The sequence below is a fragment of the Calonectris borealis genome, chromosome 1 (assembly GCF_964195595.1).
Source record: "Calonectris borealis chromosome 1, bCalBor7.hap1.2, whole genome shotgun sequence".
NCBI classification, from domain to species: domain Eukaryota; kingdom Metazoa; phylum Chordata; class Aves; order Procellariiformes; family Procellariidae; genus Calonectris; species Calonectris borealis.
In genome coordinates, this window is record NC_134312.1 from 134,488,098 (window position 1) to 134,559,953 (window position 71,856).

General features: G+C 43.3%; 2 protein-coding genes across 7 annotated transcripts; both read right to left on the reverse strand.

Moving 5' to 3' along the window:
• Window positions 1–2,069: 2,069 nt before the first annotated feature.
• Window positions 2,070–38,987, reverse strand: BEND2 (BEN domain containing 2). Of its 6 annotated transcripts, none has more exons than XR_012677552.1 (13): window positions 38,837–38,987; window positions 31,785–31,931; window positions 26,246–26,406; window positions 24,932–25,003; window positions 24,663–24,752; window positions 19,710–19,814; window positions 17,049–17,562; window positions 15,654–15,854; window positions 13,984–14,105; window positions 13,149–13,362; window positions 11,751–11,954; window positions 11,418–11,630; window positions 2,070–6,739 (listed from the first exon to the last, which is right to left on the reverse strand). XR_012677552.1 is itself a non-coding variant. In XM_075175437.1 (13 exons), exons 1-12 carry the CDS (start codon window positions 38,847–38,849, stop codon window positions 11,602–11,604), a joined length of 1,872 nt encoding a protein of 623 aa, XP_075031538.1. In that variant the 5' UTR covers window positions 38,850–38,986; the 3' UTR covers window positions 6,664–6,739; window positions 11,596–11,601. The 6 variants fall into 6 exon arrangements, 5 of the variants coding, with proteins under 5 accessions (XP_075031500.1, XP_075031524.1, XP_075031508.1 ...); XM_075175437.1 differs by having other exon boundaries at window positions 6,664–6,739; window positions 11,596–11,630; window positions 38,837–38,986; XM_075175399.1 differs by lacking the exon at window positions 11,418–11,630 and having other exon boundaries at window positions 38,837–38,986.
• A 10,353-nt stretch (window positions 38,988–49,340) lies between these two features.
• Window positions 49,341–56,264, reverse strand: NHS (NHS actin remodeling regulator). The gene is made up of 4 exons (XM_075175450.1): window positions 55,944–56,264; window positions 51,744–54,698; window positions 51,104–51,230; window positions 49,341–50,354 (listed from the first exon to the last, which is right to left on the reverse strand). The coding sequence occupies exons 1-4, from the start codon at window positions 56,128–56,130 to the stop codon at window positions 49,730–49,732; spliced, it is 3,894 nt and encodes a 1,297-aa protein (XP_075031551.1). The 5' UTR covers window positions 56,131–56,264; the 3' UTR covers window positions 49,341–49,729.
• Between the last annotated feature and the right edge of the window lie 15,592 nt (window positions 56,265–71,856).

Below are 71,856 nucleotides of genomic sequence, written 5' to 3' on the forward strand. Positions count from 1 at the left end.
GATCTGAACAAACACGTGAAGAAAATAGAAAATAATGGTATTGATATTGTTCTAAGGGATGAGTTCTGGCTATTAAAGCTGAACACGTCCGTGAGATGGGTTGTTTACATACGTGCTGCGAAACCTGCAAAATTTTTGATGGGAGCCCCAAGAGGCCTCAGCTGCCCCGAGCAGCCTGCCCATGTCCCTCCTGGCCACCCCTGCACATGGGCCCGGGACCTCCCTGCAAGCACAGCCCTGACCTCGTCCCTGCAGGGCTATGCTGCAGGCTGGCTGTGCCCAGCCCTGTCCCCTGCAGCCCCCCCTTACCCTTACAGGCAGGGGCACCAGGGCAGCCTGATCGTAGTCATGTCCCCAGTCCCGCTTGGCCCTGTCTCCCGCATGAACCTCAAACCCACGTTGCAGCAGTGTCTCTGCTGCTGCCAGCTGGACTCCAGACCTGGCTTGTTACCCTGTCTCCTCTGGGACTGTTGGTGGTCCCTGCCAGGCACCACCCCAGCCCTGATCAGAGGACCCTGTCGGAAAGGGCATGGTGCTGCCCGTGCTGCGGGGGCCCTTGGCCCCGGCTTGCTCCCCCTCACTAGGGGAGCGCTGCTCAAGCTGCTCCCTGACATTAAGTGCAGTGAACAACTATATTCATTTGTTAGACAAGAGCACGCAGTGATCCATCTCACAAATGCATAAAAGTCATCCACACTACAACAGGCAGGTAAAGAAGAACGGAAGTATTTCATGGAGACTTCTCTCCCAGCTCCTACAGAAATCCCTTAAAGGGAGTGCCAGGCTCAGGGAGACCAATGAATGTTTGCTCTGTTCATTTCACTCGCTCACCTGTCAATCGATCTTCTCCAGCAATGTGGGAGCAAGCGCCACGAAATCTGCTGGAAAAGTTTCTGGCAGCATATCTGATTTGAAGCAACACTGCCCAACAGCAGAGGAGGGTCTGATACAGAGAGCTCATCAGTCACCCAATAGCTACTTCAAGGATCTAAACTTCAAAAAACAACAAAACAAACAAACCAACCCCAACTGAACCCCCACCCTCTTCATACTGTAGAAGGGGAAGGCACTCCCTTGCAATTTTTTCCAACTCTATGGAAGTGCTATGTTGGAAACAGAATCATTAAGCTGTTGTTCTTGCAGGAAGATTTAATTATAGGAACAAGGATCTGACCGCTAATACGGCAAGACCCAGTACTGCAGGTCTGACACACACAAAATCTCTGCTGAAATGCACAACAGTTCCAAGTGACAACTGGAGGTTGGGAGGGAATTTTCCCATGGTGTGTATTTCCATATCACTGCCAATGTCCAGGGTCAGTTCTAAGATGAAAATTAATACTAAAGTATTTTAATACTTGCGTAATACATAAAAAAAGATATTTTCTTTTTACATACCACACTTATACATGTAATTATTAATATAACGTATGAAAATACTGTATGCACTACCATTCACAAAGCTACAATAGATGCATCAAGAAAGCACAACATTTTACATGTCATCAGGAAACGTGCACCGGATCCTGGACATGAGCAGTACTGGAGTAGAGGACTGTCAAGTCTGATGCCAGAAGTACCAGATAAACTATGAAATATCATCTCAAATCCAGAGACACCAACCAGGCATGAATAAAGTGGCCCAGCTCTGCTGTACAAAGGAAGGACTTGTATTGCATGGAGGACAGGTGGTGAAGTCTCAGTGTTTCAAATGACCAGATGTACCTTCCAGCCCTGTTTTACTCCTTGAATAAGGACTAGTACAGAAACTGATTCCACTGCGTGAATAAGGCCTAGTCTACTAAAACCCAGGAGTTTCTTAAAAATTTTACTCAACTCCTACGCTTTTGTGGAAATCTCACAAAGCTGTAGCTGACAAAGTCCAAAAGAGTTTGCTTTGGTTTACTGAATGAGTTAAGGCAGTCTAAATTTGGAAATCATCTCACCTCAATCAGAAGATCTCCTCAAAGCCCTGGCTCTTGAAAGGAGATCAAAAGAATCTTTTCAGATGAAACTGTACCTGAACTGTAGATCCATGGTGCAAGAAATATTTAAGACACACGTATGTAGTCAAGGAGCTATACAGTAGTTTTATTTGTAAAATACTTTATTCCTAACAGCAAAATACTGTAATTTTATTTTATAAAAGTTAGCAAAAATTGATACATTTGAAACAGAAACAGGAAAACTATTTCTACTTTTATTTAATTATCTTTTCAATATGGAAGCTATAGGTATGCACCACACTAACAGATTTCAGTGCTAGACAGGTCATTCAATAAATATATCATTCTACCATTAAAATCTGTGAAGGACAGTGAAAAAGTTTCATAAAACTACTGAAAAAATATAAGCATTTTTGGCTTTTTCTGAGGTTTGGAACTAGTAATATCTACACACAATAAAGTTCTTGGCATTTACAGGAACAATTGTATAGAACAGTAACAGCAGAATTTAGTTTAGTAGTAAACGAGAACAACCAAATTTGCATACCACATTTCTAGTAAAAAAAAAAAAAAATCAGAAGTTCAGCCTATTTCTTAAATTCTACAGAAGACTTCTGCAAGGAGGTGCTAGGGGAAACGTAAATTACTAATTTCATATCTGGTAAGGCCATTGCATATCCTAACTTGCCCTAAAAAAGCTGATCCTATATTGTATAATAAACACTGCCTGTTTGTTATGAATAGAAGTTAAAGTGAGAACAAGTAACTTCACTATTTTATCCTATTGCTAGCAAGAAAACCAAACCATGAATCCTTCGCCTTGAAGAGGACAGATTTAGTTAAATCTTGTTCTGCTATATACACAGGCATAGTTTTGGAAGCCACAGCTGCATCAGCTTTCAGAGGTGAAATTGGTTCCCTGTGTCAGCCTTCTGAGAAGCTTCTTTCTGTGAAAAAGTTGGACATCTGAGACCACACTCAGACGTAACGCAAGTGGCAAGGCAAGTTCACGCACCAGTTAGCCAACAGGTAGAGGATGAGAGGACTGCGTGACTGATGCTGGAAAAACAAGTAACAGAAAGGCATATACCGAATACTTCCTCTTTTGAAAACAAACAAAACAAAAAACCCCAAAACCAAAAAACCCCAAACAAACAACAAAGAACGCACCCAACAAAAAAAGCCATTAACTTCTGTACGGTTACTGCTGTTGAAATTCAACTTACAAATGAAACTGAGGGGGATGTGAAATTGAATATATGTAGTCATTCATTTTTATTTATTTTTATGAGTTCAACATCCAAGTAATTTTCAAAATCTGTTTGGTTTTTTTAATATATAATTCAGTGCACTAATAAATCTTAGTGTTGTGTGGACAGAAAGGAAAGGCAAGGGCATGAATACTTACTATTGACAATAACTTCTTCCTCCAAGTAATAGAGGAACCAACGAGGAGAGGTGCTTTGCTGGACCTCATACTCACCTACAATGAGGGGCTTGTTGCGAATGTGACGGTCAAAAGCAGCCTTAGCTGCAGTGACCATGAGATGGTGGAGTTCAGGATCCTGACGGGAGGGAGGAGGGTAAAAAGCAGGCTCACAATCCTGGACTTCAGGAGAGCAGACTTTGGTCTCCTCAAAGATCTGCTAGGAAGAGTCCTAGTGGGATTAGGGCCCTGGAGAGAAGATGGGCCCAAGAAAGTTGGTTAAAATTCAAGGATTGCCTCCTCCAAGCTCCAGAGAGATCCATCTCAACAAACAAGAAGTAAGGCAAAAACACCAGGAGGCCTGTGTGGATGAACAAGGAGCTTCTAGACAAACTCAAACACAAAAAGGAAGCATAAGGAGAGTGGAAGAAAAAACAAGTAACCTGGGAGGGATGCAGTGACATTGTCTGAACATCCAGGGATGAAGTTAGGAAAGATAAAACCCAGCTGGAATTGAATGTGGCCAGGGATGTCAAAAACAACAAGAAGGGCTTCTGTAAGTACATCGGTGACAAAAGGAAGGCTAGGGAAAATGTGGGCCCACTGCTGATTGAGACGGGGGACCTGGTGACATAGGACACGGAAAAGGCTGAGGCACTTTTCAACTGCTTTGCCTCAGCCTTTACTAGCAAGACTGGCCTTCAGGAATCCCAGCTCCCAGAGACCAGGGGCAAAGGCTGGAGCAACAAATACACACTGGGTGGAAGAGGATCTGGACAGGGAATACGTAAGCAAACTAGACATACGTTAAGTCCAAGGTGCGCCCACGAATGCTGAGGGAGCTGGCTGATGTCATTGTGAGGCCACTCTTGATAACCTTTGATCGATCAAGGCGAATGGGAGGAGTGCCCCAAGACTGGATGAAAGCAGATGTCATTCCTTGAAGAAGGGCAAGGAGAAGGACCCAGGGAACTACAGGCCAGTCAGCCTCACCTCCATCCCTGGGAAGGTGATGGAGCAGCTAATCCAGGAAACCATTTCTAGGCAGATGAAGGACAAGAAAATCATCAGGAGCAGTCACAGCATGGCTTCACCAAGGGGAGGTCACGGTTGACCAAGCTGATAAAACTTCTACGATGAAATGACTGGCCTGGTAGATGAGAAGAGCAGTGGATATTGCCTACCTGGACTTGAGGAAGGCCTTCACACTGTCTTCCATGAGATCCTCACAGACAAGCTGTTGATGTATGGGCTGGATGAGCAGACAGTGAGGTGGATTGGAAACTGGCTGAATGGCCGGGCCCAGAGGGCAATGATCAACACAAAGTCTAGTTGGAGGCCAGTGACTGGTGGTGTACCCCAGGGGTCAATACTGGGTCTGATCCTGTTTACCATCTTCATTAATGATCTGGACGATGGGGTAAAGTGTATCCTGGGATGTCCTAGTGGACACGAAATTGAACACGAGCCAGCAATAAGCCCTTGCCACAAAGAAGGCTAATGGTACCCTGGGCCGCATTAGAAGGATGGGGCCAGTGGGTTGAGGGAGGTGATCCTTCTCTCCTCAGCACTGATGAGGCCACACCTGGAGTGCTGGGTCCAGCTCTGGGCTCCCCAGTACAACAGAGGCACAGACATACTGGAGAGAGTCCAACAAAGGGCCACGAAGGTGATGAAGGGGCTGGAGCATCTCTCCTGTGAGGAAAGGCTGAGAGAGCTGGGACTGTGCAGTCTGGAGAAGAGAAGGCTCAAGGGGGATCTCAACAATGCATAGAAATACCTGAAGGGAGAGTGCAAAGAGGACGGAGCCAGGCTCTTTGCAGAGGTGTCCACTGCAGAGGACCAGAGGTAATGGGCACAAACTGAAACACAGGAGGTTCCCTCTGAACATCAGGAAACAGTTTTTTATTGTGACAGTGACTGAGCCCTTGTACAGGTTGCCCAGGAAGGTTATGGAGTCTTCATCCTTGGAGATATTCAAAAGCTGCCTGGACGTGTTGGTGGACAACTGGCTCTAGGTGGCCCTGCTTGAGCAGGGGGAGTGGATCAGATGACCTCCAGAGGTTCTTTCCAACCTCAACTATTCTGTGACTCTGAATAATCACTGCACATCTTTCAAGATTTTAAGTTAACAAAGGCAGGATGACAAGTCTCTAGAACAGCAGCCTATACCCAGATAGCAAAGCAAACATGCCTAGCCTTGTAGACCTGAGTATTAAAAGCTATGATTACGAGCTTGAGAAGGTGCACCACTGATGCTGGTCATCTCTGCATACCAATAGTATAGCATGTGTCCTCAGTTTTAACTGAAGGACCAATGACTTGAAGCTGATGGAAATTATTATTTCTCAAATCTGAATCAGGATCCAAATCCTCTAGATGAAAGTTGCAGCAAATTTGCATCTTGTGGACATCCACACCAGTGGATGAGACATACGCCACTGAACAGCACACCAAGCCCCTGAAGAAGTATTTTGTTTAATTTTCATCAAGAAGAAACAGAACCAACCATTGGACTGTTTGTTCTGGATGCTTTTCTTGTGCTTTTGTAGAGCTAAATCAGAGCAAAGAAAATATTACCAACTGTACTTACATTATTCTCTGCCTCTTTCCTTATCCTACAACAGACTGCTATAGGAGCCAAAAAAAGCAAGAGATGTAACAAGTTAGCTAGATGCAATAATTTTTTTTTTCCTTTCTGCATTAGATATTTTTGCTTAGAATATCCAATTGCAAAACAAATTTCATTCCTCACACATAATGAGATAATTTAGCTGGCTAGGAGTCTTCCTCCAAGGAGGACCATTCTTCCCTCTCCACATTTCTATCTGCTTCTGCTGACTTGACACGCAGTGCATCTTTTCTAATCAGATTTATCTTTCAGAGTCAATGAATCATGAGAAGAAGGTGCTTTTAAGGGAGAGCACATTGCAAATGCTACAGGAACAGTGGAAGTAATCTCTGAGGAGCACAAATGCTACTTATACAAGGAGTTAGGGTTCCCAAGTCTTCTGCTAACTTTGGTCTCATGAAATAATATTATTTAGTGCTGCTGACAACTCAATGTAATAGGCTTCTATGTGGGATTCATAAAAACCTGCTAAATTAAGATTTGAGACAGATGTTAGAGAGCTTCAGTCCGTGAGATTGATAGTGTCACTTTCAAATGGCTTTACTGAAGTGGGACTCTGTGGAGGGCTCTTTGCACTCGATGGCACTGCCAAGACTTTCCGGCGGATTCCAACTGTAGCCTTTTTATGGTCATGTCTGAGACTGCGGATTGTGCTGTTTATGGCAGCCACGCATGCCTTCCAATCATATCCAGTTTCCTTTAGATCAAAGGATGGATAATTCTCTTGAAGAAAGTCTAAAAATAAACAAGTATATAATAGTGAGTTATCAATTATTTATGCAAGCTATATACTCTTTTTGGATGTAATTAAGCCAAAACAAGTGTACGCTACCAAAACAGGACAGCCAGATATATTACGAGGCTTGAAAAGCAAAGCCAGAGGGCAGATATTTTTTCCCCCTCTTTCTGTTTAATTTGAAAATGAGTAACAAAAGGTCTAAGCATAAAAACAAAATATGCAAAGAAAGCATGTAACCATGTACGTGGGCTTGATCCCTTGAAGTGCTGAATAACTTCAGCTTTTAATGTGGTCAACCAGAGCAAAGAAATCTCAGGCTCCATTTTAGAATGACCAGTATTTGGCAGGACCAAGCCCTCCTTCAGAGGATCGCTGACAACTATATTCACTAAAATGAAACATAGCAATTCAACATCACACAGCTGTGGAGGAACAACAGTGACAGAAAAAATTGCAAGAGCTTGTTCCTTACCATACTGCTACAAGATCAGTAAACAAATACTTGAGTTCGGTAGCAATGGGATAAATAAGGTAAGACTATGGCACCTTTCTCACCTTCAACAAGTAAAATGAGTACTTTTAAAAACAGATTTAATTTTTATTTTTTTTAATTACTGAGGAGTGATTGTCCTTCTGAGCTTAGCTGAATTACATGTTTCCTCTAAGCAAGCCCCTAAAAGATTCAAATAATTACCAAAAAGGAATTCTCAGCTGTCATTTCAAAGCAAAGACAATACTATTTCTACTTCTCTGATTAACATCTAGATTTACCTTAGTAGAATGAAAGGTATAGCTAGGTGGTATTATGTCAGTTTTGTTCTTCCATTGCTCTCACATATACTAGCAAGTAAAAATCTAATACAGTATCATTGTTTACAGTTGTAACTTGTAGTTCCAAACCTGGATAACTATTTTGCCAGAAAAGCATGGGTCTGAAGGAAGAAAATAATAGAGAGAAAAAGTTGTGCTCTTGCAGTTTACTCTGCTCCGGGGGCAGGGGGGCAGCGAGAGCTTTCATTCTCTTTCATTCCCAGGACACTCCTGTAATAAACTATGCTGACAAAGGATACACAAGCTGTTGGCTGAAGCAGCAACCAGTCTCTCTTCCCCTCCATCCCCGACAGCAAATACAAGAAAATACTTGGCCTCAGAGCTTCAGCACAGAACAGGAATTCCTACTACCAGGCCTACTGAGCTCATGAAACAGCTTTTCAATTATGCCTTTTCTTTCACAGAAATTGACCTATTGTTGGGACTACAGTAAGGCTATGCGGGGCCCCTGCTCTGCAAGGGTTACATTCAGGGAGCTGATGCTGCCATCCAATCAGGCTATGTTATAATGTTAAAGAAAACAGGGCCAGGGACTGCCCTCTGGCCCCAGAGCCAAGTGACACGGCCTGGCTGCAACCACAACACAGAGGACTTTGTCTCTCATCTGCTCTGGAGCCTGCGTGGTGCTCCTGCAGCCCTAAGACACACTTAATACATCCTTCGAATGCTTCTTAAGCTCAAAATGTCATGAAACGAAGTATGTGTACTATGGGAGTATGAGGAGACGCTTAGAGTGGCAAAGCTTCCCAGGCTAGTGGTGAAGGATATGTACAGTTTGAGAAAGCCCACTCTTACGTATAGCCTTGCCATATTGGGAATGGCTTCTGGCATGCTCTGTCCCTCAAGCCGTGCCCAGACATCACCCCCAGAGAGTGCAAGCTCCATTTTATTTAGCATTATTGCTGTATCCTCAGAGGCAATGTTGCCACACCTGCGGAGCTGCAAGGCTGCACTGTCCAGATCTTAATAACCCTTTCAATCTCCCTATACTCCAGACATGGAAGAGAAGTAGTTTCAAGATACGTTGCAAAAAGTGTGATGAATCATAGAGTATCTCAAGTCGGAAGGGACCCATAAGGATCATCGAATCCAACTCCCTGCTCCTTGCAGGACTACCTAAAACTAAATCATAAGACTAAGACTGTCGTCCAGATGAGGGTAATTAGTCAAATATGCAACCTTACTAATCCACTGAGCACTATCCCGCAGTGATATCGTAAGGACACAGGAGGAAGTAAAACCCTACATCAAGGCAGTGCTGTTGGGAAATATTGAAGGCAGTCTACTATTAAACTGTCTGCAGCCTGAATCCAGCCCAGTAAATAACATCCCACAAGCAAAACTTAACAATTCCTGGCAAAGTATTTTCTCTTCAGATTTCTCATAGAAAAAGCCAACTTTTACAATGAAAATACAACAAGAACACAGCAAATTAAAGAAAAGGTGGAAAGATTTCCATATCGCATGATCAAAATTTTTCAAATATGTTGAACTCTCTCTTTAAGATACTGCAATAGCCACGGAGCAAATGGCCACCAAAAACCTGGTCTCTTTCCCCCAACACCATTGTTTGTGCTGGCCCTGCTCAAATCTTACACCACTTCTGTGTGATAAAGCATACACCTTTTCTACCTACAACCTGCTTCACATTCCTCCTCACTTGCTACAAACTGTTATGCTAATTCTGCTGTCACAGTTCTGCTTGCTTTATCCAGCCTTGCAGGAGGGACTGAATAAGACTAACAGAAGAGTCCCTCTCAGGAAGCAGCACAGATCAGTGTTCCAGAAGTCTTAATGCTGAAGCGAGAACAATGCAGAAGGCAAAACATCTGCTACAACTCCAACCACAACATACCCTCCCTCTGCTTCTGGAATAGCATTTGCAAATACAATAATTAATACCTATTTTCTTAAGACATCCTGGATTCATGTAAGCTAAGGAAACTGCAAAACTGTCCATATTCATACAGCGGAATAGGCTGTTACATGTTATTTGAAAAGACACACTTCAGTAAAGATTCGTTACTCAAATAGCTCAAACTGGTCTAGTTTAAAATGCTGCCTGTTCACTTGGCAGCAGTCCTTATCCCACCTGTAGCTTCTAAACAGCTAAACCATTTGCTGAGACCTTTTCTCTCAGTGGAGCCCCTTAGGTGAATAGGGACAGCTGACCTCTGAGCCCTTAGAAGAGCAAGGCACTTGAATCTGTTCCTTTCCGATCACAGTCACTCAGGCCGTGAGGGACCTTGGGAGGTCTCTACTCCAACCTCCTGCCCAAAGCAGGGACAACTCTGAGGTCAGACCAGGTTGCTCAGGGCTTTGTCCACTGAGGTCTGAAAAAAGGACGGAAATGGCACAACCTCATAGGGCAATGTGCTCCACTGCTTGACTGTCCTCATGGGGAAAAGGAGTCGGCTCATATTGAGTCTGAACCTCTCATTTCCATTTATGCCTGTGGTCTCTCACCTTTCCACATTCAATGCTGCAATCAGCTTGACTCTAGGAGTTTACTGAGAAGGTAGATAGTGGCTGATACTAGGTCTTCTTGGAGCCTTCTCTTTTCCAGACTAAATAAGCCTAGTTTCCTCACTGGGCAAGTGCTCTAGTTCCCTGTCCCTTTTGGTGGCCATCCAGCTTTATCGATATCTCTTTCTTGTACTAGGGGACCCGAAATTGGACGCAGTAATCCAAATGCAAATTCATGAGTGCTAAACAGATGGAGATAATCCTTTCCCTTAATCTGCTGGCTGTGCACCTGTTAATATAGTCCCAATTTGCTGCCAAATGCAAACCTGATGAATGTTCTCCATTGTCTCCAAGTCATAGATAAAGATGTTAAACAGGTCAGATACCAGGACAGATCCCTGCAGTACCCCATGTGTCAGTCACCCAAGTAGAGCATGACCCACTATCCTCTGATCACAAACATCCATCTAGTCCTGTAACATTGTCCACCCATCCAAACTCTAACAACCCAACGCGAATACCAAAATATTGTCAGAGACAGTGTTGAAAGCCTTGCTAAAAAAATAATCAAGCTAAGTGACAGCCACTGCTCTCCCTCGTCCAAAAATCCAGTCATTTTATCACACACGGCAATCAGGTGGTTCAAACATGATTTACCCTAGGTAAAAAACATGCTGACTCTTCCCAACCACCACCACCACCCAGAGGCCTGAGAGACCTTCATGGTGAAGGCTGAGGTAAAGGAGGCACTGAGCACCTCAGCCTAATCTGACTCTGCTGTAACTAAGTTACCTGCCCCATTCAGCAACGGGCCCACACTCTCCTTTCTCAATCTTTTACGATTAACGTTGTGGTAGAAACTCTTCTTGCTGCCCTTGACGTTCCTTGCAAGTCCCAACTCTAGCTGAGCTTTGGCTTTCCTGACACCACTCCAACACTCGCAGGCAAAGTTGTTAAATTCCACTTCGTAAGCTGTCCTTGCTTCCAATCTCTATATAATGCTTTTTTGCACTAGAGGTCAGTTATGGATTCCCTGCTTAGCCAAACTTGTCTCCCCATAACTCTACCAGTTCTCCTAAGTGTCAGTATGGACTCTCTTGTGCTTGCAGAATGCTGTCCTCAAAGACCTGCCACCTTTCCTGAGCTTCCCTCCTCTTCAGAGCTGTCTCTCACAAGCTCCCACCTATGAGTTTCCCGAATAAGCCAAAGTCCGCTCTCCTAAGCTACAGGGTCTGTACTCTTAGACCTTTTTAACTCTACTCAGGATCTTGAGGTCCATTATTTCATAATCTCTACAGGCAATACTGCCATCAGTTATCAGACCCCAACCCTTTTGGTGAAGAGCGCCATAACCTGCCGTGCATTGCCTCTACCTACCTACTTAGCCCCTGTATCAAGAAATTATCCCTGACACTCTCCAGAATCCTCTGGGACTGCTTCCATCTCCCACCGTGTTGCCCTTTCAAGCAGATGCCACGGAGACTGAGTTTCCTCATATGAACCAGGTTTGTGATCTGGAGGCTTCTTTGAGTTGCATAAATATAACTTCATTTACTTTCTCTCAACTTGTTCCACTGCTTGCACTAATACCTGTCAGAAAAGTTTCACAGACTTATTTCTGAAGCTCCATGGTTTGTTCATAGGATACAAAGTTAATCACTCTTGTTAATTTCCCTACAGTATCAATTGAACAGAGATTTCCTTGCTTACCTCTGAGAGCATTAATTCTGTTGCAGTCCAGTGGGCTCATGCCACGTTCAAGATTACCATATACATTGCTTTTTACCAGCACATCTTCAGTGAACATATGACGAATTAGGTAGCGAGCTGACAACTCTGGCCGAGACTTCCCCTTAGCTACATAAATGACTGAGAAAGGCAACTGAACGTTGCGCCATGGGCTTCCAAGAAGTTCTGGGGAAAGGGAGGGGAGGAGGGGAAGAGAGAGAGAGAGAAAAAGAGAGAGAGATAGAGATAGATTTTACTTATCCAATATTGACCATGCTTCAAAGCGGCTGTATTACACTAAACCTAGGACACAAAAAGTTCTCCCCGCAACTACTGTACTTGCTTGGAAAGACCAGAGCAAAACCATAATGCTACAGCTAATAGTAAAATGCAACACTGCAGACAAATGTCCAAGTAGCCAAAAAGCCCTGCCTGTTTTACAACAATGTAACAGCACTTCTGATATGCTTTCAGCAATGCTAGCAAATTAATGATTGCTTCCTATACTGTTTTCATCTCATGTGAAAAGACGATACTATTCCAATTACATAAGTAAATAAAAGTTCTGCTATTTCAGTAATACTTAGATTCTGTAAGTGGAAGTTGAAAAACAGAGTGAATATTTTTTAACTACTTCAACCTGACTCCACTGTGAACATTAAGAAAAATGCAAAATGTGTAGTAAATCAGGAGGTCTGTGGGATCAGACTAACAAATCTTGGGTGCAGCAGCAGATTCTAATTCTATTTGATTCTAATCAAATAAATTATTTCCAAGGGCAACTAATCTCAGCTCATTTTCCTTGAAGCTCTCTAGAGGCATCACATGCTGTACATGGAATTTTTTCCAATGCATTTGTATATTGTGCATTTTTAGTAAAAAAAAAAAAAAAGAAAAAGGCATAAAGGCTGCTTTAAGATTTTTATTGTCCTAAATTGTCAGTTTTACAGAAAGGTGTGCTTTTCTTCTGAAATTGCAGTACCATTCAATAGATATTCTGAGCTAGCTTACTCCATTAAAGTTGAATATCTACGAAATAAAAAGAACAGGGCAACTGTGAAATAATTCTTGAAAAATAGTTATTCTGAGAAACTGAACAGAATATCTTACAGCTGAACTTTCCAATCTTACAGTGGATACGCATTATGGGACATTGGTAGATGCAAACACATGTTCTGTTAACCAGATAATGTTCTTGTTTGCTCCCACGAAGACTTACTATATATACACACCAAGTGACTGCCTTAAGAGGAAAAGAAGGGTCACGTAGTTCAGCGATCCCTTTACTACACAATTTCACCTACAGTAGCATCTTCTGCCTCTCACCGACCATTTAAAATGTAACACACAAATCCAGAAGGTGAAAATGTCTTAGTTTACCCATAGGTTCCAAAGACTGTGGTTTCTTGACCAAAGGTGTGTGGAAAGTTTCTGGAAACTTATCCAATCCTGAATTCTGCAATGTGTCAGTTGTGGAGCTGGTCGTTTTCTGGGAGTTTTGAGAATTGCCTTCACTATCTTCATTATAATTTAAATCTACACAATGAGATGTATCTGGAGCATCAGCCACTTTTTCTTTCCCTTCAGCTGTCTCCTGAAACATTAAATGAGGTTAGCACATGCACTGGGAGAAGCTAACCGGTTTTCTAATTAGTGTTCCAGTTCATTTCCCATTTAGTATAAATTAGATTCCAGATATTTACCATATAGTTACTCCTGAATTTCAATCATGAAAACCACAGGTGAAACAGATGCTAAATACTCAGAGATTTGCACAAAGCTTTTTAGAAGCAGAGGTAAATGGAGTTACAGGTGTTTTGGGAGTGATGTTTTAGTCAATTTAAAGTTGAAATGCATGGCTGGATATATCCAGGAAGGAAAACCTGTGAAAACAGTGCTAGCAGCTACATGTTTAAGCTCGCAATCAAATTTGATACTACTTCTGGGCAACATTTACAGTGCTTTCCTTTCAGTATCCTATGCTTATACATCTCTTAACTGAATACTGGGCACAGGAGCAGGAAGCGGCAGAGCAAGAGAAAGGGATATGCTTCCAGTATTCCCCATATGGAACTAGTGCTACAGTCAGCAGGCCTATGCTGAGCCATGCGAAGACAGAACCCAAGGAATTTCCAATTAGAGCACTTGTATGATGAGATTTGAGAAAGAAGCACAAACTTAGTACTTAATAAATTATCACCTTCAGATAACTTACTGGGTTTATTTTTGTTTCAGAGCGTAAACAGCGGATCATAGCATTGACATTTGTGATACAGGTTTTCCAGTCTTTTCCATGCTCACTCAAATCATAGTTTGGAAAGTTAGTTGCAAGAAATTCTGCATATAAAATGTAGAAAATTTTTTAAGTTTCATGACAAAAAGCGGTATTTAAAAGTATTCTAATTTAGAAAGAAAGAGAGAAAGCTAAAAAATGCTTCACATTTACTGTTCTCCATTTAGAAGCTTTAGATTTCCATTAAAGAGAGAAGGTAAATACACGTTCTGAAGCTAAGCAGCACTATGAATTTAAGATGTGCAGTGATACTTTTTTGAGGTGTTGTGAATAATGCTTTTATTATCAAGCATTCTCTGGTAAAATTAGGGGAAAGGTGTGATTTATCATACTAACTTTAAAAAACAAAACAAAAAAACAACCACAACAAAAAAAACCCACAAAAAACAGACACAGGGTAATCGTAGAATAGTTTGTGTTGGAAGGGACCTTTAAAGGTCATCTAGTCCAACCCCCCTGCCGTGGGCAGGGACATCTGCAACTAGGTCAGGTTGCTCAGAGCCCCGTCCAACCTGACCTTGAACGGTTCCAGGATGGGGCATCTACCACCTCTCTGGGCAACCTGTTCAGTGTTCCACCACCCTCACTGTGAAAAATTTCTTCCTTATATCTAGTCTAAATCTGCCCTCTTTTAGTCTAAAACCATTCCCCTTGTCCTGTCGCAACAGGCCCTGCTAAAAAGTTTGTCCCCACCTTTCTTATAAGCCCCCTTTAAGTACTGAAAGGCTGCAATAAGGTCTCCCCAAAGCCTTCTCTTCTCCAGGCCGAGTAATCCCAACTCTCTCAGCCCTTCTTCACAGGACAGGCGTTCCACCCCCCTGATCATTTTTGTGGCCCTCCTCTGGACCCGCTCCAACAGGTCCCTGTCTTTCTTGTGCTGAGGGCTCCAGAGCTGGACGCAGCACTGCAGGTGGGGTCTCACCAGAGCAGAGCAGAGGGGCAGAATCACCTCCCTCGACCTGCTGGCCACGCTTCTTTTGATGCTGATGCTGCAACTACTTCACATGGCTTAAATAATCTCCCACCCTTTAAACAGGAAGGAGATGTATAGGTTCACACGTACGTGCGATGGGATCTGTGTAAATGGCTTGACATTTTGAAAAAAAAAAAGTGCCCTCCCCATCGTCACCATTTCTCAAACAAACAAGAGAAGTGAACTTAAGAGAAAGAGAAGAGTATTTAAGAATCACCAGTTAACATGCGTCCCAAGTATACCGTGGCCATAAAAAACCCCAAACCAAACCAAACAACCAAAAAAACCCCACAAAACCCATGCCACACACAAACACAAAATAAACTGTAATGAAAAATTTAGAAACAGTCAGCATGACTGATGAACATGAAGTACACAAAAGTAGGAGAAATCAGAATTGTTTTATCCCCATTGAAGAAAAACAAACATTGAGAATTACAAAGGGGGAATTTCAAAACCAAAAGACACAGCAGAGTGGAGCATGTCCACTACCACATTTATCAGATCACCAGTTGCTAGACAATGATTAGCAGAAACATACAGAAAAAGACTCCTTGTAAGTTAAAAACTTTGTTAAGTATTAAAGAAGTAAATCTGTGCATTTTGAAAGGTAGCATACCTCTTATTGCAGCAATTTTGTTTGAATCCAATGTTCTGCGCCCTCGTGCACTCCCTCCCATAATGCTGCACAATAATGTTTCCTTGGGGAACAAGACACGAACTAAGTAGCGCGCTGCATACTTTGGTTTAGTCTTTTGTCGAGCTTTCATCAAATAGTTTCCGAGAACTTTTACATTTCTCACTGGGTCACCAACAAATTCTTATGTAAAAAAAAAAATATTTAAAGAAAAAAAAAATTTTAAAAACCCAAGCAAATTGTTAAAAAAAAACACAACACTTTTTCAAACTCTTTCTCTTGACCTCTAAGGTACTCTCAGTATATGTTCTCTACTACAGCTAATTCTACTATGTATTATTTACCTTTGCTCTTACAGAAGCAGCTTTAAATTGGAATGGTAACAGAAATATCTTTTTGATTCATGTTAACCACCAATGTAACTAACTGAAATAATAACATCCAAGACAAAACATTAGACACATAGTAGTTCAAAATGTTCAGACTGGCCTATTTTACACACATACAGATACCATATGTTTTCAAGACAATTACCCAAGAAGAATGGCATATCCATACATAGTACTCCTAAATCATACGCTGTTCACAAACTTGCAGATAGCTATCTGAATATTTCACCTACTATTCGTGCAGCTCTTTTGTATGAACTTATTTTTTAGACCAAAAGCAACGAAAAACTCATAGTTCAGTCTTCCACATAACTCAGGACATTTATACTTTAGAAATACATTAGTTTTTAAAACAGGGTGCTATTTTATATGTGCTTGTTTATTATAACACAATGACCTATGGAATTCTTCATTTTCTGCAGCGTTAGTATTTTGAAAGAAACCAAACACTGGAGGATTTGAGGATAGAAAGGATTTTTCACTGATAAAATCCTCCACAAAAAGAAAACAGGTATTTCCTTCACACAAATCAGGTAAATTGCTTTCTTAAATGCAACACGTATACAGATATACGCCTCGCTTAGCTTTACTGGCAATCTCTTTTGTCTTTTTAAACATATGCATAGCATGCATACATTACTTATGACATACACACAGGTTAAAAATAGTTTACATCAAGAGTATCAAGGGAGAAAAAGAGGGCCTAGTCTTAAAAGAACCCAAAGCACATACTGTAAATCAAAGGCTTGTGGTAGTCTGTACAACTGTATATACACTGCAGAGGTTTGTAAGTGATCCCTGGCATATTAAACATTCCTATGACCTGTGTTTCAAAAGTTCTAAACTGTATTCCATTATAGAAATGCTTGTAAGGCAGCCAGTTCTGCCCCTTTACTTTTGCTAAATAACGATAAAGATAGGCATTTTTTTTATACTAGCAGCAGTTTTTTAGCCTTTGTTTCTGAGTATTTATTACAAAGGAACTCACCAAAGCTAGGATTGATGGAGACTGAAGAAGATGGTAGTTCTTTACTAATGTTCACATTCCCAGATGCATTTCTGTAGTTCACCACCACAGCATTATTTCCCGAACTGGTCTCAGATGGTGCTGGCATCGATGACGATGCCACTGGTGAAGATGCAACGTTGACACTACTTTCCACAACGCTGGCTATAAGATTTGATCGTGGAGAAAGGTCAGGCATCCTGTTAGCTGCTGTGTACGATGAATGCAATGAATGTGTAGAAACTATAGTGGGGAGTGGTGGGCTCTGCCTACGAACAGGCTGCTGCGATTCAAGCTGAAGACTCTGTTGAACATGTTTTATTGTGGAATTGACCTGAACGTGGCCATTTTGTAAAGCAACTCTTTTGACTGGGCTATGCCTTCCCTGGCCTGGTGAAGGGAGATGAAGACTTGATTCCCTTTCCATGGATTTTTGTACTCTTATTTTTCCTTGAGGCAAATGACTGGAACTTCTGTATGTAAATCCAACCGGTTTCTGCAAATGTGATTCAGAAAACAAAAGGTTAAATTAGACATATCTGGTCATTTTTTTCTTTTGCAAACCACGAAGACGAGATTTTAGTAATTATGCTATTGGCAACAGACTGTCCATTGAAGTAGTCATTGTCATGAAGTCAGTGCTATTACTTTTTAGTCTTCCCTCTACTTTCTTTTATTCTCACTTCTAGTTCCAACACTAAGAGTTTATCTGGTCAGCTTCAACGTTTCTCAAGTTTTTTCCACCTGGGGTGCTGGCACAATTGCTTTCTAAAAAGCCAGAGAAACATTTAATAACAAAGGCAGCTTTGTAAATGTTCTTAAAAAAGCTCTATAAAAAAAGAATAGGCAAAATAAAATTTAAAATTTGTCAGCCATTGACCCAGTCTGCTGAATTTTCAAGGGATGTCTCCACTGCCATGTTAGCTTCCTTTTAAACAAGAAAAAAAACAATTTACTTTCTCTCCTGGCTGCCTCTTGATTCTTTACTTGCTAGCTGGAAACACTAAACATTCGGATTTCTTCTACAACGGAAGATTCCAACGAGAAATTAGACAGACAAACTAAGAGATGGGCTATGCTTTCCACCACTTGGAGTACTTTTATTAAGAAACATATGCTTTCCACCACTTGGAGTACTTTTATTAAGAAACATATGCACCTTAAAACATGCGTTCTAGTTCAAAATACGAGTCAGGAGCTGATATGTGGGTTTGTTTTTTTGTTTCTTCTGTTTTGGTTTTTGCGGATTTTCTTGGGTTTTTTTTGTTTACAGAAATCTGATTATATTCCACCCTGGTAACCTTTAAAAATCTATGACTGGAAGAAAGGCTTATGTGCCTGAAAGTTTGCCCATTTCTCCAGCTATTGGAGTTGATCTAATAAAAAAAAATAGTACCTTTACCACTAACCTTTCCTTGTTTATATTCTTAGCCCATCACTGATACTACAATGGTACAGCTATAAAAAATCTACAGCATTCCTGATGGTTTTAAAGATAAAGTGCTAGCAGAACCTAAGAAAATGGTTGGCAGGTTGCATTTGCTGGCTTCCCCCTTACACCTTATAGCGATAAATGCCTTCAAAAAAAAAAGAAGAGGAGTACAGGTCACTTTTAATCTGACATTAAAGCTGCTGCCATCCCACATGATCAGAGGGGAGGGTAAGAGCACAGAGGTCATAGGGTCCAAGCGTACCTGAAAAGAGCAGTTTGTTCCCTGAATCTCCTATTTTTGGATCCGTGGGCCGTACAAGCTTGGAGTTGTCAACAAAAACGCATTCCTAATTAAAACCTAGTATCCTACTGATAACTGACATGCATGAGAATGTCATCGCTTTTACCCACCCTTAAAGCAAATGGCCTTACTGATGTCTTGACATCTCCTGACAGCAGGATCACCTCTGCCACATTAAAAGCTTTGCAGTATTGTTGACAAAGAAAGGTCAGTATGGATTTTATGACCTCCTTCAAAAATCATCTGTTATGTTTTCCTTTTAAAGAGCATTGTTACAAGTACTAATATCCTGTCTCCTTAGTTAACAGTGGATTGAACATACAGGAACAAAATGGATAGTGTGTACTCAATATCAAACCTACTTAAAAATTTTGAAAAAAGGTGTTTTATTAAAAAAAAATACAATTCTATACCATAATGGATATAGACATACTTTTGAGATCTAAAAATCAGTTATGACGACACACTGATGAGATCTAAAAATCAGTTAGTTAATTGAACCAGCCTGTGTGAGTGATGCATAAACTCTCTTCTAACTGCAGAAACCAATGAGACAGTACACCACATCTCATAAAGCGGCAACACCAATATACCCAAGTTTAAGATGTAACCTACACAATTCATTTCTGTTCATTCCAATACAAATAGAATTTTACAGCATCTGTCACAGTATCCTGAATTTGATGGGGGCCACTGGCCATTCTGTGACCACTGGTCAATAACAACACAGCAGACTGAAGCTGGAGTATAGTAAGAAATCTAGAATAATTTAATTGAAATGGATTTTAAGTCTACTACTTTGCTACTAATTTTAATCTTGGTGAAAGGAGAGGATTTTTTTTTTTAAATAAGCATCAGCAAAGTGAGAGAATTAAAGGAAGAATAAATGTCTTATGTCTTTAATACTCACAGGTTTGAGCAACAGTGGCTTTACTCGAGTATGCTGCATTTCTGAGACCCTCCGATGAAGCAGATCAAATTTTTTATCCAATTTCTGAATGGCATCATACATGGCCTGACAACAAATGTAAGAGTGAAAACAGTATTGTATCACAAGAACCCAATTTAAATCTGAAGAAATCAAGAAAGTTCAATTAAGGGCAAAACTCCCTCCCTAAAACTGGGTAAGATCTGTAGATAATAGATACGTTCTGTAAGCATATTAAAGATCAACTTGGATACAAAATACAAATAACAATGGTAAATATCACAGTAAAAAGAATTCTCAGAGAAGCTTACTCTTGCAACTTTAATATGGCTGGCACTTAAAGGTTGTTCTTCCTGCTTCCAGCAGATGTTTTATTTTTACCTATGTGGTCCATTTTGTTTTACGTTGAAAAGCTACTGACAAGCTCTAAGGTAAGTTAGGTATTATGATACGCTACTTTAAGTCATAATAGTTTCCAAGTACACAGGTAAAAGGCTTATAGGCAGCCTTTGAAATATTGATTTCCATATCACCAATGGGAAATATATTTAGAAAAATACTATCTGTAAAGTAAAAGTCCCAACTGGAATTGAATGTGGCCAGGGATGTCAAAAACAACAAGAAGGGCTTCTGTAAGTACATCGGTGACAAAAGGAAGGCTAGGGAAAATGTGGGCCCACTGCTGATTGAGACGGGGGACCTGGTGACATAGGACACGGAAAAGGCTGAGGCACTTTTCAACTGCTTTGCCTCAGCCTTTACTAGCAAGACTGGCCTTCAGGAATCCCAGCTCCCAGAGACCAGGGGCAAAGGCTGGAGCAACAAATACACACAGGGTGGAAGAGGATCTGGACAGGGAATACGTAAGCAAACTAGACATACGTTAAGTCCAAGGTGCGCCCACAAGTGCTGAGGGAGCTGGCAGATGACATTGCAAGGCCACTCTTGATAACCTTTGATTGATCAAGGGGAATGGGAGAAGTGCCCAAAGATTGGATGAAAGCAGATGTCACTCCTATCTTGAAGAAGGGCAAGGAGAAGGACCCAGGGAACTACAGGCCAGTCAGCCTCACCTCCATCCCTGGGAAGGTGACAGAGCAGCTATCCTGGAAACCATTTCCAGGCACACGAATGACAAGAATACCACCAGGAGTAGTCACAGCATGGCTTCACCAAGGGGAAGTCACGGTTGACCAACTTGATAAACTTCTACGATGAAATGACTAGCCTGGTAGATGAGAGTAGAGCAGTGGATTTGAGGAAGGCCTTCAACATTGTCTCCCAGAAGATCCTCACAGACAAGTTGCTGATATAGAGGTTGGATGAGCAGACAGTGAGGTGGATTGGAAACTGAACGAATAGCTGGGCCCAGAGGATGATGATCAGCCACACAAAGTCTAGATTAAGGCCAGCAACTAGCAGAGTACCCCAAGGGTCAATACTGGGTCCAATCCTGTTTAACATCTTCATTAATGATCTGGATGATGGGCAGAGCGTACCCTCAGCAAGTTTGCAGATGACACCAGACTGGCAGGAGTGGCTGATACACCAGAGGGTCATGCTGCCATCCAGAGGGACGTCAACAGGTGGGAGAAACGGGTGGAGAGGAACCTCATGAAGTTCAACAAGAAGTGCAAAGTCCTGCACCTGTGGAACAACCCCAGCCACCAGTACAAGCTGTAAAGCAGCTTGGCAGAAAAGGACCTGGGATCTCTTAGTGGTTACTAAGTTGAATGTGAGCCAGCAATGTGCCCTTGCCGCAAAGGTGGCTAACGGTACCCTGGGCTGCATTAGGCAAAGCATTGCCAGCAGGCCGAGGGAGGTGATCCTTCCCCTCTTCCCAGCACTGGTGAGGCCACGCCTGGAGTGCTGGGTCCAGCTCTGGGCTCCCCAGTACAAAAGAGACAATGGACATACTAGAGAGAGCCCAACAAAGGGCCATGAAGGTGATGAAGGGACAGAAGCATCTCTCCTATGAGGAAAGGCTGAGGGAACTGGGACTGTTCAGTCTGGACAAGAGAAAGCTCAGAGCCGGATCTCATCAATGCATACAAATACCTGAAGGGAGGTGGCAAAGAGGATGGAGCCAGGCTCTTTGCAGAGGTGTCCACTGGCAGGACCAGAGGCAATGGGCACAAACTGAAACACAGGAGGTTCCCTCTGAACATCAGGAAACACTTTTTCACTGTGACTGAGCAAAGGGTGACTAAGCACTGGCACAGGTTGCCCAAGAAGGCTGTGGAGACTCTTGTCTTGGGTATATTCAAAAGCCATCAGGACATGGTCCTGGGCAACTAGTTCTAGGTGGCCCTGCTTGAGTATGGAGATTGGACAAGATGACCTCCAGAGGTCCCTTCCAACCTCAACCATGGAATCATAGAATCATAGAATCATTAAGGTTGGAAAAGACCTCTAAGATCATCGAGTCCAACCGTCAACCCAACACCACCATACCCACTACACCATGTCCCTAAGCACCACATCTACACGTCTTTTAAATACTTCCAGGGTTGGTGACTCAACCACTTCCCTGGGCAGCCTGTGCCAAGGCCTGACCACTCTTTCAGTAAAGAAATTTTTCCTAATGCCCAATCTAAACCTCCCCTGGCACAACTTGAGGCCAACCCCTCTCGTCCTATCGCTGGTTACTTGGCAGAAGAGACCAACACCCACCTCACTACAACCTCCTTTCAGGTAGTTGTAGAGCGCGATGAGGTCTCCCCTCAGCCTCCTCTTCTCCATACTAAACAGTCCCAGTTCCCTCAGCCGCTCCTCATAAGACTTGTGCTCCAGGCCCTTCACCAGCGTCGTTGCCCTTCTCTGGACACGCTCCAGCACCTCCATGTCCTTCTTGTGGTGAGGGGCCCAAAACTGAACACAGTATTCGAGGTGCGGCCTCACCAGTGCCGAGTACAGGGGCACGATCACTTCCCTACTCCTGCTGGCCACACGATTTCTGATACAGGCCAGGATGCCGTTGGCCTTCTTGGCCACCTGGGCACACTGCCGGCTCACGTTCAGCCGGCTGTCAACCAGCACCCCCAAGTCCTTTTCCTCTGGGCAGCTTTCCAGCCACTCTTCCCCAAGCCTGTAGTGTTGCATGGGGTTGTTGTGGCCGAAGTGCAGGACCCGGCACTTGGCCTTGTTGAACCTCATACAGTTGGCCTCAGCCCATCGATCCAGCCTGTCCAGGTCCCTCTGCAGAGCCTTCCTACCCTCGAGCAGATCAACACTCCCGCCCAACTTGATGTCGTCTGCAAACTTACTGAGGGAGCACTCGATCCTGTGATTCTGTGAAAATGAGATGTAAATGATGTATGGAGAAATCAGTTCAGCCATGCTTTTCAGAACAAACGTGACATTGAAATCAAGTGCATCCACATTTTTAGTAATCACAGTGTGAAAGATAAAGAATTTGAAAAAAACTACTTATTTTATTGAAAGTATCTGATCTTTAGTCAATCACCAAGGTCAAGTTTTCTTTCAGATTTTAAAAATTCATTCCTTACTAAAGCAATCAGGTACAAACACTTAAAAAGTATTATTGTAAAGGCCCAAATTTTCAGACATAAAAGCCAGATAAATCAAAGCCAAGTCCACCCGTTATTACTATAAGTTACTGTGCGATATAGAAAGTTCCTTCTTCAGTGATTCCAGGATTTAACAACTCAAACATGATGCTTATACAGCAATTTAGACATACACTTTGGGCCATAACAGTATAAAGGAATTAGATAACAGAATATTAATCTAGTACTGAAAGGACACTGCCAATTTGAAAACACGTATCAGGCACATGTCATCAGCTATTACTGCAAAAAACACACAAGGACATTATAACTATATGAGTCACAAAGAGGAAACGTGTCTTCAACTAACTAAAGCAATTTCTTTTGTTGATCTACAGCATAACTAGACAGAGAAATTTTTAAAAATACATATGGCTATGAAAAAAAAAGGCTAGATAGATTTGTAGTAGATAGAATTTAAAATTATTTTCAGTTTTATCAAAACCAACAGTTAGGTTTCAATATGATAGCTATCTTTTCAAAAAATTAAATACCCTTATACAAAAGAATCTATAAATCTTCCCAAAATTTAGAAATATCTCAAGGAAGCACTAAAAAACCTTAAATCAGTGTTGACAGTACAGGCATTATTAAAAGGCTTCATGTAGCCCTAGGGCAGATTTATTGGGAGGAGGGGATAACAGTGGGGTGAAGGAGATGGCTAGTAGGCAGCAAAAGAGGCCACAGCTTCTTAGCCCTACTTGCTACAGCACACATTCCCAGACTAGCAGCAAGAACGTTAGTCGCACAATCTTAGTCAATGTTCTTCCACAGCATTGCTGAATATACGCTTAAGGAGACTTACAAGACATTAATACTTGGCTACAAGCCACTCACAAATTATCCTCCCTGAAGCATGGCCTGAATGTCTTTCACTCTATAGAGTACTCCAGAATCACATAAGTGCTCACCTGAATAAATATGGGATGCTTTTAATTTTCAGTGCAGTGATTTTCAATCTTGCCAGCTACTTCTTCAGAAGTCAAAAGCAAAGAATTCACCAAAACAACACTACCAGGATTTTGGCACACTTTTGGCAAGCCTCATGTACTTTCAAAAGCTTGGTATGTATGACAGTCAGATCTTTCCCATTACTGTGAAGTCCCTCCCAATAAATCACTAGACTTTACATTTTGTATTAAAGCTTAATATCTGAAAAGTATTCTTGCCAGCTATGGTGTGAAAAGTTCAGAAAACATGAAGAAGTAGATTATTTTTTCATTGAAAATATTGAAGTTGTGGGCAACTAACAAATGAACAACCAGAAAGGATGAAGTCATATGTTATCAAATATACAATGCAAATCTTTCCAAAATTTAACTAAAATTGTTTAAATGCCATTTCAGAGATAAAGAAAAAAAAATACCTGGCAATAACTGAGGACCTCCATAAGAGTTTTCTGCTGATCTCCAGCGTAGGAAGCTTCAGTGTAGGAAGCTTCAGATACAACACTTCCCTTTTTCATTAAAATAATAAAAAAAGAGTGTAAGCTAGTAATATACACATAGTCTTAAGATATCACATTAAGTCAATAAATCCCAACTTCAAACCTCACGTGTTATTTTAGTCTACCCCAAAACATGCATCCCCAAAGCAGCTTTTCAAAGTCAGTCAAACAACAGAAAATTAACTTACACATTCATAGTCTGGTTCATACTCATAAATGACACCATCATTATCTTCATATTCTCCTTCCCTGGTTCTCATCTGGGAAATAACATGAAGAACTTTTAATGTTTTTAATAATGAAAGAATCCAAAATATAAAGTACAGAGAGAATCTGCTAGGAATCCAACTTGGACTCTTTCAGTTGTAGCTATATTCCCTCCCCTGGCTACAAAAGGGCCCAAGAAAGCTTAACACAGTCTAACTAAGGTGACTTAACACAGTCATCTCATTTATGTGCCCGTGGTTAGGTCATATGAATACTCACCTCACTTCTGTTTTAAGAGTATCTTATTCTGGTTTAACATAAACTTCTTGCAAATTTATATAATAATATATATTTTTATTTGATTATTCTAAGGCCAGAACTTTCTCATCTAATTATATATGTACTATATAGCCAGGCTTATGTAATGATGAGACTCCATGTAGATTTTTACACTAATTCAAATAAATAAATTTGGAAAAAAAAAAGTATACTTATTTCAATGGGTATAACTCTGCACGCAGAAGCTGTAAAAATGTCTAAAAGACATAATTTTCTTACTGCTTGAAAACTGCTTTTAGACAGGAATCAACAGTGCCACCACCTGGACAATTCTGACATTTTTCTTTTACTGGATGGGAGCAGCTCCTGTCCACCCAAATATCACGGATTTCCTAAGTCTTGTTGTTGTTGTTTAGTTGTTGGTTTGGTTTTTTTTGGTTGTTGTTTTTGTTTTGTTTTTTCTTTTTTTTAAGTTAAGTCATATTTAATCAGGTCTTATTTTAAAAAAGGAAGCTTGGGGGCGCGGGGGGTGTTGTTTTTGTTTGTTTTACAACAGGCATAATTAAACAGAGTGGAACTGCTTTTATAGCATTAAAGACACCCCAACTGTTGGAATTTAAGAATTAAATATGGTGACATGAATTAAGCTTCAGACTGCCTCAATTTAAAAATATATGTAGTCTGTCTTTGGAATCGTTCATGGAGGCAAATCCTTATTCAACATTAAGTTTCAACTCTTATTATCCTAAATTGCACAACGAGATTTTTACTGAAAAAAATAACGCATCTACATGGGAAATTAGTATAAGCACTAGCTGTTGTTATACACATGTACAGTATCCAGCACAACAAGGTTTTTCTCTTGGTAGAAGCTTCCATGCAGTACATGGATATCCTTCCCACACTTCTTCACTGGGATGTCATCAAATGAGCATACAAAAGTGAAGGAAAAATTATATTCCAAATAACCTTGAAACCGGCCTCAAAACAAAGGGCTACTGTTTGGCGAAACATACCACATTCTGTCCCACTAGAGTAGGGGCAAGTCGTTTTCTTTTATTATGCGAAAACACAAAATCCATTTTTTCAGGGCTGTGACCATTTCCTCTCTGCATACTTGCGGAATGGCTCATTTGTGATGCCACTCGTTCAGCTAGCACTGATAAGCCTTCACTTCCTGGAAGAGTGGAGGGAAAGCAAAGCACATCAGCAGGTTTCCCATTGCATTAAACCTTTTCACTACAAAACCCATGCACAGTCACCCATTTTTTCACTTTCAAACTACTTGGTTATTTGAAATTTGTTTATTAGCATATTATTAAACACTAATCCAATTTATTTAGATCTGAAATCATAAATTCAATTTAATATTCTTTCTTCCAAACTCTCTCCAGCCTCCATTTCATTTGTCTTGCTTTTTACTGTTGATTCTCTGTTCTCATTTCCATGTCTGATTGTACAAAGTCACAGAATTCAAAACCCCAACAAAACCAGTTAACTGAACTTCAGGCAATACACCCATAATGTAAAACACAGTTCCCATTTGTTTAGTTCTCAGCTGTCCCTTCCCCTACACTTACTCCCTGGGTCCCCCCCAGTTTTGTCACTGAAGCACTGTGCCACAGAAAAGATCTGTTCCAGGTATCTCCTCTGTTGAGCCAGTGTAGCTCAGGAACTACCAAACACGAACTATCCACAAGTGGTACACAAAATGCCTCCACCTCCTCACCCGTAGGCCTGGCACACAGTTAAAAAGCCATTACCACAGTTTACCATTGCTCCGTCCTAATTCTTTTGAAGCCCACACGATTGCCAGACCTACCTTTTGAAGAAAGTTAAAGAATTTTCCTAGTTAAGAGAAAAGGCATATCTCTACTGCCAAATACTGCCTATCCATCATTTACAGGTTTCTACCTCAAACTTTCAGAAAAGGGCTATGGCAGCTCTTTTAAAAAGAAATAGAACCACTCTTATGAGGGGAAGAAGGAAATAAAAAAAGTAACTATTTCCCCTTGCGTTCTGTATATTTTAGCTATAGGCAGGCCAAGCACTACATAGATAACACGATATAGATATAGATAACAGAAGATATTAAAAGACAAGTAAAGCTTTAGAAGCTAAACAAGACCTTGGAAGTCTTCCAAGAAATAAAGAGAAAAACTTAACTGGCATAAAAAGTCAACACCAAGTCTCCACTATACTATCTGCTGTGAAGGAGCCTTTTGGAGCTTAGGCCAAGCTGAAAAGGTGTGGTGGGGAAGTTTTGTGGGTACTTACAGTAAGTTCCTCCCAAGTAAAAGGGGCTGCATGAGATAAGTTACAAGGGGCTGCATGAGATAAGTTACAAAGTTACTACTTTTGCAAAATAATGGAACTAATTTCATGGCCTAAACGAATCCAATGGGACAGGGTCAAGCTAAGAGAAATACTGAAAAGCAAAGACAACCGCTTTTCTTTTATGCGCTAGAAAAGGAAGGGCCAGGGGCAGGACAGAAAATAGTAATATATTCAGTATTATAAGCTAGGAAAAAAAAAGATTTCTTTGCATTAAGAGCCCAGACAAATGTTGTAGCAGAGCTGACAGATGCTACCTAGGCAAGATCTGTGATAGATTTAGATTAGTGTGGTTAACATCATTCTGAAATCACAATTAATAACTGAGTAATAAAAATACATACGCAATTACTTAATATTTGTTCTCTTAGGTGATGATTAAAACCTACCTACCCTCCCACCCAGCTCCAGAGTTTGCTTCCTTTCCAAGATCACCTCATCCCTCTGTCCCCACCACACAGACCAAGCTGGCACTCATCTCCTAGCACTAAGCACCCCCAGAACTGGGAGCCTGGGAGATGGCAGCACTCTGTGGGACGAACACCAGTACAGGCAAGAGGACATGTTGAAAGTAGAAGGGGAGCAGGGCAGCAGGATTAACACACTCACACAATGTAGTCCCTCAAACTTCAGAGACTTTCTGCAGCCAAACCACAATGCTGCTTCACCTGGAGAAACATTAGGTCCCTGGTTTAATTACATTTTAAACATATTACGATTATGTTAAACTAATTGTCTTTCTGATTAGCTTCCTAAATTTAGATTTAGGCACAAATATGATGACCTGAAAAAAGTGCCAGCAAACGTGATACTGAGTTTGTGGGCATAAATGGATAAGTAAAAAGCATAATAGAAGTATTCTGCAGCAGGCAGGGAGAAATAAAGTCCTAGATCTGTATCTTAGTGATGTTGAGCTTGCTCTGCCAGTTAAGTATCCATAGGCAAGAAGATGAGACAAAAGTAAAAGAAACTAGTTTGGACAGACAGCACCAGATCTGAAGAAAAGGCGCTGCTCTACAAGATACTAGCATAAGATGGTGGTTGAATAAAAACAATCAGAGAGAATTTCAGTTCAAAGAGTTATATTCAGTTATATACAAGATAAACTTATGTCATCTTTTGGTCATACATCTCACTATACTCAATTTTAACTAGACAATACCTAATGCTAACAATCTACAGCAACAGAATCTGTAAGCCCAAAGATGACAAAACCATCTTTTACCTTTTAAAAAACGATCATACCCACTCATCATGATTCCTTTGTTGATAATGAAATAATTACTTATGTCCTGAAACCAAGGTCATCAACTGTCTATGACAGTTTCTTGGGCAGGAATTTTTTTTTTTTTAAAAATAACAGAGACAAAACCCAAAGTAAACCATCCAAACCATCCTCCTCCCCCAAATATAGGGGGACATAGTGTACAAAAAATTACAGTACACTGTACTGTCAACTAGAAGAACTAAAAGATTAAAGGTTCTCAGAAGCACCTAACAACACTAGGAAACAGAGACGTAACTTGACTCTGCTGAAGAGAAATACTGATGAGATTCTCTATAAAGTCAACTGGTCGAATTAAAAAAAAAAAAAACCAAAACAACTAGTAAGAGCCATCACTTAGTTACAGTCATTTTCCTTGCTAACTTGGTAATACTGCTACTGGAATTACTAAATGCTCATAACAGCTATGATTAATTTTTGTCTGGGCCAATGGAGAATTGAGTAAGATTTCTAAGAGACTTTGATCTTGCATGTTAAAATAAACACAATGAATTAAAGACAATCACCAAAGGCTCCTTACAGCTAATAATTTATCACCTTAAGCAACCATCTTACTGTCATTGCACATCAGTATCCCCAGTGCTCCACTAAATTACACTGGACAGTTTATCTAAAAACCTCATTTTTTGGGTTAGGTTCTTCCATAACATCTATTTTCCAAATTGCTTGCTAATTCATTCCTAGGTATACTTACTTTATAAGTAAGTAAATGTGGAGAAGAATTCTGGAATCGGGAGTTTTGACCAAGATAAGATAGGACTTCGGCCTCTGTGCTGAGAACTAGCAGATGCGCACATACGCCTGAGATAAGACCTGAACACCTGGCTTAGTTGTCTCCTCTGTAAGGCCAAAGAAGAACTGAATAAAGCAGAAGAGGTGGCCTAATGAGCACCAGCTGATTCAAGAGCCAAAACAGGTGAAGGGAATTGTGAGCAGACATGTGATCACTGCCGGAAGGAAGAGAGACTGTTTTTCTTAGTATATAAGGGAGACGAATGGGGTGAGAGAGATGGTGGGGCTCCCCTGTTATGATAAAGGCTGTGCATGTATCCACAATTGGTGCCTGAACAGGGACTGAAAGAAGAAAACTTGAAGAAAGAAGGTCTTGAAGAAAGGAAATAGAAATATCCGGTGGCGAGTCCCGCTGAACTGCAAAAGCTGTTGAAAAGAAACAGGAAAAAAGCCGGTGAAAGGAAACGGGACAAAAGCTGTTGAAAGGAAAGAGGATAGCAATGTCGTGTAATTGTCTCTGCAGGACAGAGGTGAGCAACCGCGGGGAAGTTATACGAACTTCATACATTAGTCATGGGGCAGTCGGCATCTCAGTCACAGAAGCTTCTGAGAACATTGTCCTTGGTTGCTTTCTGAGGAAACCATAGGGTGTTATGATTTAGCCCTATGGCAAAAGGTGGGAGAAGAACTGCAGACGAGGAAAACTTTACAATTAGAAGTTCCAGAAGGAATATTGTTTACCTAGCAAATTGTGTATACAGCTCTGCAGAAGCTGCGTCCTGCAGAGCAGGTGTTGTAAAATGTGACTGATTCAGCAATACTGGAGGGAAATCAAAAGATAAGAAAGATTCATTTGAACTTGCGCCAACGGTGGATGAAATTTTACAGTGACAGAGACTAAGACACTTTTTTGGTCTTCCATTGTGAAACCAGCACCATTTGTGTCATCCCCACCCCGCCCCCCCCCGAAGGCGTCTGTGGGGATGGATAAATCAGATCTGAGTTAAACTTCATGAAGAATAATCCAAAATAAAACAGGAAAATGCAAAAAAAAAAAAGTAATAAAAAAAAGGGGAATGTAATGCCTCTCCAGGCAACACCTGTAATTTATTGACCTGGCAGAGCACTGGAGTATGCTCATTTACCATATGAGGTGATTAAGGTGGTGTATAAATTGATAAAGGAGTATGGGTTACAGGCTTCATTTACTATAAACTTATTGCAAGCAATAGGGGCATCATATACGATGACTCCTTTAGATCGGAAGCCTATATTACGCCTTGTTCTGTCAGCGGTGCAGTATTCTGTGTGGTTTTCTGAGTATTGTGAACTTGTTCTTGTGAATGTAATGGACAATTTGGACAATCTGCAACTACCCCATGGGCAAGATGAAATGTTAGGTGAAGGGAATTGGGTGTCACCTGCTGCACGAGCTGCCTTGCCTTGTGAAGTGCTTACACAGGTGGCTGATTTGGTTATCGATTACAAACTGCCATACAATGTCAAATAGAGTCTTCTGAAGCTGCTGAATTGTTGCTTTTTTCAGCTTGCAATTGAGAATGCTACAAAATCATAAACAAAAAAGGGGGAGATGTGGAGAAGAATTCTGGAATTGGGAGTTTTGGCCAAGATAAGATTTCGGCTTGTGTGCTGAGAACTAGCAGATGTGCACATACACCTGAGATAAGACCTGAACACCTGGCTTAGTTGTCTCCTCTGTAAGGCCAAAGAAGAATTGAATAAAGCAGAAGAGGTGGCCTAATGAGCACCAGCTGATTCAAGAGCTGAAACAGATGAAGGGAATTGTGAGCAGATATGCAATCATTGCCAGAAGGAAGAGAGACTGTTTTTCTTAGTATATAAGGGAGATGAATCAGGTGAGAGAGGGGAGGCAATGGGGAGAGAGAGATGGTAGGGCTGCCCTGTTATGATAAAGGCTGTGCATATATCCACAAGTAAAAAACTGTCTTTTTAAAACATAATATTTCAGTGCGTTCACTATTAATAAAGACCTCTAAAGTAATAACTAAAAAGGTCCCCCTTTTTAAATGCATAGCCAAGCAATGTCTATGAAGTAGCTTTCTAATAAAATATGTTTTAAAGATATGGGTAATACAGAAAGCGTTCAAGACAGCAGCACTGAACATACAGCATTAAAACTAGCCATTAACTGTTAGATCACAATAAAAATGAACAGTAATTACCATAGGCAAGTTGAGCCACATGGTGAACACCACTGTTTACTTCAGAGTTTTGTTCCATTGACATGCAGCTTTGTGTGGACCGTCCATTTTCTCCATGGTCAATAATCACTGCTTCAACATCATCCTCAACATTCACAGATACATAATCTATTAGCATATGCAGAAAGAGAAACAGGTAAGACTAGACACCATCCTGCGTATCAGATAACACCTGTAGTGCTTGTATCACATCTAGCATTACCTGAATTGTATCACAGGCTAATTTAAAACCAGTTTCACTTTAGCATCTAAATGTGAAGTCACTTTTAAACACAGGCATTGAGGTTTTAACATGCACTAGAAGGAAAGCAGCTTATTATTGCTTAGTTGGCAGGATTCCTGAAACTATTCAGTACCCAACTCTTCTACAGTGTCCAGCTTCAACAGGAACAGCTATAAGCCAGTAACAAGCACTTCCAAGACATTCAAGCATAAGACATATTAATTTGGTTTTGAAATTTTACTTCTATAAATAAGAAATGCTTAATACACTTGAAACAAATCAGTCTACAAATCCTAACTGCATATTTGGTATTCAGATCAAAGCAAACATTGGCTCCCAATGAGATGCTGTGCAGAAACACTGAATGGCAAATCTCCAGTACCAAATTTATTCCAATTAAACATACCACAACAAGAAAAAACGCCCTGGTTTCGGAATAACTGTATTATAGCTAATCTGGTGTTTTTGGGGAGGTAAGGGAGGGTCTTGATGAAACAAATTAATGGAAGGCATCATACCATTAACCACTGAAGTTAGGAAATAAAACTTAAATTCAGCCAGCACATATGCATAATGACACACTGACTATATGAACACATTACTTTCCACAGGATCTCTACCCTGTTCAGTGCACAGGATGGACTGAGCTTCAGGAATTCCACAGGATCTCTACCCTGTTCAGTGCACAGGATGGACTGAGCTTCAGGAATGAATCAGGGCTGTATGAGTGTAACAGTGGTCTGGTTCTTTACTCTTATACAAACAATTAACAGCAAATCCTGCTCTCTTCCCTCTGTTCCAATTTCTTAAGAAACCAGAAGGTGGGAAAGAAGCTGAACCCCACTGGTCATAAAGTTTTCCCTCTGGCCAGTACTCCTACCTAATCCAGAAGAAACAATACAGCAGGGTTTGGATTTGGCTGTCATCAGATTAGGAAAGACTTCACCGAACTGAGGGTCTGTTCAGAAACACCGATCCATTGCCATGCAGTCATGTTTATAGCAGTAAATGAAGCCAAAAAGCTAGTTGGAGCATAGTTGCCCTGCAAAAAGGAGTTCAGCTGAGTGGACGTGAGCTGGGATATGCCGCTTGGGCTCAAAGTCAGAGAACAGTTCTTGGCCAGTTTTAATTCGGGGTATAGAAGTACACAACAGGACTACTCATGAACTTAATTTAGGCGCAGCTTTTAGCAAAACACTTCAGTGATGTTCACTGACTGAAGTTCATCGCAGGCTAACATGAGTTATTTGTATGTGTTGAATTATTTAACTGCCTCACAGGCACAAATTTTTTTGTTGACAATCATTTAGTATTCTACCTACTTTGGGAGAGAGTTAATTGAGAGTCAGGAAAAGTGCATCTGCAACGAAGCAGAAGAGATGGGAACAGAATCCTCCCGGACAATTTCCCCACCCCGTATGCCAGGTCACTGTGTGGCCTGACAAATGCCCTACTTACAGCTAGGCCTCTGCTGCCCTGCAATCATCTTTCTATCCCTAACTAGAGGAAGCGACACAACTTGTACATTACCTGTGCAACCCTACAACACAGAATTTGCCCGTATATTGATAATCTTTGCCACAAATCTCATGCCTCACTTTGGCCCACAGGAAATAAGGCAGGCAAATCAAGCCTACCTGACCAGCAACTATGTCACTCAAATCTACAGCAGACAGAGCAATGGGTATAGAAGAGAGAAAATTCTGTGAAACCAGCACATAGCAAAGACAAAGCAGCTCTATCTGGACTAGAGGAAGGCCAGTATGATCAGAAGTCAGAAGAGTTTCTACAACTGGTTGATACTGAAAGCAAAGCTCGGTCTTCCATACCCTCCATCACCCTCCTTTAAATAAGTTTCAAAATCAGAATTTCAACAGCGCAGTGGACTCCGGGCAGAAAGTGTTTCCAAAGTCTGTAGCTACAGCAACTCACAGCTGGAGGATAAACATAAAGCAAACAGGAAAATACAGAAAGGGAAAACACCTAACTTCCAAAAAATATCTAATTAATTACAATATATGTCTACAGTGATGTAGAAGCAATGCAGCAACAAGCCGTAGTCTCTCAAAACTTTTAATGTCTAAGATGGTGGTCAGGATCCTCCTCATCCCCAGGGCTTTTAGCTTCCATCATCCATCGCTGAACATGGCTGCTCTCATATAAGGAAAGGAAATTACTCCCTCTTCAGAACGGCACTCTTGCATGGACAGTCAGGAAATTTTGAGATTAGAATACACGACCCATTTCCATGAAGGTTTATCAACGTGACTGGTCACTACAACAATATGGAAAGCTGCAAACAAGAAACGTAGACCCACCAGCTTTATACCAAGCACTTCTTCCTTTTCCTAATGTATTCTAGTTGCCCTGCCTCTAAAGTCAGTGGACAAATTTAAGTATCTGTGCTGTAGCTTGACTACATTCATCACCAAGAGAATGCCTGTGCTCAAAAATATTTTGTTTAGAAGACCTGTCAACAAATATTAGCTAGTTTAAAAAAAAAAAGGGGGGGAGGGGAGAAGTCGTTCTCATCTGACAGTCCTATACACGTCTTATTCAGGCAAGGGAAAACAACTCTTAATGTCACTACTGTAGTTGTTCTTACATGTGAGGACAACTTTGTTCATTCAAGTACAATCTTCACACCTTCAAAAACTTGTGACAAAAGGATTCCAGCTATTTACTCATAACCTTAAAGAAACTGCAACCTAGTCCTGTAAGCAATTCTAAATACTTCTGATGCTTCTTAAAAGTGCTAGTAATACAGAGTAATACGATATATATAGGACCAAACAATATGAAATACATATCTGCCTCTCTCAAGTAGAAACCACAAACTGCCAGATTCTGTGATTAATTTGTGTTCCTGAAAAAAAAAAAAAAAAAGAAGCCATCAAGATATTTTTCACTTGTGACTTGAATGAAGATGCAACTGCATTTCTTATGCCAAGTTAATAATTTCATTGCATTAATTAACTCCACTGCCACAAAATGTCATGACATAGATATTTACACATTTTCAGCAAGTCTTGAAGGGAAATTATAACTTTTAAAAGTGTGATTAAGAAAATATTTTAGGTTTATATATTTCAAATAAGGCTTTTACTGTGAAGTGAATTACACATTACAGTAAGACTTACTAAATAGGCTGGTTTATCCAATCATTGGAACAAGTTATCAGTTTAAGAGAATTCTGAACTTCAGTTTGAAAACTGAAGTGACAATCATCTAAAGTTAGAAAAAATCACCAAACTTATTTCCTTCTCAGACTCAATGCATGCTCTGGGTTATATGGTATAGACTATGACTTATTATTTTCAGTAAGGCAGTAGGATATGCTATAATATAAGGTAGAGGTTCATAAAAAAACACATTGTACAGAAAAATAGTTGTAGACAGAGCAGTGCTGTGAAATGCTCTGCTAATTAGAAAGCCAAGATTGGAGGTGCTCTTTTTAACTTAAAAGCTGCTTATTTTACCGTTTAGAATTCTTTCACCAGGAGCTCTTCCTTGCTTCTGCACAAAATCATCAGGTACCAGGTATTTGTAGAAAGTTAAAGGCACTTAAACTTGAGCCCAGCTTTCATTATTTACATGCAAAAATGTCCAACTGTGTGTCTAACCCTGCATCAGAAGTTACATTACTATATTAAGTTACAGCTTTTTATACAGCAAAGTAAAATCAAGCACCATAAAGAATTTATTTCCAATAACCAATAGAGAAATATATTTAAAAGTAATTATGACTTGAAAATTTTCTCTCTTCTTTGGAAACTCTGTCATTTGATCAACATACTCCAGCAACCACATGACTGCTTTTTACTACTGCTTGGTCACCTATCCCCAAATAGTATAGTAGTATAGGCTTAGGTGAAAAGAGCTGAAAACAGAAGAAAAATGTGAAACATAAGAACAAAAGACAAATAGAACCAAACTGCAACATAAAGAAAACTTGGCGGGGGGGGAAGGGGGAGGAGGACACGGATGGACCACCAAAATAATTTAGAGATGGAAAGATGTTGATATTAAACATCAAGAAATACTACAAACAAGCAAACAAAAAAACCCCACTAAACCAAACATGAACTCTTTCAAAGCCAGAGTTAAAAAGAAAAGACAAACACAAAAGCCCAAAAAACTCTGTAGCAACTACGAATTACATACCAAAGCAAACCAAGCAAAGCAACCCTACCCAAACAAATAAAAGATATAATTAAGGAACTTACCTGGGTTTAAACTAAGTCACAAAAGGAGAGCCAGCTAGCATTAACCTGGAGTACAACTAGATCTTGCTCTATTTATGGCCTGACACTTATGCTAACATACACAAAAAAAGGAACTAACACAAGGGAGAGCACAGGGAAACCAGTGTCACAATGCCTTTCAGGGGTAATACCATCCCACCCCAGCTTCAAGTAATCATTTGCATGTTAACTCCACCTCATTGCAGATATAACTAGAGTTTTAATTTCTGTGATAAGCGAAACTAAAAGCACAGAAATACAACCAGATCTGATGCATCAGCTGAAGTCTGAAGACAAGCTGACAAACCACTTTTCTTTCCCCAAGTACGTTACTAATTAAATACACCACATCAGCCAGTGGGATAAGGAAGGACTTGTACTGAGTCAGACATTACCTGATGAATGCTCTTGCTTATTGTCGAAACAGAAATGTAGGTAATCATAAAGTATGGAATGGTAAAGGGAGGCAGATGAGAGAGCCGAAAGCACCGCGTAGTACTAAATCCTACCGCAACCTCTACTACACAGTTCCTGGGGGCTGCTAGCAAAATCACCAAAACTACATCAAACTTTTCACAGAAATCCAGTGTTTTTTCTTCATTTTCTAAGAGTTCAGTTAGACACATCTCTGTATTTCTGCAACCATGATCTCAATACTCCCAGGTACAACAGCCATGGAAGCTATGTGTAAGACGAATTAGATTTTATAAAGATGCTTAAATACTGCACTAAGAAAAATTGGGTACCATCCACCTCAAGTTGCATCCTTGAATTTAGCATACTTCTGATAATTTTGTCCTTAATCTAGATAGGTTGTCACAGATCAGAAACACCAGAATACTCTACCAGAGATAAAATGCTTATCAACAGTCTCTGAACACTGAAACAGTAGTTAATTTAGAATGCTGTAGACAGAATTTGCATGACTGAAATTTGTAACAGATTAAGACAATGGGATCGTATATTAAGCAAATACAAACCAATTACTATGGTGAGAAGCAGATTTCCTGTGGCTTTAGGTCTCATATTTGGATTACTGAGATGCTAATAAGATCAAAACTCAAGGTAAAACAAGTCTCACAAAGAGGCCTCTAATAAGATTCGAACTCATACTGCACCTTTTGACTGAGGAATATTATTAATGGCCCATCTTTTCTATTGCTGAGGAATTTAGAACAGTCTTAGTATTTGTTAAGATTACTGAGTTATAGACAAAGCCAATCAGGAGACCAAAAAATTGACGACAAAGGAGAAGGAACAGACACCCAACACGTTACCCTGTATGTTTGCTCAATCAGGAGTGTATCAGGACAGCTGTGCTCCCGCCCTCCTACATCTCACCCCTTTACTTCATGCTGACACTTGTATAACTGCACAGTGAACCTGCCGAAGCCTAACCACACCAAAAATAATTTTATTTTTTAGCCAGAAAAGCTCCCTGAACCACAAAGTCACACTAGGAAATCTGAGCAAGAGACAACTGGAACCTCTTAAGAGGGTAGAGGTCTGTGACAGCTAAATGAGCTTAAACTGATGCGAGACTGTATAAATGTTACTCCTTGGAAGGGCAAGGTGAAGAACATAGCTGACAGAAATATACCTGTTTTGATTCTAAGTAGATGAAGCCCACATACCTCTAAGATACAGAAGTTGCGCTATGCATTATGTCTTCAAATGGAAACATCATTAGGTCAGGCATCTCACTTTAGGAGCATTACTCATCTCTGCTGGTACTCGGGTTTTGTATACGAGTAACGGCAGCACTCAGGGACCTGCCAGGGCCAAGACACGGCTGTTCCACAGCAAAGTCTCCCCAACGTTTTGCCACTACGCTCACCCACCATTTGAAGACTACGGAAAGCGAAAGCTTCCCCCACCACAAACCACGCAACTGCCGCTGTCACCCTCTGGCCCTACACCATGAGGTAATCAGGCTGTGGCGGGGCCACATTACTTCCGAGCAGCAACTTCCCCGAGAGAGTCCGGCTTCCAGCTCTACCGCGGCACAGCCACGCACGGTCGCCCCCCTGCCCTTGGCTTAGCTGCGGAAGGAGGGACGCTGCAGGGGCGCGCCGGCAGTTCGCGTCCCCGGGGAAAACCCGAGCGCCGCGGACAACGCGGGAGCCCGCCGGGGCACGTACGCCCGGCCCCGAGCGGGAAGAGCGGCACCTTCCACCCGCCCGCGCGGACCCTCAGCCCCTCCCGTCCGCCCGCCGGTTCCGCGCCGCGCGCGGAAACCGCTAAGGCTGCCGGCCCCGCCACCCCCACCCCGCGCGGCACCTCCGACCGCGCGCCCTCCGCGCCTCGAGCCCCCACCGCCACTGATGCGGCGGCGACGGGCAGTAGCGAAAGCCAATGGTGGCGGCTCGCCGCGCCGGGACCGGCCAATAGCGGCGCGAGCGGTGGGCGTGGCTTGGCCGGCTCGGCAGAGAGCGTTGGAGCTGTTGCGAACGATGAGGGAGCGTTCTCTGCGCTCCGGCGGCTCTCCGCATCCCGTCTCCCCTCCCCCGGGGGAATGGCGGGGCGGAGGCGGCCGGGAGCCTTACCCTCGGCGGACATGACTTGCTGGGGCGGCAGAGCGCGGGGTCCTTCTCGGGCGGGTAGGGCGGCGGAGCGAGCCGGGGCTCCGGCACAGGCAGGTGTGGCCGGAATGCGGCGTTGGAAACGGAAGCGGCTTCTCCGACGTGAGCAACAAACTGTTTTGAACCAGTGCGGCTGCGCGCTGAGCACGGGGGCGCGCCTGGCAAACGGGAGCCGGGGGGGCGGGGGCGGTGCTGCCCTCTCCCTCAAGCGCCCGCCCGCGACGCGGGCCGGAGGTGCGATGCCGGGCGCCGGCTCTCGTGTTACGGAAAGTGCCCCGGCTTTCTCTGTGCTCGTCTTGGTTCCGTGGCGCTGGCACGCTCCCTGCCAGCCGAGGCCTGGCCGAGAGCAGTGCGTTCGCTTTCATGCAGGCTTTCTCTGTCCCCAGGAGGATGGAGGGCTGCCGAGCTGCTCTCCGAGGCTCTGCGGGAGGGCAAAGCAGTGGGCAACTTCAGGTCCAGCCTCTGTGGTTCTCAAACTGCAGAACCTCTTGTACATGCCATCCACGGCCCTAGTTTCAGCACACAATAATGTCTGGTTATCTTTCCATACCATCAAATTCAGTTTTGGTTCTTCGCAAACCGCTTGTTGTAATGGGAGAAATCCGGTTACAGAGGGGTATTAACGGCTGCAAACTGTACAAAGTCAGGTATTAGAGCTCCAGTTCATACAGGAACACTATGGGCCTTTGGGAGGGACAAAATGTAGAAATTTCACCTTCACCTATCTATATTAACAATTTTGTGCTTTTTGCCCTACTGCTGCCTCCTTCATCTCTATACACCAACCCCCTTTTTTTTAATTCAGGATAGGGGATAGGGGTTCGGCAGGGCCAGGACACCCTGTCCAGGCATCCCCTCGGTGTGCTCACACTCCCCTCTGGAGGCACAGGGACAAGTCTGGGAGAATATGTTTGGGGAGGGATTGGAAAAAGATCCAGGATGGTGATGGGACTGGATCTGCTCATGGCCTGGGACAACGAAGTGCCCTATGATGGCCTGCAGGACCACAGCACAGCTCAGCAGCACCATGGAAATACTAAAGCAAGGCAACAGAAGAGCAATCCCTGCGGGTCCAACCAAGAGCCCTACCAGGAGGTGAAAGAGATGTCTGGGAAGTGCTGTGCAATGAGGGAGGATGGTGTGATTCTCTCTGGTTGTATCTTCTATTGCATAACCTAATATTCCCCACTAAGAGCTGGTCTGCACACCCAGAAAGGAGGAGGAGAGACAATGGCCAGTTGGGGAGGCCACAGGGGGAGCCCAGTTCACACCCTGTCCCAGGCCCATCCCAGGGGCCATCAGAGGCCCTTCTCCATGTGCCCAGAGGAACAAACACCTTGTCTGGGCCCCTCCCAGGGCTGCCCCATCAGAGTCTCCTGCCCAGCATCCAGACGTGAAACCCATCAAATGAGTCAACACTAGAGTGCCTTTCGGACTGAGAGGGGCTTGTTGCCTAGGGGTATGGGGCGCATTATGGGGGAAGAGCATTTCAGGATGGCACAGGACTTACCATCAGAAGTTTAGGGGAGGAACCGAAAGCAGGGAAAAGGATGGATTGAGGTGAATTGGGGAGGAACAAGTGTAGCATCACATTAAATTTCTTTCTAGCTCTTTGCTGGGATGCGAGTTCTCTGTTCTGTGCACACGTGTGTGTATGGCGGTCTGAGTGCAGCAGCGGGAGTCGGACCACATGTTGGAGGACCCCTGTGCCCGTGGTGCAGCAACTGGAGCGAGTGCAGGTGTGCAAGCGAGTGTGCGAGCACTAATGAAGGTCAAGCCGGACTGTCCAGCCCATAGGTGAAGTGGCCAGGGAGCCAGGGGTGTCTCTAAGGGTGAGGCCATGGGGGAGTTGGCCACTGGGGACCAGGGGAGTCCTGGCCAGCTGCTGGAGAGACCATAGGGTCTGGGAGGTCTCAGGGGGGTGAGGGGGGCATGTGTGTGTCTAAGGGCAAGACCAAAGGCTGGTGGTTACTGGGGGATCAGGGTGCCCTGGCCAACGCTGGGTCTGTGAGTGGCTCTGTGTCTCTAAGGATGCAGCCAGGGGGGGCTGGCTATTGGGGACCAGGGGAGTCCTGGCCAGCTCTGCGTGTTTGCGGGGGCAGAGGGCTGAGATGATCTGTGCCAGCAACTGCAGTGGGGCTGCAGCCTCAGGGACTCACATGTGCCAGCATCTGGGGATACTGGGATCCACGGCCAACTACTGGGCAGACTGAGTCAATGCTTCCGTTATCACTTTCTGATCTTTAGCAGGTTTTAAAAGCCTTTTCTCTCTTTGACATAGAGAAAAGGTGGAAGACCAGCATCTACAAGCCCCATCTTGAACCGGATCAGTGCAGTACATCCAGTTTCTTGCAAAAGTTTCTTCACCGAAACACATCAGAATTTTCTGATGCTTTCCAGTTAAAATACTGGGCTGAAAGAGCATTGAGTAAGCTAACAGTTTCCTATAAAGCTTGAGGTGATGGGAGAATGCCTGAGTCATAGGGAGCCCAGCCAACAATGTTGTTTTCAAAATCAGCTTTTATCTTTCCTTTATTTTTTTCTGCAGAAACAGAGGAACTTTTTTGTGATAGGGCAACATTTTGGATGGATGTAAGGAAGCAGTCCCTGAAAAGAATGATTTGGGAACAGGTAGGTCTTGGGAGGCCACAGAGGCTGAATGGGGTACCGAGACACAGACTAAGAAGTGAAGTACTGGAGCGGGCGATAGAGGATACTGCTGACTGTGGAAAGGAAGTACTCAGGGCAAGGATAAAGAAATGTTGGGTTTGAAAGGAAACAGATGGAAAAAGTTTGTTGGATATCTGATTTCTATAGTCTTGTGGGGCAACGGCATTTGGAGGAGCTAGGAGAAGAAAGATACTTAAGATAGGGCTAAGAGGAGCACTGTCTTTAGGAAGTGAAGCTAAATTAAAAGGAATGATCTGATACACTAGAGGCCGTAACATCTCTGTTCTGCATTACAGCATGCTGTTTTAGAAAGTTTTGTCTTGAAGACATAAGGTGGTAGGCATTCCTCTATGTTTCTACAAATATTGTTTCAGTGGCTTACTAATCATGTAGAAGGCAGGATGGATTTGAAAAGAAAACTGAAGAAAGTGGAGGTAGACAGGAGATTGTTGTAGAGAAAGGAGTCAGCTAATAGCTACTGCATTTGAATGCAGGATCATAGTTTCAGGAGGAGTGAGAAAACCTGATCTACAAAGAATTTCTTTTTCTTGGATGAGTTTTCACTAGAAATTTCCTGAAAATTAATTTGTTGGCCATCTTTCCTGGTACTTACGGTTATTGGATCCAATAAAATAAAAATATAAGTTTACTTACTGTTTCTGTAATGTCTTCATTTCAGGTTTGAAACTTGCTATTTTGTAGTGTTGGACATTTCAAATGACAAGTTGTGGACTAACTCCAGTTACACACTGGTCTTCATAGATCCCAAAACTTGTTTTGTGCATTGAGTTGGGGAAAGTAACAGAAATCACAGCCTAAATCTACATTATCAGGGTTTGTTTGATGGTTCAGTTGGCTTGGCGAAGTGAAATGCACAGAAACAGATCACAGTATTAGGATAATATGGTTTGGCATCAGTACTTAGAGGATATGGTCTATATTTCATTCACTTTGCTTTGGGTCAGCTCTTGAATTATCTACCAAACTCAAGAAAACAGTGAAAGTGTGAAGCCCAATCTAGAGGATTCATTTTTGAGGCTCTACCATTCTTAAATGGTCATAAAGCCATTTGTTTTCATTACCCATAATGAAGAAACTATGTAAGGGCTGTCCAACTGCTGCTGAGTAAGCCTTTAATGAATACCAAAAGGAGGTACTTTTTAAAAGGAGAACATTAAAGGATGAACACTAGATGCTAGTAATAATGTAATAGTCCTGTGCCAGCCTTTTAGATATATAAATAAACTTGCCCGCTTAGGAACTGAATGCCATGTTTCTACAGATTTTGAATGATGTCCTTTACTCATAAAAATGTTTTTATCTGGTGATTTATTTTTTCAGCTTTGGAGGCTTGTAATAGAACCCGACATAGGTTCAATGATGTGACTTGTTAACAGACTGGCCAAACCACAGATTCAGTCATGTTACTTAATTTTCTCAGTCTCAGTGAAAACCATAGTGTGAATTTCTGCAGGAAATGCATTGGATGATTGCTTATTTTGTAGATGTGTGTTTTTTGAGTGATATAAAAAAAAGCAGCCTAAGGTTAAATCAAAACTATCACAAAACCATTATTAGAGGGCAAGGCTTCTCTTATTTGTTCAGGTGCCATTAGCAAAAAGACTTATTTTTCTGCCTTATTAGTACCTCACCGCTAGATATGGAGAATGTTGCTGTAATATGGATGAACAGTCTGAATTAACCTATGAGTTGATCAAGAAATGGCATTTCCTTGGCCTTTGTTATTCTTCTTTTGGGACTGAGGGAACAGTTCCTGCCTCTCCTCTCACCCCAGCTGAAGATGCTGGTGAACTAGAAAGGGAGATGTAGGGGCAGTTGTTTCCTGACAGGAATAGCTTATGGTTTGCAGCCTTTTTCTGAAATGGCAATAGTAAGAAGTATTCGTGCCAGAGCTTGATAATTTTCTGTTAAAAAAAAAAAAAAAACTGGCAGTAACCTATTTAGAGTGAAAGTGCATGAGAGCTACCACTCCTATCCATGATGCTGTTACTACCATAGCTGTTTTGCACAGCTTTTTAATTTATTATCTAAGAAAACAGTAAACTTCACTGAGAATGCCGCCATCTGTTATAGGATAAATTTCTCTTAATATTCAGAGTGGTTTTCTGATTTTCCAACTCTGGAGAAGTTTAAATGGCAATGCAAGTGAATCTAGAGGGAAAGACTGTGTTCAGCTGCTTACCTGTTCTGTAGTCCTGACCTTGAGCCTATGTTGGAGGATATGGATTCCTTACGAATACATTTCCTCAGTTTTCTCTTCGTGGAGTACAGATGATATGATGTGAAACCACTTCCATTCATACTGAGGTAACTAAAGACGGACATCTTTGGTCAGCAGAGCTGCATAACTTGTATTCAAGAGGTTAGGAGAATCTGTTGAAGGATTCTTATGACCCATAATGTTGGGCACTAGAAAAGTTTCAGGAAAATGCTAATGTGCCAGTAGTTAGAAGTACAAATGGGGCAAGCTGGGTAATTAAAAACCTGTCAGCCTGACTTTAATCACAGGAAGCTATCGGAACAGTTAATACATGCTTCTGTCACCAAGTAGAGAATTAAAGGAGGGAAATATAATTAATGCAACCAATGTTTATGGAAAAACAAAGCCTGTCAAGTAAGCGCCCATAGAAACCTGTGTAGAAATCAGTACTAGGATTGCAGCCAGCACTCAGCTGCCCTCTTCCCAGGAAAGACGCTTGCCCCAGGGCCTGACCAGTTAAGGGATGTTAAAAGCACACACCCGTCCTGCCGCCCCGTGTGCAGTCCTGCGCCAGGCAGGGTGAGGGGCCAGCTGCCAGGAGAAGATGGGTGGCTGCAATCCGGCGATTGGACCCTTTAGGGGGGAGGATCCTTTGCTTCCCAGACCGTATCCGTGTTACACAGAGCAGCGGACAGACGCGATCAGCAGTGCTCCCGAAAGTAGGCACTAACACTCAGTTCTTGAAATGAATTCCTACGTTAGTCCCCTCTCTGAAGTGGGATTTCTGTTGTGGATCAATGCCCCTCTTTTTAAGTCCACTAAAAGCTCCAGCAAGAGATGGAAATTGAGACATACCTCACAATTGCTGGCTCAAGGAGGACCCCACCGGGTTGCATGTGTGACTTGAGTTGCAAAGTCTCTGAGAACACCATAGGAAAAGTGTATAGGGAGAGTGTATAGGAAGATTTGTTGGGTAGGGGTTGAATTTCACTCTGGGGAGAAGATGCCAAAATTTCAATGTGGCACCTAAGTTTTAACACTCATGTGCTTTATTATCCTCCAAAAAAACCCCCAAAACCCGTAACTCTTCCCATGCATGGTTATATATGTTCCTCATATATATCTACACAGCGTGGTGGGATGCTTTGCTGAGAAGCAGAATAGTACAACCTGAGAAGAGCTTGTATATGCAGTGATACTACTTATAGTATCTAGTTTATATTATCTCTGAATGGGCCCGACGATGGTATGTCATGTACACATACCTAAAGGTACATGCTGAAGCCTGGATTTTACAAACTTACAAAAGTCACTCTCTTCACATATGTTGTAAATAGTTACAGTGATTTCACTTTGTATATATAAAAAATCAACAGGTATATTTTATGTAGTCTAATGGTTCACCTTCTCTTCCACCGAGCATGAAAAAAGGTGTACAGTGGGCAGACGAAAACCAGCTTGTGCCTGCCTCTACAGGCTAAGCTCTTCCTACAGATCTTGCTTATCTGTATTTCTGTATTGAGAAAGGCACAAAATCCAAGAGGAAATTATCTACATAATCATTAACTGCTTGACCATCTGGTTAAAACAAATGTTATGCAAACTGATTCCCACTTAGAGACTAATCTAGGACCACACTCATCGGGGCAATCCTCATATCCTTGCAAAGCATGATTGCAGATAGCCCAGCAGCATTCCCGAAAGCTGATTTTTACCACTCACTGTAAGGCACCAGACCTCCGCATTTCAGCTTTTTTCCCCATATGCACTTTTAAAATACCAAGTACAGTGTTGCAGAGCTACTGACAAAATGACAGCTGAAACCAAAGTGTCACGATGCGCATCTTCCCCTCCCCTCTTCCTGCAGGTATGCAATTTTTGGAGAGACATGCAGGGGCTATCATTTAAACCACTTAGCTTCCATGTCCTGACTTCTCAACCTCCTGATGACCAAACCGTTTTAAAATAAAGTAGTGTTTGCACTTCGAAGTTTGTGTTCATAATTTATGGCCTGCCTTTTGCCCACGGCTTGCTTTATCTGATAAGGTTCAGTCACTGGATTCTCTATGCCTTGGGTCTGAAATGTTGCAATTTGTTTTGTTTTCCAGCTGAAGATAAAGTAGCGGTCTTCCCACTATTATTCATCCCAACTTCCTTTCTCTTACCTTTTTCTTACAAGTAAAAGACCTGGGGCAAATTGAGCAGTCTTTATATTCTGGCAAAATTGTACTTGTAGGGAAAATTCCACTTAAAGTCAATGACAGTTTGGATACAGATTTCTCCTTACTCAGTTTGTAAAAAAAGGTAAGTTGAAGAGAAAACATGATTAAATGGTTTGAAATGTGTAATGCTCTGAGACTTCTTACCTTTGGAAACAGCTTACTTGTAGTCTGTAGATTAGACTTCACATTTCGTTACAAGAAAGTAAAGAGAAGGTGTGATTTAATTGCAGTCACGTTTATTTGCAGTTTCTATACACACTTTCTAGGTAATCAAACTTTTCCGACACATTTTTTGAGAGGGGTTCACAATGAAACTGTCACCGTTTTTACTAAAAATAAATACAAGACTTAAAGTGTTGCACAGCTCTAAAATATACAAAGGCTTGGATTTAATGTAAACTTTGAAAACATTTTACAAAAGAAACCATCTTTGCAACAATTTAAAAAGTTCGTATTTACAAATATTACAAAAATACAAAATGGATGCAAGTCCATAAACCATTGTCTTTTCTGCCAGCATGAACTGGTGCTAGTACCAAAATAGTTACACTGTAACCTTCTTAATTTTTTTTTTTAAATTCTTTAAGTCATAACCTACAGTATTTCTCTATCTGCCACCATTGCAGCAAATGCACTCAATCACTGACCTTTGGCAAAAGCAAACATATGCTTTATTTGCTACAACTATTCCATGTCCTCTATGCTGCCACAACAACAAAAAAAAAAAAAGAAAAAAAAAGGGGGAAAATGTTATTTTTCAGAACACAGAGCTGTATAACTTCAGAAACCATTTCCATAACAGTGCAAACAACGGAACAGTAGGTTGAAACGATGGTCCAGCGGTTACCTGATGCATGTACTGTACCCTGTCTCAAGAGGTGAGTGATGTTCCCTTCACTCTACAGCTCGTCCCCTGGTGCCTTAATGGCACGCCGGCAACACTACAGGGGTCCCCGCCATTCGTTTTCCTCTGACTCCCACGTTTGTTATGAACTCTTTTCTTCATAGTGGATTTAGAATCCCTACTTGGGTTTCAATCTGCTAAATATAAACTAGGAAATTAAACAAAAGAAGTAAGACCATATTTTAATGGGATTGTTCTGCAGCCGTTTCGTATGTGAAGTATTGCCTCACCATTCCAGTCAAAAAAATTTTTTTAGTGTATATGTATTTATTTATGGTCTCTATGAAATTATTGATTGGTAATAAAAAGTGGTATCATCAAAGTCAATTCAGCTGTATTCTCTTTACAGTTTTGAATGACTATTTAACTCAGGACTATCAAACATATTGTAAAAGTGCTCCTGGTAAAATTTTCAATGACTGAAGATGACAGACTAAGGATTTTCTGCCCAATATCTAAAATTCCTTTACTCATGTTCTCCAGAAAGTGGTTTGTTGTATGCTAAACATTTCCTCTTAAAACATTCTCATTCATTCACTTCACCTGTGTTCAGACTTTCTTAACTAAGCTACTGTGATTAGCCTTTTGTTTCCAAAACCTTGCTCCCATTACCTTTTTGAAAACTGTTTTAGACTTTTAGATTAGACTTCCCGAATTTGCAGCCCTTCAGCTAATGGACCACCCCTCTCCCCAACACACGTATCACATGCACAGCAACTCTACCTCGCACACCGAATGCAACCAGGCTACAGAGGAGGATGGTGGGAAACCCTGAATAAGATATTTCTTGTGGTAAGCACCAGATGAAATCAGACGTGAACCTTATGGTTCCCCGTAACATTTGGGATTTGTTAAACCATTCTGACTTGCTCAGACTCTTTAAAATCGTAAGTTTTAGGTAGAACCTGCCTCTTCAAAACACGCTCTGCCCGCTTTTAAAAACTCTCAGCTTTAGGCATTACATGATTAAAAGCAAAAAAACTAGTAAAAACCCATTTCACACATCCTGCTTCCCTATTCTTTACTTATGCTTAAGCCAGCTTTTAGTTGATTTCTTTAGTACCAAAGTACGCTCTTTCTGCCATCCTACTCGACCTGTCCTACTACACACCGCATTCCTCCTCGCACTATTTTCTCTGCACTAACCTTTCCTCTACTCCAAATCATATCCTACGGCAACCAACACCAACTACATCAATTTTGGACAAAGAGGGCCTTCTTCTCTGAGTAGCACGGACGGGGCTACATCGATGGAAACCGTGGTGGCCCAAAGGAGAATCAGGCCTGTTGGTTTTATTCTGTTTAAAAATCAAAAGTATAAAGCGACTCACGGGTTAAGTTTTAAAAGTACACGTTCTTGCAGTTTTAAGACGAGAAAATTCAAGTAACTTCAAGTAATTCAGCTTTTATTTCCCTGCCTTCATTTGTATCAAAGCAGTTGCTTTGATTTGTCTCCTTTCCCACCCCACCCCAGTCCCCCACCCTGTTCGGCATTTCTGGTAAACCCAGACAAGATCCCAACTGTACGTGGCTGGCACAATGAACCAGAGCTTTCCCCTTCCCAGCTCAGCAATGAATATAAATAATGCATACACATACCTATTTCCCAGCTACGTTTTCACAGTGTCATTTTTGTAAATATTTAGGTAGCATGAATCTCATCAGCACAAAGAGAAAGCTTCACTGAAAACTCATCGCGGATATTTACTGATAAATCGAAAGCGCTTCTTGCATGCTTATAATTCGTTTCCTTTACGAACCAGAAACTAATTGTGTTTAAAGATTATAGTTACCAGGTTATGACCGTGTTATGTATCCCAATAGCCTTAGGAATAGCCCAGGAATATGAAAGTTAAGTACTATTTCGTCTCGCATCTCTCCTCTCTGAAGCGATCCCTGCTAGAATAAAGGCCCAGGGGAGGCTGTGGGATGGGACCCTTTGGGGCTTTGCATCAGACACGACTTTGTTCTGTCGGAAGCACGCTCGCCTTCCCCACCGATCCTCACGGTAACCCTCCCAGCAGCGCTTTCCAGTTAGCTTCTTTGGAGCTGCCTTAGAAAGACAAATGGTTACGTTAATCCCACCGCAGTCAGCCTTTCCACTTCCTTAGCTAAGGCGGAGAATTCCTCCTTTCCACTGCTAAATGTTGTCCTTCAGGCTTGTCGCACTGAAAGTGGTTATCGGTGGCCATGTGAACTTTTTATGTTTGATATGAAAATGGTATTCACAGAATACAGTTATTACATTTGACTTCTTTTGTCTTCTATAAACAAAGTTGTTATGCAGTAAATCGTTTGCCACGTCCACTTTTTCAGAATTCTATTTACAAATTTTTATCAAAAATATGGTATTTACATATGTTTTGTTAATTTCTTCTAAATTTTGTTTCAGCTCATTTTAGTGTAGAAAAATACCAACCCTCACGAGCATTTTCTTTTTTTTTTTTTCTTCTCCCTAGGGAAGCACTACAGTGAGGGATTTGTTTCTAGATGGGCAGCTTCTGGGAAAAAAAACCTCAAAGTCACTTTTAACTCTATGGAAAGTGTATAGCCTTGAAATCTACAGTGACAACGGAAATGAGAGTGGGATAAACCAAATTGAAGGCAAAAGAAAAGAGAACAGACATAGCGTTTCTTCCTCCTTTTAGAAAACGTAACGTAATAAATACCTACAGCTGTAGTCCTCTGTTTCCCCTTACAAACACAAACACATTTAAGCATCGATATTGCCCTGCAATTTTTTTCTTTTCTTTTTTGACTGCTACAGCGTTGGCCTCTTATATTCACATCCTTACAGAGCCCGAGTGGTTTCGGCAGCCTGGACCCGGCGCCCACACAGCCTATGTTGAGCTCTGAGAAGACCGATCGTCGTGGGGGCTGCCGTCCGAGTTCTCCGTCTCTCCTTCGGAGATGGCCTGCATCGGCGTGTTGTACAGCCGACAGCGCACGCTGTACCGGCTGCTGCTGGCTGCCGGAGGCGCCCGGGAGCGCCCCACTCTCGAAGACGCTGACATGGGAAAGCTCTTGGAGGAGAACCCTTCCGCGTTGACCCTGGGGGAGCAGGGGGAGAGCGGGGACAGCGCATCGGGGCTCACGGCGGGGGGAGACTCCTCTAGGCTTTGAGGGGCATCCACCGTCAGCTCTCCGGGAGACTTGGGCAAAATAGGACTTTTCAGAATTTCCGTGGCAGACATCCTGTAGCTGGAATCGGATCGGCTGCCCTTTTTAAGGAGCAGTAGTTTAAACTCCTCATTGGATGTGTTGGACTTTTTGGCATTCCTGTATATGAGCCCGGGGGACCTCTGACTGCTTATGGGAGTGCCCATGCTGCCGGTCGGTGGCACGTTGCTGGCGGGCAGCGTGCTGCTGGTGGGGGGCTGGCTGCTAGTCCCAGACGAAGCTCTCAATCTGTTTCTTACCGAAAGGTCTCCAGAATCCTTTCTCCCCAGAACTTTCCTTTTTGATCTGTAAAAACACAAAGGAACACTCCTTCATACATTATCTTTGTAGAATAACACTTAATGCCGGTCTGGAGTTTCACAGATTGAACGTGCTTTCATATTAGCTAGAGTTCTCGTAATCCCTCTATCAAATATTGGAGTCTAGCAGTGACTGACGGCACTTTAAGCCGTGATAGCTCTTGTGCAATGAATGAGGCACTGAGCCACAGAGTCCCTCTCAACCTCACCGAGCTCTTCCAAAACAATGTATGCACAACCAGCTCTTTATAAAGACGACAATTCATTCAGAGTCTTAGGTAATAATAATACTCGGTGTAATCTATTCAATATCAGAAATCTGTAATTTCGGTTGTGATCGCAAATTTCATCTGAATCAAAATACTCTAAAGTTGAAAAGATGCCTTCTCATCATTCTCGCTACGACGACTCACTCACCAGAGTAGAGCTGCTGGGCAGAAGGCAGGAACCACTGTGGGTAGTTTTCTTTGAGACACGTGTGTTTGTTAGAGAGAACGGCCTGATGTTGTTATCTGTAAAGCATCCTACACGTGCCATGAAGATACTCAGAGTGCACACCAGGCTATAATAAAGCATCTTTTAAAAGTTGCCTTTTAGAAAAATAAACTCAATAAACTAAAGAAGATAGTTTCAGGACAAGACTTAACCATCGAATAACCATCCTGCAGCTATCGTTAGTGGGCAACTATGCAGGGCTGCATGTTACCATTCCCCGTTGCCGCAAGGTTAGGTTACCTGTGAATGACTGCAAACAGATCCTCGGTAGTGCGGGGTTTGTTTGGAGACACAAAGACATCCTCAGCGTCAGCCTGTAACTCCTCACTCAGCGGAGACACGATGGACTCGTCGCTTGGAGAAGACTCTTAAACAAGGAAAGAGGCCATGCTATGAGTCAGACCCCGCCGCGCTTTGCAACAGCACTGCCAATGCGAGGCACCAGCTCGGTTCACGACCGAGTGGCCGATACCGCCATACAGACTTTATCCTCTAATCTAAACATCATGTACGTTGCCTGTTGGAGCCCATAAAGGGGGCACTGCTGGGGCCTGAAAACGGGATCTCCTGTTTACTGTACAGCTGTGATAATAAGGCTCCCCTGAACCCAGGGTTAGCGCTCCTCCCTTTTCTCTTTTCAGATGAAATGCAGCACAAGGGAGGAAATAAGCATCAGAGAAATAATACACTCTGAATCACTGAAAAAGCGTAAAATATCTTTGGGCTGGCTGGCCAGCTAGCAGATCGGGGGGGGGGGGGCTCTGTACTTAAACCTGCAGAGGCACGCTGGTTTGCACCTCCAGCCTGCTTTTTGACTCTACCACCAGTCATGTCCAAAGCCACATGATACGGTATGACGCAGAAAGAGTTCACAACTGACCTTTCAGCGAAAGCTCATCCGCGTCGCCCACCGTCTCATCCGCTCTGCCGTCATCAGAGGCACTTTTGGTTGGGATACCTGATGCGATATCGTTTTCCTGCTTGCAACTCGCTTCGTCGAGTGAATTCACTGCTGCCGTCTCCGCTTCGTAGCCGATATTCCCAGGCACATGGTGGCTTACATCGGGTTGGTGCTTGTGCTGATCGCTGATGGCCGCTCCCTCAGCCTGACCTGGGCTTTCGCCCGTGGGCCCAGCTTCCAGCCTCCCCTCGCCGCCTGCGGAGAGCTCTCGCTGAGCCTGCACTTGCGGAAGGCCGTGCTCCGTTTCTGCTCCCTGTCCGGGTTTCTTTGCTTCGTCATCACCTGTGAGGACAGCTGAGCCCTTCGGAAACCCGTCCGTGGAGATGGCACACGTCTGATTCCGAGCGCTTTCTGGCAAGCGCTCAGCGGCCAGGTGTGTTTGGTCCTTCCTGGGTCTGATTTCAACCAGACCCACGCTTGCTGAAGTTACAGCTTCACGCTCACAGGTATTCTGCCCGCTGAAAGAGGAGCTTTTCTCTAAAGGCAGCTTTCCGGGGCCCCCTTCTGCTGGGGAAGCGTCAACGTACGACATTATGGCCTCCTCTGTGGAGTACTGGCGTGATACTGGTTTCTTAGCTAAGAGCGGCCTCGTTTTGCCCGGGGAGATGTCGGTCGCCATCAGGGCGGTCTCCTGTATGCAGAGCAGGTCTGGGGCGCTGCCCTTCTGTTTCCCTCCTTCAGGCTTGTTGACGGCCCGGAGGTGGACAGACTTGAGAACGGAGGGCGTGATGGCGAGGGCAGAGGGAGGGCTGGGTTGCAGGACTTCCCCGACGGCGCTCTGCTTGCTGTGGCTGAAGGCATGCAGCTGGTGCCTGTGAGCGAAGGGCTTGCTCAAGACATTGTGAAGAGCACTTAGGTCGAGGTGAGTAGGAGGTATAATCGGAAGTTCGAGGTCTTTGCTCACCGAGGCGGTGCTGTCTTTCGAGAGCGGCTGCTGCAGCGACGACTTCCTCTCCGGTACTTTCGGCTTCCTCTTGCTCCCTCCTGGAGACAAGGGTCCCGAAAAGAAAGCGGTCGGAAAAGAAGAGGTGGGCGTCTCCGACTGGCTGGAGTACCCGCTGGAGGGCGAAGCTAACCCCGCCAGCTTCTCGGGGGAGGCCAGCTTAAACTCGTTATCGACCGAAGGGAGCGATGGGGTGGTGGCTCGTGACCCGGACTGGGACGTCTGGGATTCGGAGCTCTCCGGTGACTTGATGCACTCTATGACTGTAGTACCCGTAGCGGTGCTCGAATTGGACAAGGACCTGTAAGGATCGCTGGATTTCAAGTCGTTCAGAAGCCAGAGGTCTGCATAGTGAGGTTGTTCAGCACCTTCGTCTTTAAAGGAGGGGATATCAGCGGCGTCGAACGGAGTGTCCTTTAACCCGCCGTCGCCCTGGTTCGTCCAGGGGAGCTCCTGCTTGGCTGGGAGGTTGGGGCCTTCCACTCGGGAAGGTGTGTTTGAAAACTCAAGGGGCAGCTTCATTTCCCTGGCAGTGTGAGAGACGTGCTGCCCACCACCGATCTTTGGTTCTTTCTTGTCAGGAAGGTCAGTGCTGCCTTCCGATTTCCTCAAAGACGAGGTGCGTTTTGGTGGGGCTGGCTTTGCCTTTGGTTTCTTCAGTGAGATGCTCTGCCGTCCCTGCCTCCTGTGGCTCACGCACTCCTGCCAGGCGCAGTCAGCCAGGCTGGAGGTCACGCTCCCGGTCTGGCTCTCGGAGCCCGCGGCTGCATAGTTGCAAATATAGCTTTTATTACCCTTGAGACCGCAGTCAAAGTGCATGGAGGTATAGTATCCTTCGGTATCCACGGAAAAGTGTGAGCTAGTGTCTGCCTTGTCGGAGGGGGTCTTTTCGAGGAAGCTGTCGTAGGTGGCCATGCTGGTGAAGCTGGGGCATCCCAGGCTGTCGGCCTTTGGGCGCTCGGGGCTGAAGTCCTGGCGACAGGAGGCGTCGTGGTGGTGGTGCAGGTAGTTCCACTCGCTGTCGCTCGTGTTGCTGTTGTTGGGGTCATCCAGTAAATCCGCCACGGTGGAGGTGAAGGAGCTCGCCCTGTGGCCCCTGACCTTGTCCGTGTGGTCACCAAACTGCTCGGTGATGAAGACGCTGGAGTCCTCGTTGGCGTTGGGAGCGGTGTTGAGTGACAGCTCGGAGTCACAGTGCGAAGAGCCCGTCAGCGGAGGAGAGGCGGCAGGAGGAATGGTTTCAGATGTCTGGGAGGGACACGTGGAGCTGCTCCCGCTCCAGTTGCCACTGGAGGACTGGTGGTCATCTTTCTGGTCCATGTGGCTGCTGAGCAGGACTCCTGCCGTGGAGATAGAGTGAATGGGGCTCCCAAAGGTGTCCGAGTTGGACGAAATCTCGCAGCTGCCCGAATCGGCCATCCTTGACAGCCGCGATCTCCCCCTCTCGCCGATGCTGTGTTCGGGGCTGTGCAGGTGCTGAGGACAAGTTAAACCGATGGGCTGGCGCTCTTGTGAACCCTGCTTGCTCAAGACCTCCTTCCCCTTTTTCGGGATCCTCTCTTGGCCAGCTAGGAAGCACTCCGCTTCGTACCCTGCATTCTTGGCGGTGGCATCCTGATGGCCCTCGCTGGCCCGGGCGCCCTCGCGAGGAAGGCTCCGCGAGCGGATGCGGTTGCTTACAGCAGCAGCGAAGACGGCATCCCCATTGTCTGCCAGCACCAAGATGTTGCCGGCGGAGTGGGAGAGGGAGGCAACGACACTCTGTCCCCTCTGGGTGCGGATCCGCCGCCGGGAGGGAGCAGCTATCAGGATTTCTTCTGTCTGGCACTCCGAGTCCCGGGTCCCCGACCTCCTGCCGCCGGAGCCGGAGAAGTCCGGGTTTGCGTGCACAATCACATTGCGCTCTCTCGCCACTGGCGACTCATCTGAATCTAGGACACACGGAAAGCCGGGTGAGTGGGAGACAGCTCCACATTTCCTGGCACGAGACGACCCGCAGAGCAACCCAAGAAGCATTATCTGCTGTATTCTTTCTGTTTTAATCTTGCTGGGCATTGGACCAAATTTAACTTTGCTATAAACAGTATATAAGGTGAGGTGGGGAAATTCTCCTAGTCCTGCAATGTGATCTCAGTTCTCCTATTTCTGCAATGTGATCTCACGCGGAGCTGATCTTGCTGTGGTAAATATTAAGATAAATAAAGATGTCACTCTATTTCAGCTAGTTAAAGACGGTTTTCAGGAGTGGCTGCTGGACAAAACACTCCGTGAGCTTCTGAAAATAATTCTGTTTTGACTACCTGTCTGTTCAGAATTTCCATTATCTGCTTCTTTACTACCAAGAATATTTGCAAGGCAACGGGATCTTTCTTTCGTAGGTTCTCTGGTTGCTTATTCCCTATGATAAACACATTCCTTCTGCTTCCCATCAAGTTTCATGGCAACGGACCGAGATACCAGAGCCACCTTCAGGTGCAGATGAACATTAAGAAATAACGATCCCATTCGTTAGTTTCATTTTGGCTTAATACCAATTTTACATTGGATTTCCCCTCAACAGAGTTGCTCCTAATTTATCTGGGACAAAAAATGAGGTAAGCGGCTCGATTTCAGGCAAATATCCTTGGTAGTAAAGAATGAAAGGGAGGAATTGAGGATGAGCGTGATAAACAAAAGGAACGTTTAGCAAAGTTTCCCGTAGGGTACCAGCAGCTATCCTCTAAGGCGGATACCCGACTGCTCATCTGAGTGAGTTATCCGGCTGTTGTGACAGCTCATCATCACTTTGCTGAGCAACATCTGTCAGTTCTTTACCGTAAGCTCCCCTCACGCAAGAAAAAACTTTCACTTAATCTAGTTACTTTTTATGCACATAACTATGGGTTCATAACAGAAATAAAATGAAAAAAAAAAGAACTGATTAACATTTACACAATAAGAGCTGAACACGTACATCTATATTACTCAGTAAGGCCCCCGGTCCGTCAAGGCCATATGGAGTAATATAGCTTTGCTTACTGTAGTAAATCAAAAAAACAAACCACGTCATTCCCAAACTCCACAAGCATTTACGCTTTCGAGGTTTCGTTTCTTTGGAAGGCTGGCTACCAGCTCGTATCCCTGCAATTTAAGTTGGTTAGAAAGCTATCTATGGAAGATTTGTATTTATACTACACCTATTTCTTGTTGCACTCTTCTGGGGATGCCAGAGATGGTTTTCCTCCTCCTCAACTTTCGTCTCCGCTGTAGTACAGATTGTGAATGAACAAGAGAGCAGCGTATACTAGCCTCTCTGTCAAAACCAACTCCTGCAACCCATAAATAGGTCTCATTAGCCTTTAGAAATAGTAAACAAATTTTCATGGCTGGAACACAGTGGAGGTATGTGAGCTTGGATTAAGCCTGTGAATAAACATAAGGGAGCCCTTATGTAGCTCTTATGTAAATTATATCACAGTATATCACAGTTTTACATCTAATTCCAGCTCCCCCTCAGCAGCCTGGTCTGCCAAAAATAACAGAAGGCATAAAAAAAAAAGAAAAAGAAAAGAAAAGAAAAGAAAAAAAATCAGGAAGGAAAATAGAGTTGAGAGCTCTTGGTAACAGGGCATCTTTCTTAGAGCTATTTATCCATCTGTCATAGGGATAATGACAGTAACTTGTCTGCAAAGAGTAACCTGTTCAGCTGTAGCCTGACTTATTTTAAGCAACTAAGCGTAAGAAAGGTTAATGTTATAATGCCATATTGCAGTAGTTGGGCGCTTCTTAGGAGACCAATATGCCAAGGGGGCTAACATTTCAAAAAGGAAGGACACAGCTAAAATGGGGCCAAGTCCCCGTGCAAGTTTAGAGAGCGTTCTTCGTGACGATGACGCATGGCCAAGGGTGACATAAACGGGCAGCTGCTGTTTACCCGCGTCCATCAGTAAGTGGCCTGATTTTCACAAGTGCTCAGCACACGGCGGGATGCGTGGGAGTCCCCTCTGGGAATTGGGTCATGCAGTCAATCAAGATCCTTCAGGTTTGGATTTAGGAGCCCAAGTTCACGGGCACATTTATTTATGACCACCGTCATATAGAATAGACGAGAATTCCTCACTTTCTTGATGTTTCCATGGCATTAGCACAGGGCAGTGTCTTTCACTTTGTTTTTTACACTGTCTTGTCAAAATAAAGTTAAAAGGAGGCCCACCAGAAGACCAGTGCCCATCTGCGCTGGCTTTTTGCACAACTGTACACTCACGCTCTCTAAAGTTGATGTGGGACAGGTCGGAAAAAATGTGCCAGGTCCGTAAAAACACTAACATAAGGATCGCTGGTACAGTGGTTTGTAATCTTAAGAAAAATGAACAAACTAAACCAAACAAAAGGAAAAAAAAATCCTGATAAGAAGCTCTATTTTAATAGCGTATAATTATAGAAAACATAATTATACACAGACATACACGTACAGATTACACTACATAACAACGTAAAACGTTAAAAAGTAACTTTCTTGTAAAAGTTCTTCTTGAAATCTACTACAGTGAAATAGAGGCTTCAGACAGATGTCCTGTAACCACCAATGCCCCTGGAATAAGCAGAGGAAGAACTTTCTTTAATATGGAACGAAAGTGCCGTAAACTCCAACAACAGTCATCTTCAAAAAAGTGAACATTTCTCAGGGTTGGGAGAAGCTTAAAAAACAAAAACAGAGAACTGAAAGCAAACTCTTTGAAACGAAAAATCAATCAGCATCATTGCTGGTTTTCCAGCAACTGTGAGTTAGCCGAACATGCTCTGTGCACCAGATGCACGGGGGTCATCTCCGAGAGGAAAGTGGAAGAGGGTATATCCTCCCCGTGACGCATACAAATTATTCCCATTAGTGCTAATGAGAATGATACACATAAACATCCAGAAGATTACATACCATTCTTGATCTGTAAAACTGATCAGTGGAAATTTGGTTCCAATGTATGGCACGTGGAGTCTAGGCAAAAATGGCTATTACTGGAAAAGTTAACATTGGTCCCAGACCTAACTCTCCTCTGAACTGCATTAGGTGACGTTAGCCATTTTAGAAAGCCTACACCAGTTAGGGGCCTATACTGAATCTAGAAAGAGCATCATTTTAACACCAGCTTTACCTTGTGGAAATGTTTTTTTTTTTTGCTGCTTTCCATGGGGATTTTCTGTCGGCAGTGCCCAACCTGCCCAACCTGTGACCTCGACCAGCCGGCTCCCAGCCTCCAGCCCGGCAGGGTCTATGCAGGCAGCTCCGCCGGCCAGCCGCCTTTCCTCCCGTGGGGCCGCGGCTGGCCAGAACCACCGTCCCGGTACGGCCCTCCCCGGCACCACGGTGAACCCCACAGCCTGTCTTGCAGGAAGGTTGGGCACCGCTGATAGACACGGGAAAGAGCAATGGGATGTGAGGGGCTGTGACCTCCCCCCCAGCCCCCCAGATACTGGGAAAATAGAATTAAATACAAATATTTTCTCTGGGGAATGAAGACTAAGCGAAAGCTCCCTGCTTTTTTCCTGATTGTTTATACTCAAGTCTATAACTGTGGAAGTCAGCCCACTTTATGCTCTTACATTAATCAAAACTTGGTGCGAAATATTATTGAGGAAAACTCAGATCAACTTTATGTTTACCATAGCCCTCTGGAAGGAGAGAAAGAGAAAAAGAGAAAGAGAAAAACAGCCTGATTTTTGATTCTGGAAATAAGTCTTCTATCACATTTAATAAATGATATACCTGCTGCTTCTATAAACAAATTCTGCTTCAAATAAATCTAGTCAAATGCATCCAAATGTTATATAAGTAAAAGAAAATGCCATTACTATACCTTCAGCATAGCTGCATGTAAAGAGATCTCAGAGTGATGGTTTGCATGCTACACAGTCATGCCTCGCATGTTTAAATAGTAGCCTACATTCTCTAGTTTCTCTTCTCCTGCTACACATGATAATCATATGATTAATTTCGGTGGCTTTCTGCATTATTTCAGTCAGCTACATTCAAAAAGTTATTTGAGGTCTTTGTAAATACAGACTGTAGGTTATATACACAACAAAAGTACATTGTTTACACAGGGATCCAGTGTTACGTTACGCTGTATAACATGACTCCGAAAATATGGGCCAAATTAATCCTAGATGCAGCTTCAGTGACTCCAGCGGCCACGCATGAGGGATGAATTTAGCCCACCGTCCTCCAGAAACTAAATCCTCAAGCTAGGGTCTTTGCCCCAGACTGCACAATTCCGTGACTTCAAATAAATTAAACAAAATAAGTACTTGACCTCCCTTGAACCATGCAATAAATACGAAAAGAAATAGAAGAGATTTGTACCAGTAACATTGATGGGGATAATGCAAGAAGAAATCACTTGGGCATCTTGTTTCATTTTCTCCTCTGGAGTTGGGAGAGGTAGTGCTTTACTCCAATTGGTTTGTTTATCCAGTGTAGAAGGGATATTATGTATTGGATTTTTCGGCCTCTGCCCTAACATGACATCTGTATCTTCGTCCTCTGGTGGATGGGACTGCAAATGAATACATTCAAAATCAGTGTCTCCCACTCAGGCACACAAGGCTAATTTTGAAACAAAGCAGACACACAGATCAGAAATCAGTTACAGGGATGCAAGGAGGAACCGCTCTACCTAAGTCACACAGCACAAGCTATTCTCCAATGGAAGAGAATAGGAGAAAAATACCTCAATATACTGGAAACAATTCAGCGTATTTACGGTGACATTTACAGGACATCTCCTCCATCGGAAGGGGCATGTCCTGCAATCGCGGGTAGCCGTTGCAAGCATGCCCTCAATTACCATCAGCGCTAGGCACGTGGGCCCTCTTTTGCATCCGCGACCTTTTGAACACCCGAGTCCGCTGATTACTAGCGAGGACTGGCCCCGTATAACCGTTCATTTGAGGACAAGCATCAGAAGGCCCCAATTTTTAAAGAAGACCCCTCCATACTCCAGGAAGTCATTTGCATTGCATTTTTGCAAACTCAGAACATGAGCAGACCGAAGTTACAGCAACCCAGCAGCTCTGCGGTGGGAAGCAGCAGGTGCTAGAAGAGTAGCCACCACCAGAATTCCAAGGGTTATTTAGAAACTATGCACATTTTTACAGCATGCTACGAGAAGCGCTAGATACCGAAGATAAAGAAACAGAGAGAAAAGTAAACTGCATGGAAGAAACACAGATGGTTTGCTTTCTTTTGGAAGAAACAGCAAATCCCCCAACAACACCCTGTCTTGCAAAGCCCGTATAATTGCATCTAGCACAAGAGAAATAAATTAAGCGTGTTTTCATGTGGTGCTGGCTACCAACTCGGGTTTGGGGGTCCCTTTGTTTGCAAAAAAAAGTTTCCGTTTTGTTTGGAAGGGACGGAGAGGAGAAACACTTACCTTTTTCTGCCTAACTTCCCTCCCTTTTCCCATTAATACATTCTTCTATAAGCTGCAACAACTCTTCGACCAGCCCAGGGCGTCTGTCTGCCTCTCAGTTTTTAAAAATGAAGCGCAATCCCGTTCAGGCCAGCTTTCTCTTCAGTCCTGAATTCCCAGCTGCTTAACTACCGGCCATCCCCCTCATGCTTGCTGTTTACACTTCATTTGCCAGTTTTAGTTTCGGTAGCAAACACGGTGAAGATAAAATATTGCTCTCCGGCTCCTCGGCAGGGCATTCGGCAGGCGGGCGTTGAACACCGCAGGATCACGCCCGGGCTGCCATTGTACTTCTGCCACTCCTCCGCCCAGGCTCCTCACAAATCCCAGGGGAATTAACCGTCTCGAGCTTGCCAAACAGCATTTACGCCCCGGCCCCAAAAGCATTTAAGATCTTAACTCAGCAGCTACTATTTAAACTGTTGGAGGGCACTTACTTACCTCACCAGCGTCGCCTCCCGCAGCACCCCCAGACCTGAGACAACGCACGCTTCCTCCTCCTCCCGCCCGCAGAAAACCCCCTTTTCCCACGTAGGATCTCAGTCAAACATCGCAGCCTTCTTTCTGCCTGCAGCTTTTGTGCCGATCCCCGGCAGACGTGAATAGCTCATATAAACTTCAAGCACAAAAGACTTTGTTTCCTAGGTAACTCCCCCCCCCAAAAGTTTGATGCATGCATGCAAAAAAACCCAAGCCCCTGCACACACGCACGGGGACGCACACACACACGGACGCGCACACACACACGGAGGCTGCATTTGTTGCCGATTCCTCCCCTGGATGACAATGAAGCGCTGGACAAAGCGGGCGAAGTGACCCTGGCTGCCAGAGCTCCTCCTCTCCAAACAGTGGCACCACCAAATGGCCAGAGAATAAATACCCACTGTCGTGCTGGCATTGCCCGAACAGTTTCTCACCATTTAGGAAAAAACATGAAGAAAAGGGGCAATTTGGCAAAAACATTGCAAGAGAGTGAAATGCAATCGCTAACGCTATCGAGTCTGTCCCGGTTCAGGTCTTTTAAAGGAGGTGATAGGAGGAGGTGGCCTCGTCACCATGAGCTCCTGAAACCCATCCAAGGTGAAGAATGAAAGAGGGGAAAAATAAAAAAGTCATTATTGTGTCTTACTGACAAGAGAAAAACAGAAAAGGCTTCTTTTAGCGCAGTAAAGTTAGCAAGTGAAAAGCAAGCAAGAGGAAGGGTTAGGATCTGGAAGGGAGAAGAGTTGAGACAGGGCTGTTAGTTGAGGATTGCTTGTTTTTCCAGTACCTTTCTACTCCAGGGGGTCATGTGGCAACACTCAATTGGGGAGGGCGAACGGGTGCTGTTAAACTATAAATGTGAAATGTAAAAAAAAAAAAAAAAAAAAAAAAAAATTAAAATTAAAACCATACACAAAACGTTTCTGGTAAAAGCACATCATTTTTGTCTGGATAAACTAGCATTAGAAGCAAAACAAGCTGAGATTTCCACCCTATTTCCTACTGATGGGTTTGTTCCCCAGAACAGACTACTTCTCTACAAAATGCAGCTCAAGCAACTGTGCCCAGAGAGTGGTTTGGACCCCTGTGAAGTCTGTGCAGATTTTGCTTACTCAGATTAGACAAAACTGCAGTGAAATTGGTTCAACCTCCTTGTACAGACATGCTTAAATTGTACCAAGAATGCCTTGTATTGATTTGGTAACTCAAACTGTGTACTGCCTGGAGCTGAAGCAGCGCAAGGTACTTATCCAATTACATTATAAATGATCTATTTCATAATATAAATTTTTTTGCATGAGGTATTTAAGCAATGGATATAAATAATGCTGGTCCTGAGGGTGATTTATCAAACACATTGGTTGCTAAGGTTTTCTGATGTTACCATTACATCTACTAAGGTTGCAATCAGTGTGTCAGGGTGACAACGGCCAACTGGTTTTTTGTCACTTTTTCTAACGCTTGAAAGGACAAACAGCGATGCCCACAGCTGTCCTGGGTCTCGCTGAATCCCTGCACCTCTGAAATCCTCTTCTGGCGGAAACTTGGGTTTGTTTGTTGCAATGTCCTGTTTTCAAAACCAAGGAGTGAAGGATGACTTATTTTGGAATAGGAAATAAAACAAAAAAGGAGATAAAGAAAACAGGTCTGTTGATCACACTGGAAAGCTCTAGCAAGTGTTTCTTGGTGGGTGTTATTATCTCCCCCTGCATTAGTTAGCAGACCTGCCAAATAATCCTATGAACGTTTTTCCTCCCAATCATTATCAACACCACTGTGATGGATGAACCACAAACCTCAGTTTGAAAGACTGCATTATATGGTCTCCTCTCAAAAAAAAAGCTGTGGTGAGTCTCAAAAGGCCTAATTCTCCATCTTGTCCTACTCTCCTCCTAGACACACAATACCTCCTGCTTTGCCCTGGTCCCATGTGCAGGACTAAAACCAAGGGAAGCCTCCAAATAAGCTGCCCATCAGCCCTACAGGAGACCAGAGGGGGGAAATCAAAAGAGAACTGTTCCCCGTTAACATTTCCAGCAGGCTAGTTTCTACCCAGGTCAGTGCAAAACCAGTTCTCCCAAGCTGAGAAAAGTCCTTATTGCAGGACAAACACCCCTGTTCGTGCCAGAAGGGTGCGGAGATACTGAATACATAACCTCTACTCTTCAGATACACAAGGGTGATTTCACCTTTGGTCCTCCAGATCAGTTTCCAATCTGCTCTGAGCAGATTGACTGCATTTAACGGCATCAGAGTTTGAACTGAAATTCAGCTTCCGCATGGAAGGTGTTGGAGGATCTCTGGAGAGGGTCCAGACGGGGAGACAAACGCTGCTGAGGTGACAAGCGGTCAGGATATGAAACTCTTTGCAATGTCCTGCAAAGGCCTATGATGGTCTTAGTCAGTGCACAAGGAGAAGGGGACAGGAGGGACCTCCTGCCCTGAGCACCAAGCACGAGCCGCTCGGGGGCAAACCTCCCTGGGAGAAACAGCGGGACCTCGACTTTGGCCTCAAGCAAGGTCTGGCTATGCATCTGTCTGTCCTGTCAGTGCACGGCTTTCCTACCTCCCCTGTGTGCCGCTCTGCCTGACTCCTCCGAGAAAACACCCGTCCGGGTACGCGTACCCACAGCCATCGTTGATGTGCCGAACTCTCAGGTCTCTGATTAAGCATGGCGGGACAAACTTCCTAGGTAGGTTCCTACCATGAAGAGGTAGGACAAAAATGGAGGTGACCGGCAGAATTTCAGCTCTTGCTGTCACAGCGGTGCTCCTGAGAAAGCTGGTGCCACCGCTACCTCGCCAAGGGATCCCAAGGTCACCTATTGCCTGTTCCCGCATGGCGCCCGCCACCGGGCAGCCAAGGGGCACTGGGATATAGCAGCAGCCTTTCGACTCCTCCACGCCGGGGAAGAGAGAGAGCTGCCGCTCTTCACATGTTCTCATTCACTCAGAAGACCAGAATATCTCTGAATGTCCTGAGTAAACACATAATTAAGCAAGAAATTATTATTATATACGCAAGGCTGTTCTGGTCTGATGGGCAAATCTGCAGTTAGGCAGTTTTCAAAGTGAATTTCTTTTGTGTGGGTGTGCTTGGCAAACAGCAACGGTGATAATCAATCTGTTAAATACAAAGCCAGAATACTTTAAATAGGCATTTTTCTTTAATGGGCTAAGATTGCTTTGAAACCAAACTGGTGCGTAATTGCTTGAATAGGGATTTATTCTGCAGTCACTGACAAATGTGAGCATCTTTATTTTCTGAGCTATCCCATCAACTTCACTTGCAGAGGTGCCATTGTGCTCGTGAAACTTCTTTGCAGTAAAAATCTGGGTTGTATATGCACGTGATCTGATTTCTCAGTGCTCCGCGACTCTTCGATGTGAAAGTCTTAGGCTTCTGTGCACTACAACAACAAAGTCAGATGTCCAAGTCTCAAGTTGTCAGCAAGGCTTCCCCTTGGGAAGAGAAAGCGGCATTGCCGCAGAGCAAGTCAGCTCACCTTCCTTCAGCGCCTAATTTGGAGCAAGATGAAGCACCCCTGAACACTCTCCCCACTGATTTTAGGAAGAGCCTAGCGTTACTTGCAGGTACCTAAGTCAGGACACACAATTCACCCTTTTAGCGAATGAAAATTTTAAACCCCATCAGTGCAGTGACAAAGAAGCAATTTAGCAGTGGAGAAACTTGCCAGCCTGGCAATTTATGGACCTGCCCCATTTATTGTCCCAGAGCTGGGATCTGGAGGAGGAAATGAATGGGCCAATAACAGGACAAAAATGCCACGTCAGCCCCTCTTCTGTTTTCCATCCCCCAAAGCTTTGAGATGCCACTGTTGTTCGGGATTTTCAAGATATAAGGGAAGACTAGCACAAGAAGCATCATTTGCGTTAAATCATGTACTTAGCCTGCCTTACCTATAGTGGTAGCATTACAGGAGATACTGAGATTTCAAAGTTAGTGCACGGGCGTATTGAACACAGTGCAATGGCGAGGGGAAAAATATAAACCCAAGAATAAAGAACTGATTTTTCTTCAGGTAATTAAAGATGTCTTGAGAATGCTAAAGCCTCATCAAGAGCATTTATCCCCAACATGTTTGTCAAATTTAGGCATGGCTGAGTTGATTCCTTCCCCCTCAGCTGTCTTTGACCACGCAGGCAAGGTGTTACCTTGCAGGACATCTCGGTGACTGAGTCACAACCCCCAGCAGCACAGGGCCAGTGCTGGCAGTGCCGACACAGCCTTGGCGAGGGCAGGAGGCGGCTAGCAGCACAGCGGTGTTCTCCAGAGGATTATTTTTGACTCCTGCTGCCTAAAAGTTGCAGCTAATAAAAAGCATAAGCGATCAATATTATTTCTGACTTCAGGCTTCTATAGCACCGAGTGGTGGAAATTTCCTTCCCAGGATGACCTTATGAATAAAGCGGGTGATATTCACCCGAGCAGAGCATTAGCATGTAGCTTCAGCATCTGCAAGCTTCATATATAGTCCATTTCCAACAGCGAACAGAACATATGCGGGACGCTTTCACCCTATGTGAGCACAGAAATAATATGTACTTATTAACAGTACATCCTGACTTCACCTTTGAAAGCAAACATTCACATACTGGCAAGGTAACATGTAGAATAAGTGTGAATTAGTGTTTAATCCCACGTTCATGTGAGTCGAGTACTGACTCCTTCTGTGGCCCTGGGCGAAACCTCCCTGTCTCTCTTTCTCTGCCTGTAAAACCGAGAGCCTGCTGCTTCATTAACTCACAGGAGTTCAAGAAAATGGTATTGATTTACATGTTGGAAAAATTAAAGGTCTGGTAAAAGGAGAAGAAATACTAATAAAAGGTTAGCAGCTTTCCAGTGTTTTCAGAGCACAGTTGACTACTTAATTAGAAATTAACATTCGTACCTATACAGCAGCTTTCTTACGCAGTCAACTGATGCTGAAGGGAATACTTCTGACCGTGCTATTTCTGCTGCAAAACACAGCCCTGCTCACCTGCCTGCTCCCAACATTTATATTTCCATATGTTTCGTTCTCTCAAGTTTTTGTTTTCTCTGCTTGTGGGTGTTTTCTTTTCTTTTGGAGCATCACAAATGTGTTCTGTTAAAGTACTGACAATCCTTTAACGATTAATGCTCCAATGTTTTGACAAGGTAAAGACAAAAATAAGACATGTTTTCTGACAAAAGTCATACCACACATGGCATTCTAGCAGACGAAGGTACAAAATAATCATCCCACGATACAGGGTAGTAGGTATTACGCTTATTGCACAAATAGTGCTATTCAAGTTCATTCGGACGAATAACGCCAGGTAGGTTTTTTTTCCAACAGCTACAGGCAGGATTTGTTCGCAGAAAATGCATAGCCCAACTCGTGCCTGGCCCTTAACTCAGTTATTTTTCACTGAGGCTTCGTATGGCTTCAGGACAAAACTGTGTGAAAGTTAGCACATTCAGTTGTGTTTCCCTTTGCTGTACAAAGCATGCTAAGGCAGACCATAGGGAATATTTTTGAAATGGCAGCGGGATGGAATAAAATTGCCGGATGCATTATTTTCTCTTCACATTATAATTATAATTATGAACAAACTGACACTGAACTTCTTTGTGCAATTGTGAGTGTGCATTTCCAAATATTATGGGTTCCTTGCTCCATCTCCCTCATTTTATTATAACAGCTGTGCCACGAGGGGTTTGAGAAAATGTGGTCCCATGACATTGTGAACTTGAACACTAAGATTCCAGAGCCTGGCTGGATGGACTTGGGGAAACCAGAGAAAGAAAAAATGCAGAGAAAATGAAAGAGCAGTTGGAAATGCAGTTGGAATGACACAGCATCTTCACACTCAGTGACTGGCCTCAGCAGTGCTACAGGCAGGGTTGTCATGGGAACATGTGTGAGGAATATTTCCCTCATTTTCCCAAGTCCAGATTATTTTTGGGGTTTGGAGTTTTTCTGTTTCATTGGCAATAATGCCTAAACGAATTATACTTACAAATGTGTTTGGTTGTATAGTTCTCCTGTGTAGAGAGAGACTAAGCATGCTAGAGTTTTTCAGCTTTAAAAATTAATGACTGGGATGGATAGGAAAGTAAAATCATGTCTGCAAAACCAGAAGGGGCATGGAGAAAGGGAACGGGAAAGCAGTGCTCACTGTTTCTCACAGTCCAAGAACCAGAAGGGATGAGATGAAGTTATGAGGCATCAGGTTTGAAACAAACAAAAGATACATTTTCATACAGATTGTTAAAGTCATTGTCACAGGATGCTGTTGAGGCCAAGGTGTAAATTTGCTAAAAAATGGATTAAACGAGTCTCAAAATCAACGCGGACATGTTCCTTGGAGGCTATTATTCTATATTTGATCTCTAGCTCAGGAGCTCTGTAACCAATTTCTGTATGAAACTGGAAGGATAAATCATGGGACAATAAACGGCATAAACCATGCCCTGTTCTTATACTCTTTCCTGAAGGATCTTTCATCAGACAAATCAGGGCAGTTCCTGTAACAAGAGTAGACTATAAAGCTAACTCCAAACTTGTCTTGCCTGGGACACAAAAGATCCTATGTCATTTCTAGTTCTCTATTTCTTCTCCGTGACAAAATGATCTTGTGATGGAACAGTCCAAAACGTCCCTCCAGACCTATTTACACTGGCATTAGTTGCTTTGGACTTGAATTCATTTGGTCTTTCTTGGAATTTGTGGGACTTTGGCATCTTCCTCCCTGTAAAAATAGTCATGCTTAAAAGTGAATCTTCATCTGTTGTGGTTGATTTTCTCCGGCTTTGCTATACAATATGCAAGATCTTTGGAAAAGCTCATAGCCACCTAATTGGTAGCAATAAAATGTACAAATGTGGAAGCCTTGGCTGGTCTCGGACATAGGTGACCTGTTTTTCAGTAGCTTTCAGTAGCGATAGTTCTCCCAGTCCTCACAGTGGTAATGTGAACATTTCTCAAAATGAAGCCACTTATTTCAGTGCCTTAATGCATGTGTTTAACTTAGATGGTCAGTTTGGAAAAGTCGGATCAACAGGTTCTTGTTGATCACTTTCCGAATTTATAAGAAGCACAGAAAGGGGCATTTATTGTTGTTTAGTATTGCATTCACCAGCACCTTTCCAATGCATCGGAAAAGTGGAATACGAAACAGACCGCTATGCCACAAATAAAAATTCCTGTGGGATTTAACATCTTTAGTTCATTGATGGGTAGATGATACGATCTACCGGAATCACATATCAAACATTACCGACAGCCCCTGAAGCAGATATGCCTTTGCAGATGTCAGAAAGCTTATGCCAAAAAGGGCAAGCTAGCCAATACAGCATTCTCAGCTCTCTCTTGTAATGATACCATTAAGTCATGAAGGCTGGCACAATATCAATTAGTCATCCACTGTTGCAGTGTCTTGTAAAAATCTCTGATTAACCTTCTGCCAGACAGAGCATTCATGTGCAGCTTCATCTTGCCTTGTTCTCTCTTTTCACGTTGCCCCACGAACAAGGAGTTCTCTAAGAAATGGGTCAAGGCACTTTGAAGTACTCTGGCCTTGGAGTATTTGCAATTACCAAAGCAGAACATTGCCAGATGCCTTGAAATCGATAGGACGACAATCTCCCAGCAGCTCTTGTTCTCTCCTCCCCAGGGGAACACTGAACCTGGTCAACTTCCAAAAAAAGGCCCCATATGGGTGGGCACAAAGCTTAATATTTTCCCTCTTGAAAAGAAAAAGGTGGACTTGCTGATAAAGCCAAGACATCTGCATTCAGCATGACTTAATTTTGCCATCTAATACAGGACTCAGAGGGTTGCTCAGTATTTATTATTATTTTGTGTTCCACAGATGGAAGTAATGTCTAAAATGCACTGGTTGTTTTCCAAACACAGCAAAGATTCAGGCCTTTCGCCACTGAGTATGCAATTTCAAAAGACATGCCTCGTTCCCCATCTGATACTAACTAAGAGACCTTTATGTTCAATATACTGTCCAAACTATTATCTGTAACTAGTTCTGATCCATAACGTGGGGTCACCTTTCAATGACCCTACAACAGCTCTAGCTTTGATGATGACTTATAAAAAAGAAACAGGTAAGCCTGGTTCTCCTTTATGTCTTTCTACTCTTTTCTATGATGTTCCTTAACAGCAAGATATCTTCTTTCAATTGAATCATAAGGCCTGCAAATTCAACCAGTTCAAAGCCTCCTCGAAATTATCCAGATAAGCAGCCAAAAAGCCAGAATAGTCAAACTAGTTGAAACCTTATCATGCATTTCATGCTTTCAAATGAGAAACAAAACTCTTCCTATGGACTGGCTAGCTGACATTTCGGTCCCTGAACAGGTAGGTGCTTTACACTGTGACTTCTTTACCATTATAGTATTTCCATACGGTTAATATAATGGATTAGGATGAATGTACTTGGATTTTTAAGCTAAGTCGGTGACGATTCAGTAGCTACACACTTATAAGGTGCTCACGAGTGTAGCATCCCTGTAGATGCCAATGTCCCTGTACCTGCAGATGCAGGACAGATCTATCCCTACACTGAGGGCTGCCATTAGACATATGCATCAGTTAAAAGTCAAATCCAGGTCTGACCTGTGGAGTTTAAAATGGTTTGAGGAATGCAATGGCTCATTGCACAGGGCAAAATTTAGCTACTATGGCACTTTCATGGGTCAAACACCCCAAGCCACAGAAGTACCGAAGTCCTGCTGAAACCAGTAGGAATTAGGGACACAATCAGAGTTAGATTTCTGGATCTGGGTGGATTTCCTTTAATGATGATAAATACCATATCGTCAACACTAATTTCAAATAAGTGCAGCAGGGGCAAGTCAGCACAGACATACAGGACCAGATCTTCAGCTGGAGTTCCTGCTTGGCTGGCTGCAAGGACATGTGTGAGAAATGAATCATCTGAAAAAACTGTAGGTGGACACTGCAGAACAGGACCATTGCCCATACATACATGGAAACTACAGTTCCTCATAGCTGGAGAAGCGCTGCTGAGCCTATCTGCACCCACGCAAGCCTCAAGCCAGCACTCAAAGCCCTTGAGTTCTTGGTTCCTGGCAATGCTAATGCAAGAGCTGCAATTACAGCACTTACTGAAATTACAGGAGAGTCCTGGAAGTGCTACCTAAAGCAGGAGCAGAGAATGTGAAGGACTGTGGAGGAGTGTGTGAATGAGTGCGTATGCGTGCTGGCCATGCGTGAAAATAAAGAGGTTTCTCAATGGAAACGTCCACCCTGGGGCTGGCTGCCGGAAGCTGCGACCTGAGTTATGTTACTGATCAGTCTTTAAGGTCAGCTGTAGTTGTACCTGCACAGGCTCGGGTGGGGGGCACTTGTGAAGCACTGTCACACTTAGGTCCCACAATGCTAAAAACGTGTTTGTGTGTGAGAGCTGAAGTGAAAGACTTACTGGGAGCAAGCGCCGGTCCTTTATTGCTTGCCTCTTTTGACTGCAGATTGCGGGGAAGGGAGGAAAAGGGGGAGCCACCACAGTGATGGGGCCTTGGACTTTTTGCTCTCTGTTATCCCCTCGGCTTCGATGTTCTGTTTTGGAGGAGAAAGAAGACATGAGTCTTTCAGAGTCTTAAAAACATATACATATCTCTATTAACAGCATAACAGAGACACAAACAGGACGTGGACTCCAAAGATGAAAGTCTTCCTCTTTTCCACTGACCAGTACCTATGATCCCTGTTGCAACTGAAGGGGAGAAGCACTTACTGGACATCCAAGCCCCTGGAAGAGCAATGCCCATACAACACACTCCAGGGTGTGCACCGAAGCTGAATTCTCCCCAGATGGGATTTATATCCTTCATCCCAAGTGACAAAGGAGCTACCTTCTAGGTGCTTGGGACACAAGTCCTGATTCCCAATGGGAACCTGCAGCTCCTGGTGCCTTGAAACATTGAGCTGCAGTAACGCCTACATTCTACCCATATAAAATACACCCATCTGGGCAGAAAGAAGGAAACACAGCCCCAGGTAGGATTTCTTTCCCCGGCTGCATGGCAGTGCCAGGTCCTGAGCATTGGCTTGACATCACGAAGGTTATTGCAGCGGCAGCTCTGCGTCCCGGCATGGAGGAGATCATCCTGGAAAAGTCAAGATCTCTCCACCCCAGGCCCAGAGGGGTCTTCCTTCACCCTGGGGTCACAATATTCAGTCCTCTTCCAGCATCGGTCCCAAGTCTCTGAAACTTTCCAAGTGAATGGGAGAACACTCATGGACTTCCCATCTCTAATTTTAGGTGACAGTCAGATAATTACTGTTTGCACGGACTGCTGCTGGAAGGGGATGATGGATTCACCTGATGCACATAGCTACAGTCCAGCCAACAATGTTTGCTGCTAGCGTAGCTGGTTTCTGATCTAACGTTTAGTTTTAACCACTCCTGGTTAAACAGATAAAGAGAGAATGAAATTTTGATAGAAGAAATAGTGAGACATAATAAACATATTTAGGGTAAATTTCCAATTATAATTTCACTCCAAAATATGCAGTTTTTTTGAAAATAAAATAAAGCAGCACATGCCAAGCTGCCCGCTGAACCTGCACAGCTGCCGTTAAACACGGAGGATGGGAAGTTGCCAAAACAGATTTATAACTTTAAAATGATGAGGCCTTTTCTGACAGCTGCCTTCCCGTGCTGCTGTCAGGATTTCTCCTGCCCACAAGATGGCAGGCAGAGATCAGCCTGGTCCTAGGACAATTGCAAAGCAGAGCTGCTAAGAGCAGAAAAGCCAACTTCTGCTCTACTCCAACACTACTGTGATTGCAATTCAGCTGTATCGCTCTCTGCAGTGCTATGAAGGCATACTGCACCCTGAGTGTGTTCTAGAGCTAAAATCTGTAGAGAGGTTCAAATGCAGTAATTAATTGTAACATTTTATCCAGCTAAGAGATGCTCTATAGATCCGAGTAATCGATTATTATTATAACCTGATAACAATAATAAATGAGCAAGGCAACGATAGCTGTTGGTGCAAAACACTTCCAACACAGGAGGCTGCTGCTGAACATTTTAAGAGTGACCTGCCTGGATTTTCTCCTTCCTTATGGCATAGAAGACAGACAGGCTTGTTTCCCTATTTTTACGTGCTTCCCAGTAAGAGTTTTCC

Bases quoted from the DNA above. Each gene is read 5' to 3' on its own strand.
- NHS (XM_075175450.1), bottom strand. From the start codon at position 56,130: ATGAAAATTTGTTTACTATTTCTAAAGGCTAATGAGACCTATTTATGG. The intron at 54,699-55,943 runs GTGTAGTATAAA...CGTGTGTCCTAG, and splicing joins AAGAGTGCAACAAGAAATAG to ATTCAGATGAGTCGCCAGTG. The intron at 51,231-51,743 runs GTCAGTTGTGAA...TCCTTGTTTAAG, and splicing joins GGATGAGCTTTCGCTGAAAG to AGTCTTCTCCAAGCGACGAG.
- BEND2 (XM_075175399.1), bottom strand. The intron at 24,753-24,931 runs GTAAGTTAATTT...TTAATGAAAAAG, and splicing joins ATGAACCAGACTATGAATGT to GGAAGTGTTGTATCTGAAGC. The intron at 6,740-11,750 runs GTAAGCAAGGAA...GTTTATTTTTAG, and splicing joins CAGAATTAATGCTCTCAGAG to ACTTTCTTCAAGAGAATTAT.